The 60948-nt window shown below is 53.6% G+C and overlaps 5 protein-coding genes across 22 annotated transcripts; 3 read left to right on the forward strand and 2 right to left on the reverse strand.

Moving 5' to 3' along the window:
* Positions 1-12975: 12975 nt before the first annotated feature.
* Positions 12976-41608, reverse strand: COL11A2 (collagen type XI alpha 2 chain). Of its 13 annotated transcripts, XM_074332764.1 has the most exons (68): positions 41342-41608; positions 40919-41065; positions 38097-38246; positions 37765-37975; positions 37167-37329; positions 35492-35683; positions 34519-34596; positions 34120-34371; positions 33820-33882; positions 32980-33159; positions 30783-30842; positions 30641-30682; positions 30347-30409; positions 29956-30030; positions 29405-29491; positions 29084-29140; positions 28866-28919; positions 28725-28778; positions 28574-28627; positions 28336-28389; positions 28124-28177; positions 28003-28047; positions 27821-27874; positions 27342-27386; positions 27092-27145; positions 26881-26925; positions 26694-26747; positions 26406-26450; positions 26157-26210; positions 25984-26028; positions 25729-25782; positions 25305-25412; positions 24243-24296; positions 23896-23949; positions 23759-23803; positions 23619-23672; positions 23457-23501; positions 23260-23313; positions 23105-23158; positions 22845-22898; positions 22349-22456; positions 22109-22198; positions 21869-21922; positions 21527-21634; positions 21288-21395; positions 21097-21150; positions 20940-20993; positions 20637-20744; positions 20400-20453; positions 20120-20173; positions 19841-19894; positions 19632-19685; positions 19194-19301; positions 18757-18810; positions 18515-18568; positions 18326-18379; positions 17840-17893; positions 17492-17599; positions 17335-17388; positions 17150-17203; positions 16797-16904; positions 16593-16646; positions 16249-16284; positions 16009-16062; positions 15627-15894; positions 14966-15078; positions 14396-14602; positions 12976-13691 (listed from the first exon to the last, which is right to left on the reverse strand). In XM_074332764.1, the coding sequence occupies exons 2-68, from the start codon at positions 40998-41000 to the stop codon at positions 13551-13553; spliced, it is 5463 nt and encodes a 1820-aa protein (XP_074188865.1). In that variant the 5' UTR covers positions 41001-41065; positions 41342-41608; the 3' UTR covers positions 12976-13550. The 13 variants fall into 13 exon arrangements, 11 of the variants coding, with proteins under 11 accessions (XP_074188865.1, XP_074188864.1, XP_074188866.1 ...); XM_074332763.1 differs by lacking the exon at positions 41342-41608 and having other exon boundaries at positions 40919-41234; XM_074332765.1 differs by lacking the exons at positions 34519-34596; positions 41342-41608 and having other exon boundaries at positions 40919-41234.
* Positions 41609-42392: 784 nt separating this feature from the next.
* On the reverse strand, positions 42393-48999 carry RXRB (retinoid X receptor beta). Of its 4 annotated transcripts, none has more exons than XM_019738688.2 (10): positions 48579-48999; positions 47662-47909; positions 47006-47162; positions 46499-46678; positions 45237-45409; positions 44728-44857; positions 44405-44537; positions 44198-44301; positions 43768-43873; positions 42393-43636 (listed from the first exon to the last, which is right to left on the reverse strand). In XM_019738688.2, exons 1-10 carry the CDS (start codon positions 48808-48810, stop codon positions 43489-43491), a joined length of 1611 nt encoding a protein of 536 aa, XP_019594247.1. In that variant the 5' UTR covers positions 48811-48999; the 3' UTR covers positions 42393-43488. The 4 variants fall into 4 exon arrangements, with proteins under 4 accessions (XP_019594247.1, XP_019594248.1, XP_019594251.1 ...); XM_019738689.2 differs by having other exon boundaries at positions 44198-44289; positions 48579-48976; XM_019738692.2 differs by lacking the exon at positions 48579-48999 and adding an exon at positions 48280-48412.
* Positions 49000-49117: 118 nt separating this feature from the next.
* SLC39A7 (solute carrier family 39 member 7) lies at positions 49118-52666 on the forward strand. 2 transcript variants are annotated; one of them, XM_019738694.2, is made up of 8 exons: positions 49118-49258; positions 49569-49965; positions 50052-50220; positions 50371-50424; positions 50562-50717; positions 50864-51004; positions 51215-51411; positions 51785-52666. In XM_019738694.2, the coding sequence occupies exons 2-8, from the start codon at positions 49573-49575 to the stop codon at positions 52055-52057; spliced, it is 1383 nt and encodes a 460-aa protein (XP_019594253.1). In that variant the 5' UTR covers positions 49118-49258; positions 49569-49572; the 3' UTR covers positions 52058-52666. The 2 variants fall into 2 exon arrangements, with proteins under 2 accessions (XP_019594253.1, XP_019594252.1); XM_019738693.2 differs by having other exon boundaries at positions 50371-50439; positions 51785-52192.
* A 150-nt stretch (positions 52667-52816) lies between these two features.
* On the forward strand, positions 52817-55035 carry HSD17B8 (hydroxysteroid 17-beta dehydrogenase 8). Its single transcript, XM_019738698.2, has 9 exons — positions 52817-52936; positions 53121-53338; positions 53440-53556; positions 53665-53757; positions 53846-53931; positions 54044-54128; positions 54338-54380; positions 54581-54655; positions 54851-55035. The coding sequence occupies exons 1-9, from the start codon at positions 52891-52893 to the stop codon at positions 54865-54867; spliced, it is 780 nt and encodes a 259-aa protein (XP_019594257.1). The 5' UTR covers positions 52817-52890; the 3' UTR covers positions 54868-55035.
* A 1577-nt stretch (positions 55036-56612) lies between these two features.
* RING1 (ring finger protein 1) lies at positions 56613-60575 on the forward strand. 2 transcript variants are annotated; one of them, XM_074332775.1, is made up of 7 exons: positions 56613-56864; positions 56987-57118; positions 57881-58041; positions 58142-58357; positions 59051-59440; positions 59624-59897; positions 60159-60575. In XM_074332775.1, exons 2-7 carry the CDS (start codon positions 57041-57043, stop codon positions 60258-60260), a joined length of 1221 nt encoding a protein of 406 aa, XP_074188876.1. In that variant the 5' UTR covers positions 56613-56864; positions 56987-57040; the 3' UTR covers positions 60261-60575. The 2 variants fall into 2 exon arrangements, with proteins under 2 accessions (XP_074188876.1, XP_074188875.1); XM_074332774.1 differs by having other exon boundaries at positions 56727-56864; positions 57010-57118.
* The last annotated feature ends 373 nt before the right edge of the window (positions 60576-60948 follow it).

Raw genomic sequence — 60948 nt, forward strand, 5'->3', positions numbered from 1 at the left:
ACAGATGACCTAAAATCCAATTCACGTGTTACAATTGTTCATTGCATTAATGACACATTAACCATAGATGACTTGACAACAATTGTCCCACAAGGAAAATTTTTTTTTGAGGGGGGAATATCCTTTATGGTGATTATGGTGGTGATTACACATGAATTGGTCAAAACTCATAGAATGATACAGCCAAGGAGAGGATGGATTTTACTGCATGGAAATTTTACCTCAGCAAGCCTGATTTTTTAAAAAGCAGTTGCACCCAAAAACTGTCTCCCTTTATTGATTTTATGATTAAAAAGGAATAGATCATAAAACTGCAAAAGTTTCAATAACATTTTGGGGAGAAAAAGTTCTGACCAACATCAAGCAAAAGACTTTGCCCTTGAAACTCCCAACACAAAAAAGAAAAACGGAAATTATCTGGCATGTTGGAATTCTGAAGACTGCATATCCCTCATCTGTCTTAAACTTGGATCTCTTCATCAAATAACTAAAAATGGATCCAAATTCACATGAGTCCTTAAACAAGATGCCTTAGAGCTGTGCCAACACAGTAGCCACTGGCCACATGGGGTTGGATTCTTTTAAATTCAAAATAAAGTTCCCTAGGTGCACTAACGACGTTTCACGTGCTCAGTAGCCACGTGCGGCTAGGGTTGGATTGCACAGCTGTAGAATGTTTCACCATCATAGAGGGTTAGATTGGACAGCACTGTTAAGAGGTCAAACAGGTATATAGACCACTGGAGTGGAATGATTTGAGTACTGAATGTGACATGCCCTTTTAAAAATTCAATAGGCTGACATGTCTAACCCATTAAAATCATCTTGAGGTGATATAGACTGTAGCTCTAAGAAGGTCGGTGACCTTCGCACCCTGACACTCAGAGGCAGGCACATCACTCACGGTAACCCATGTTGGAGTCATGGAGGAAAGCATGCTGCTGTGACACAGGCACAAGCTCCAGGTGCCCGTAACAGCCTCCAAATACTTCAAGAAATCCCTTGTGAGAGGCTTACTGGTGAAATAAAACAAATAGCCTGTTTGTTTCTAAATGCCTGCTGTAATGCTTTGCCTAGAGCTATTGGACTTCGGGTCACCACTAGACGGTAGATTACATTAGAATCCTCTCCCACCAGAGCAAAAAATATGTTCTTAAACAATCAACTTTTTTGGAAATTATGGGACTGATTTATTGGTAAAGGCAGCCACTGCAGAATCCCCGTTTCCAGGTCTTACTCAAGAAATTGTTTACAGACGCAGCATAGCGGAGAATGCTGGTTGTACCCTGATATCCATAATTCCATGATTCCCTAATAGAATTTTCCATTTTACTTGGGCACATGGACTTCCAGAATAAGTATTAGCTTCCCATCCTCCTTTCCAGTTACATGTGGCCACACACAAGCTCTTTCCAAAGAGCTGGAAGCAGGCCTGCTGTGTGCAACTTCTAGAAAGTGGCCTCATAAAGAGGGACGTGGGCCTTTCTTTCCCTTCCTCCTTCCTGCTGATTGGAATGCAAACGTGAGAGCTGGACCTCAAGGAGTCATGTTGGACGTGAGAGGGAAGAGCCGTGTTGAGGCTGGTGGGAAAACAAGGTAGGAGCCTGAATCCCTGACTGTTAAACACCACATAGGGCTGGGGTTCTACGTGAGAGAGAAATAAACGTCTACCTTGGTTAAGCCACTATTGTTTTCAGAGTTTTCTGTTTCTCGCAGCTCAACCTCATCCTAGCAGCATCTCTGGTTCACAAATTATAACAAGAGTAGACTCAGGGAAATATAAAATCGAGCTGTCATGTGCATTTCACCCTCAAGCTTCAGATACAGTAAAATGATAGAATGGCTTCCTCCACTTCCGACACAGGTCCCTCACTGGCAGCTCTCTCGCAAGCTATTTATCTTCTTGGTGATCACACGTTCCATGGTGCCTTGTCCAACGTCATACACCTCCATGGTGCTCGTTAGGAAGGAGCAAGAGCAGTTCTATGAGCCCCAGGAGCTGCGGCTGATGGGATGTGACTACCAGACACTGCAGCGTGTGCCAGTAGGCATGTACTGAGTTTGAGGCCATCACTACTGATTTCAGAAATGACATGGCATGGATTTATTTGCAGTATTAATCACTAACAAAATTCTATGGTGGTTATACTTCCAAGTTTCCTGTGTTGCATCTGTATCTCCTGGGTACAAAACTTAGAATCTTTAAAGCATTTGCAGGAACCATAAAATTGCTCTGTAAAGACACAGCAAAGTTCTGTTGGGCATTTCTACAGCGAAGTCATGTCAGGTACCCTGATGCATCTTTTCTTTGTGGTGAATGTCATGTTTGACAGTGACATAAACAGAGCAGCAGTAAAATGTGCTTATAGTTTAGCCAAAGAAAATACATAAGCATTCACCCAGTGGTGTGGTATTTTACTGACTTGATGGCCAATTCAGTCTAAAATTAACATAATAAAGAATGAACTCTTGCCATCTGGAACAATGTGGATACCAAAGGGGATTTTGCCAAGTGAAATAAGTCAGACAGAGAAAGACAAATACCGTATGATTTCTCTCATATGTGGACTCTAAAAAACAAACCAAAAAAATGAATAAATAAAGCAAAACAGAAATAGACCAATAGATATAGAGAACAAGCTTGCGGTTGGCAGAGCTGAAGAGGGTGGGAGGGGGGGTGAAAAATAATCAATTAATTAATTAATTAATACCATTCTTCAGCTTGGCAGGTCCTGCCCAGGGAAGGAAGTTGGACATTGACTTTCCACATACTGGTTCAACTAGTATGTGGAAGACATTGTTGTTTGGCTGACCCCACACCCATTCGGACCCCCCTTTCCCCTCCCCAACCTTCCTTGCAATTAGGGGTGGCTGTGTGACCCAGAAGCAGAAGTTTGTTGAAGGCCCAGATGTGGCTACCATAATTACTTACCTCTTCTGTCTTGACTGTTGAAGTGATGTCTAGAATTGTAGCAGCCACTTTAAGGACATGAGGTGACAAGCGTGAGAAAGGAAGGGTGACAATGTAAGATGTAGAGTCTGGGGCCTCGACAGCATCAGTGAATGGTCATACCAACACCAGCAGCTGTCTTCCTCGGATTTCTTGTTATATGAGAAAAATAAATTCCTATTTGTTTTAGCCACTGTTATTTGAGTCTCCTGCTCTTGCAAGCATTTCTACTGGATACAGCAGGTCCCAGGAGGTTCTTTCAGACCTGGGGCATTTCGTTGCCTTTCTCGCTGTGTTCCTTTGCTTATTTTTTTTCTTTTAAAAATATTTTATTAAAATATAGCTATCATACAATATTATATTAGTTTCAGGTGTACACCATAGTTATTCAACATTTATATACCTAAAGAAGCGATCACCATGATAAGTATAGTAACTATCTGACATCGTACAACGTTTTACAATATTATTGACTATATTCCCTATGCTGTACGTTACATCCCCATGACATTTATTTTATAACCGAAATTTGAATCTCTTATTCTCCTTCACCATTGCCCCCACCTTTTTTAATTTTTGTAATTATAGTTGACATTTGATATTATTTTATATTAGTTTCAGGTGTACAGCATAGTGGTAAGACATTTATATAATTTACAAAGTCATCCCTTGATTAGTTTAATACCCACATGGCACTATACATATCGGTAGTTATTACAATATCATTGACTATATTCTCTATGCTGTACTTTGTATCAATCCCTGTGACTGTTTCATAACTACAAATTTGTACTTCTTAATGCCTTCACCTTTTTCACCCAGTCCCCTAAATCCTCTCCCATCTGGCAATTATCAATTTGTTTCCTGTATCTATGAGTCTGTTTCTGTTTTGTTTGTATGTTTATTTTGTTCTTTAGCTTCCACATGTAAGTGAGATCATATGGTGTTTGTCTTTATCTGTTTGACTTATTTCACTTAGCACAATACCTTCTTGGTCCATCCGTGTTGTCTCAAATGTTAAGATTTCATTTTTTTGTCCGAGTAATATTCCATTGTATATGTGTACAACCTCTTCTTTATCCAATCGTCCATTGGCTAAAGGACGTTGCTTCCAAGATAGGTTGCTTCCATATCTTGGCTATTATAAATAGAGCTGCAATGAACATAGGGGTGTGTATAGCTTTTCAAATTAGTATTTTAAATTTTTTCAGATAAGTACCCAGAACTGTGATTGCTAGGTCATAAGACAGTTTCATTTTTAATTTTTGAGGAGTCTCCATACTGTTTTCTATGGTGGCTGCACCAATTTACAATCCCACCAACAGTGCACAAGGATTCCCTTTTCTCCACATCTTCGCAAACACTTGGTGTTTGTAGATTTATTGATGATAGCCATTTTGACAGGTGTGAGGTGGTATCTCATTGCGTTTTTTATTTGCATTTCTCTGATGATTAGTAAAATTGAGCATCTTTTCATATGTCTATTGACCACATGTATGTCCTCTTTGGAGAAATGTCTATTCAGGTTCTCTGCCAATTTTTTTAATTGGATTGTTAAATTTTTTGGTGTTGAGTGAGTTCTTTGTAAATTTTGGATATTAACCCCTTATCAGGTATATCATTGGCAAATATCTTCTCCCATTCAGTAGGTTGTCTTTCCATTTTGTTGATTGTTTCCTTTGCTGAGCAAAACCTTGTAGTCCCATTTGTTTATTTTTAATTTTGTTTCCCATGCCTGAGGCAACATATCAGAAAAAAATATTACTAAGAGTAATGTCAGAGAGTTTACTGCCTATGTTTTCTTCTAGGAGTTTTATAGTTTCAGATCTTACATTTAAGTCTTTAATCCACTTTAAGTTTATTCTTGTATATGGTGTAAGAAGGTGGTCTAGTTTCATTTTTTGCACATATCTAACTGTCCTTTCCCAGCACCGTTTATTGAATAGACTGTCTTTACCCCGTTGTGTATTTTTGCCTCTTTTGTCATAGATTAATTGACCATCTAGGTGTGGGTTTATTTCTGTGCCATCTGTTCTGTTCCATTGATCTATATATCTGTTTTTATGCCAGTACCATGCTGTATTGATTACTGCAGCTTTGTAGTATAGTGTGGTATCAGGTATTATGATACCTCTAATTTTGTTCTTCTTCCTCAAGATTGCTGTACCTATTCAGGGTCTTTTATGGTTCCATATAAATTTTAGGATTATTTTTTCTAGTTCTGTGAAGTATGTCATTGGCATTTTCATAAGGATTGCACTGAATCTATAGATTTATTTGGGTAGTATGGACATTTTAACTATATTAATTCTTCCTATCCATGAGCATGGGATATGCTTCCATTTATTTTTATCTTCTTCAGTTTCTCTCTTGAATGTTTTATAATTTTCACAGGTTTTTACCCCTTTGGTTAAATTTATTCCTAGGTATTTTTATTTGATGCATTGTAAATGGGATTGTTTTTATCCTTAATTTTGTTTATGTGGTATATCACATTAATTGATTTGTGGATATTGAAGCAAACTTGCATCCCAAGAATAAATCCCATTTAATTATGGTGTATGATCTTTTTAATGTATTGCTGAATTCAGTTTACTAATATTTTGTTGAGAATTTTTGCATTTATGTTCATCAGGAATACCAGCCTGTAATTTTCTTTTTTTGTAACATCTTTCTCTGGTTTTGGAATCAGGGTAATGCTAGCTTCGTAAAATGAGGTGGGATCCTCCCATTCTCTTGAATTTTTGCAATAGCTTGAGAAGTGTAGGTGTTAATTCTCCTTTGAATGTTTGGTAAAATTCACCTGTGAAGCCATATGATCCAGGACTTTTGTTTGTGGGGAGTTTTTTGATTACTGATTCATTACTATTAGTAGTCATTAATCGGTTCAGATTTTCTGTTCCTTCTTGATTCAGTCTTGGAAGATTGTATGTTTCTAGGAATTTATCCATTTCTTCTAGATTGTCCAATTTGTTGGCATATAATTATTTGTAGTATTTTCTTATAATCCTTTATATTTATGTCACTTACCCTCTTTCATTTCAGATTTTAGTTATTTGTGTTCTCTCTCTTTTTTTCTTGATTAGTCTTGTTAAAGGTTTATCAATTTTGTTTATCTTTTCAAAGAACCAGCTCTTGGTTTCATTGATCTTTTTTATTGTTGTTGTTTTTTTAGACTGTTTGTTTATTTCTGCTCTGATCTTTATTATTTTCTTCCTCCTACCTACTTTGGGCATTGTTAACTGTTCTTTTTCTAGTTCCTTTAGGTGTAGAGTTAGATTGGTTGAGATTTTTCTTGTTTCTGGAGGTAGATAGGCCTGTATTGCTGTGAATTTCCCTCTTAGGACTGCTTTCGCTGTGTCACATAGATTTTGGGTCATTGTGTTTTCATTTCGTTTGTCTCCAGGTATCTTTTGATTTCTTCATTGATCTCATTGTTAACCCATTCATTTTTTAATAGCATGTTATTTAGCCTCCATGTGTTTGTGTTGTTTTTCAGTCTTTTTCTTGTAATTGATTTCTAGTTTCATACCATTGTGGTTGGAGAAAATGCTTGATATGATTTCAATCTTCTTGAATTTATTGAGACTTGTTTTGTGGCCTAACATGTGCTTTAAATTGGCAAATGTTCCATGTACATTTGAAAAGAATGTATATTCTGCTGCTTTGGGGTGAGATGCTCTAAAAATATCAATTAAATCCATCTGGTCTAATGTGTCATTTAAGGCTACTGTTTCTCCGTTGCTTCTTTCTTACAGGTCTCTAGTTCAGAGCAGAAGTTCTCAACCCAGGCTGCACTTTGGAATCACCTGGGAAACTTTTACAAAAATACCTTTGCACAGACCCCACACAAGATGAATTGAATTCACATCTGAGGGTTGGGACAGGGCATGAGTATTTTTAAGAGTTCCTCTAGATTAGTGATTCTCAATTTTTTTTCTCAGGCCCCCTTTGTACTCTTAAAAAATTATGGCAGACCCTAAAAGGTTTACTTATGTGTAATAGTATGTGTTATATTATTGATATTTACAATATTCAAAATTAAAACAAAATATTTATTAATTCTTTTTAAAAATAATGTCACTTTTGTATGTGTTTAAATTTTTCCATAATAAAATGCAAACAAAACTATTTAGATAAACAAAGAGACTTTTTAAAAACTTTAAAGATTTATCAACTTTAATTTGTATCATGATTCAAACAAACACACACACAATCTAGGAAATCTGAACACTGAGTGGATATTTGATGATAATAGGAATAATTAATTTTTAGATGTGATAATACAATTGTTAATAAATTTTAAGAGACTTTATTTCTCAGTGCTACATACTGGTTTACAGATGAAATTATATGATATCTGTGATTGCTTCAAAATCATCCAGATGATAAGGAAGGAGTAGGTGAGGTAGAAGTGAAACAAGATTAGCCATGAGTTGAAAATTTTTATCAATTTATGGCTGATGGCTATCAGAAGATACATGTTACTATTCTCTGCATGTATGTTTGAAATTTTCCATGACAAAAAGTTTTAAAAATAGATAATAGGTGTATATAAACCAGATAAAGCAAATGAGAAAAAGCAAGGGTTTTTTTAAAACATAGACAAAATATATTAGTCAAGACAAATTCAGTAAACAGGAAAAGGAATTTTTTATTAATAAAGTATAAAATCTGCAATGAAGACACAATCAAGGCCCACTTATATCCATTAGGTACAGTCGACACAGTACAATAGACACAATACTTTTGGGGGATCCATGAAAATGTTTACATTTCTCTTAAAATACAAAATAAACTTTTAGTTGAAGAAAATATCTTAATATGTAATATTAAGATATTTATCTGTATACCAACACAGTCATAAGATATAATTTTGATTTTTTTCTTCTTTTTTTGAGGAAAGGGTCCAGAAAAGGCAAAAGTGCGTCAGGCCCACAGAAGTCGTAATGCAGCCTTGTATGTAATGGTCATGAACATTTATGTACCAAAGAACAAAATAGCAAAATACAAACGAGCAGAGATGCTGGACTCCAAGGATAGAGAGCTCGTGACATTGTGGCTACAACAGCTGAACATGACTTTGGGTTGCCACACTGAGGGGACGGGGAGGGCAAGTATGGTCATGAAGAGACTGGTTCCATCATGCTGGTCAAATGTATACAAAGGGGAAAGGCAACAGACACCTCTTGGGGTGTCTCAGTAATCTCACTTTATGTGGGAAAAGGGCCCCCAACACTCCTCTACCCCCACCCCCAGTGCTATATATATATATATATATATATATGTAATTTCACTGGGCCCCCAGCCATAGAAAGTGGGTTTTCAGGGAGACAGGTGACCCAAAATCTAGACCAACCAGATCAGCACTCTAGGAATCTGAGCCCTGCAGCCCAGAGACACAGACAGAGAGCAGATCAGCCAGGTGGTGTTTGTGGCCATGCTCCAGGGACAAAGTCCATGAACCTGTGAGGTCCCAGAACTGAACTGCCCTTGCTATTCCCAACTGAGTCAACCCTTCTTTCCAATCCTGAGTATCCCAATATTTTTATAATAAATTGTCTTTGGGGCTTAAACTGTTCTGAATCACATTTTGTAACAAAATCTGTTTGAAACAAAACAAACAGCTGTTTGTAACAAAAAGAAACTTAAGATGTATGGGGTCTTGACAGCACGAAGATCCGGAAGTGTAAAGGGGAGCAGTGTGCCCCAGACACCAGTGTGGCAGCAGTAACCAAGGCAAAGAGATAGCACCAAGGCAGCATGGCCAGTTCCCCTCCCTTCTCTTTCCAAGGCAAAGGCGTAATTAAAGGGGGACTTATTGCCTTACAGAGCAAGTATTATTCCATTTTGCAGATGAGAAAACTGATGCTCATACTAAATAAGCAGCCCAGTTAGAAGTAAAGCACCCCTAGCAAGATAAATGAAGGGGAACCTCTTATTAGGGATATACAGAGGTCTCCTGCCAGCCAACAGCAGTGTCACCCTCGGCCCCAAGTCTGCTCCGCCTAGGCCATCTGCCACTACAGACTTTTCTGTCTGACTACCTGGGCTCCAATGAAACACGGTGCCATTACCCATCTTCTCCCTAACCCTCATATCTCTGAAACACGTTTCTTAGTTTGTAGTTTTTATTTGTTTCTATTTTCAATTTTGAAAAATAAGAAAAATCTTGAGGTATTAATGAAAATAACCACAAGTGGAAAGTTGCAGAGTTATTAAGAACTTTCTACCAGCACTAGTAACATAGGTATACCATATTTAGTGAGAAGAATTGCCCCACCATCTGATGCAGCAGTATAGCCCAGACCTGGGGAGACATGAACACTACAGGAATACAGAGCCATGACCTGACTGTGGAATCCAGGCCCTTAGAGATGAAGTGGGGAGACCTGGATCATGAGCTTCACACCTCATGGATCATGAGCTGCCATGGTATCCAACATGGCTTTTACCTGTTATACTTTGGAAAACCACCCATCTATTTCTTGAGAATCAAAAGACTTCAGCCTGAAAGCAAGATGTCATTAATAGAAAGGGAGGCCAGATCAAAGTAAACAAAACGGATTGCTACGCTCCCACCAACTGAGGGAAAGTGGTGTGGTGTGCTGACTCCCACTGAGGCTGATGCTACCATCCTGGCTGTTTGGGGGTAGCGCTAAAGGAGACGCCCCTATAGATGTCGCTGGTCTTCATTCAAGCAGAACAGGTCTTCCCTACTGAGATGGCACTCTGCTGGCAGTGCCAGTTCCTATGAAACTACCCTAGAGATGAGAGAAAAGACAACAGAAAGCCAATTGCAAGCACCCAGGAGTGACTTCTCACCTCAGCAGGGAAACATGATCATGCCCTGTGAACTGCACAGCTGGCCAGGAAAAAGCTGGAATGTGGCCCTGACTTTCCCTGCTGACCATATCAAACTTGCAGGAATAGGGGCTATAAGTCACAAAACTGAGTCACCACCTCCTATTATACAGGAACTTCTTTCTGAGGCAGCTAGAGCCTTACTTTGACCCAATTCCTCCCCTATCTCATCTCCACCCCACACCTGCCCCATCATACAGAAACTACAAATCCCAGCATGCAACATGGCCAAGGGATGACTGAGATATGTAGCTCATGCCTTCTGGGATATATAGTGCTCCCAGGTACATGATCTAAGTAGTCCAAATTTTACAAATTGCTTTTTGACCATAAGTCACAGAGGCCAAAAAGATCAGCCCAAGTCTGAGAAGCAGCTCCAAGGGTGTGACAGGCTAGAGGCCCCATCCTCACAGCTTTCCTGCTGTAATCTTCCTGTCTCCCCCTCCAAGCCCTCCTCTCCTAAACCTCCAAGGCTGTTGGCTGTGTGCCTTCCTCCAGTTCCTTCACCTGGGTGGGATCTTGCTAGCACACACCTCCATCATATCACTTACCTTTTCAAACACCATCAATGACTCCCTCTTCCTTATTGGGTTCAAGAAACTCCTTTGAGAGGCAGTCAAGATGTTTCAGAACCCAGCTCCTCCCACAAGAGTTTATGTTCTGACCCAATCAAACCCAAAGTAACCCCCCCAAAGTCTCTGCTTCTTTCTCTTTTATGTCCTCCCTACCCCATCCAGAAGCCTCCACTGCCCACTACCAGCACCCCCATGCCAAAATGCCAAGGCACCTGCACAAAACCCCCAGTCCCTCCCCAAACCCCCAGCTCTGGAGCCTTGCCTTAAACCCCTCCTATCTTCCCTTAGAGCCAGGCCCCAGCTTGCCCCGGGAAAGGGAGAAGTCCCGATGCAAAGAGAGGGCTGTGGTCCTGGCATCCTCAACAGCAACTTGGCACAGAATCGCTCATAAAAGTGTTATGTGGGGTTGGTTGGCATGCTAGTTAAATAGGCTTTTGTGGACTGACCTAGCGACCTAACCGCCATGTATAAATGTTATTTGAGTGACAGTATGGCATTGTTTCCATGGAGAAAAGCCCTCTGAGCTCAGAGCGCCTCTCCAAAAGTGACCTTTGTAGACATTCCCCTTTGTGCTCCGGGGGCGACCTCTGTGGGTTTGGCTCCATAGCAGAAGGCGCTGAGAAACCTCAGCTCTGGATCAGCTTGGCTGGGAGTGGGTGCGGGCGAGGAGCGTGGGGAGTATTTATTTAGGTCTGATTATCTCTTCAGCTGAGGCCTGGGAGGGAGGGATAGAAGGTGGATTGTCTGAAGCCCTCGGGGATAGAAGATGGGAGACGGAGGGCGTGGGCGATCCCAGAAATCCTGTCCATCGCCTGATCCCAAATAGACGAGATCGGGGACTGTCGCTCCATTTGGCCTCCTCCTGGGTTGGGCGGAGTAGGAGTGAGGATTCAGTGGGTGAAGGAAGTGTAGCGGATTCGGGACGTTTTAGCGGCCGGAGTGTTTTCGTTGGCCCTTTAAAGAGCTATGGTCTTGGCGTGGGCACCAGGGGGCAGCAGACGCGGAGAGAAGCGCGGAGCCCGAGGCGCGGAGCCCGAGCGCGGACGCGCGGAGGAGGGGTTTTCCACCTGCGACCGGTTTTCCTGCCCAGGCTGAGCTTCTAGACGCCCCCATAGGAGAGCTTCCTGGATAGAGATGGAGTTGACTCCAACACTCCAGGGTTTCAGAGATTGGGATTTTGTCCTTGGGACAGGGACGAGCGAGGCGGTGCCATCCGGGATCCACGAGAAGCAGCAGTACGGAGAAGGGGGTGCCTGCCCGGACTCCGGGTCGCGGTGCAAGACAACCCTTTTCCGGTCCCCTACCCCCAGGGTTTGCGGACACGAACCGGGACACACACACTTGCACACACCCATCCCCCTCCTGGCCCCCGCAGCCAGGCGTCCAGCAAGGAAAGGGGCGTCCCTACTGGATGAGGCCCTGGAATAAATTTTAATCTATTGCCAGGACGGGCGGGAGCCAGGAAGTGCCATGGAAGGATGGGAAGCCCCAGGAGAGGCGGGGAGGCCAGCTAGGGATGCCTGACGGCGGCTGCCTGAGAAGGGACTGACAGGAACCCTGACCGACCGCACAGAGCTGCATGCAGAATAAGCCCTGAGGGGGGCCGCTGAGGAAGGAGGGAGTGGGGGCGGCACAGAGTGGGAGGAGATGGGGCAAGGGCTGTGCATCTTGACACAAAGGCAAAGCCTGGAATGATGTAGACACGAATACACACAGTCGTCCAGCATGGGGGCCGGCCGCAGCCCTGGCTTTTTATGACAGGACATCACAAGCCTGAGGAGGAGGGAAGAGGTGACCAGAGCTACAGGTGCAGGAAACTGTTATGGAAGTGAGCCAGTCTCCGCACTTGCAGAGTTCAGGCCATCTAAGGCTCCTTCCAGGCCTGAAGTCCCTAAAGCTGGGCAGAGGATGGGGGGAGGTTGTGTTTGAGGCACACCCTCCTCCAGAACCAATCCAGCACCACTGTCAGGCAGAACTGGGGGACCCATTTGTGATTCTGCACATGTCAGCCAGGCATTATGACACCCCAGCTGGACAGGTCCTCCAGGGAACAGGGGTTAAGCCATCCATTTCTGGCTACAGCTCAGCCGGAAGAAGGGGTGTTGGATGGCAGTTGGGTGGGGATTGAAATAACAACACAGGGACCACACACATATACCCTAGGAGACAATCACATGTTTTAACCATCAGTCAGAAAGGACACTGGTCATAGGGCTAGACAAGGTCCTGGATGTCCCTTCCATTCATATGCCACACATTAACCCTTCAATTGCAGGATTAGGAAAGCTGAGGGGGTGTCCAGGGGAGCGAGTGGGTGGCCAGGATGGCAATGGGATACTCGGGGCTCAGGGCCATGGTGACTTCCCAGCTAATATGGAAGTTTTTGGTATTTCAACAGTCCACTGAATACAGGTCCTGCACACACCCCTCACTAATCCATTTCTCTCCCAGGGGAGTGGCCTGGTCCCCAAATATCAGGAAGTCCCCGCAAGCCCCAGACCAAGTGAAAGACAGCAGGTATGTGGATGAGGGAGCCAAACACCCGGTAGGTGATGAGAGTCCCACCTGGGCAGAGAGAGTCAGAGCCCTGAGGCAAAGGAGAGCATATATTCCAACGTTCACAGTGGGTGCTACAGGTGGGGTGTGAGGGAGCTGGGGTTCGGCCCGAAAACCCCCACACAGTCACTGAGGGAAGCCCTGAGGCAAGGACGAGGGCACGGGCTCACCCCTGGAGAGCCCTGTCTCCAGAGTCCGCTGATTTGGGTTGGCATTTCTCTCTTTATCTTTTTTGTATTTGGTTTTCCACTCTTTAAATAATTAATATAATTACTTTTAAATACAAAATACACAGTGTCCTTTCTCTTCTCTTCCTCTTGTTTGGGGCGGTTGGGAGGTGAGTTTTAAATAAGTATGTCAGCTGTGTATCAGGTCACAGGCTCCAGGTGGGAAGGCCAAGAGCCCCAGATGCCAGCCCTCCCCTGGGGTGTCCAGGTAGCCACTTCACCCCTCCCTTGGTCTGCCCCTGACTGGGGGCTCTTGGTGCCCTGGCCCAAGGCCCCCTAGATGGTGAGGAGCCCTCTTAGGAGGTGGCACAGAGTTGATGCTGTGGGATTCCAGGTGGGCCTGGTTTCAACTGACAGGGTCAAACAGAGAAGAAGGTCCTAGCCCATAAAACAGACAGGCCCCAGCAGCACCCCTCCCCGCCTCGGGGGGGCCCCCAGGTCTGAAAAGGAGGCGTCCAGCACTGGCAGCTGCTCCAGCACAGGTGTTCGCACTTCCAGCACCGTCCGGCCTTGCAGTGTCTTGAAGAGGAGACAGGAGAGGGGGCGTGAGTTTGGTGGAGGCACACACACCCCATGGGACACCCACCCCCCCCCCCAGGCCCAGGCTTGCCTCTCCCTCAGCATCCTGAGAAGCTATTCCCCCAACCGTGTCACATGTTCAGACTTGCTACATTTTCTTCCAGCAAGTCAGGATTGGGAAAGCTAGGAAGTTGTATGCGCATGTGTGTGTGTACGTGTGTGCACAGGTGTGCTCGTGAGCCAGTCTGTGAGGCTTTGGGTTTGTCTGCCGTGGTTGTGTGAGTCTGTGTGACTCGCGGGGATGTGTGCCCAGGTGTCTGTGAGTGTGTCTGTATGATGATAGCCGACATAATTCCACATGTGTGTACCTGTGTGACCCTGCCCAAGCAACTGGGGGCGTGTGTATAGATTGGGGGCATCTGTGCCCCTGCGCCTCCATGATGGGTTACCCTCGCCCCATGCCTCGGGGCAACCTGTGTAAATGTGTGTATGAGCCTGCATGATTCACTCGGGATGACACCGCTATGTGCACACAGGTGAGCTCCACTTCCATCGTCTCACCCTCCTCACCCCCATCTGAGCCCCCTCAGGCCTATCTGACACCAGGGCACTGGACTCCTGCTCTGTCTGGTGGCCCCGCCCAGAGGGTCTTCCTGCAGCCTGAGCCTGGGATCTGCCCCTAGCCAGCTCTTCCTGCTTCCCACCTGACAGCCGTCTCTGAATTCCTTGACATAGGGGCTGGTGTCCGGGCTCAGCTCGTCCTCATTGGCCCCCCTGAGCCTCAGGGGCCCTTCCCGGACCACCCCGGAGCATGGATAGGAGATGTCCTGGTGGGCAGAGACGCTGAGCAGCCGCAGGAAGGTGAGCTGGACCACGCCCACCAGGGAGCCTTCTGAGTCCACGTAGGAGAACTGGCAGAGAGAGGGCTGCAGTCAGGGGCACAGGGCAGCCTGCCAAGCCTGTACAGAAGCAGCGCGGCTAGGCCAGGGGCGTGAGCAGGGAATGGGTGGGAGGAAAGGGCTGGGGACAAATGAGGGGACTGAGTGGGCGCCAGGAGACTGTGGGTAAACAGAAGGCAAACATCTGTCTTGGGTTGCCAAGGGAAGGAGACAAAGTGAGAGTGGGAGGGCTGGTAAGAAGGAAACGAAGAAGGTGCAGGAGTGGAGAAGGGCCAGTAGTCTCTGCAAGGGCAATGGCCAGGGAACTTGTCGCATAGACCCAGAAACTACTGCACCCTGATAGGGGCACTCTATGGGGCTGGGGCCAGCTCTCACCCGCGTAACATCATCCCTGGGCATCACACAGGTTTCCCCTCCTGCTGTAAAGTTGCAGAAAACCCGGAAGGCATCCCGAGCACAGCCCTGGTTGGGGTCGACCCAGTATTCTCCTGTTGGGTGAGGGAGAGGCGAGGGTCAGGGCCCTGAGGGCTCAGACCCATGGTGTTCTTTGCCCCCACATTCCCACTGCCCCACCCCCGCAGCCTGCCCCACAATGCTCAGTCTCCCAGTCCTGTTCTCCCACCAGAACCCCAGAACACAGCCCACCATGCTTCAGTTTCCCTCATCACCTGTACCCTTGCCCCACCTCTGACACCCCTGACTCCAGCAGCACCCCCAGCCTCCTGATTGGAGGGGGTAGGAACAATGACACCCTCATGCTGGTACAATGAATGTGGCTGTCGGTTCACACACATGTCCATCTGTGTAAATGCAAGCATGCATGTACACACTTGCATGAGCTGGTACACACTGGTAGGGCCGTATCAGTTACTAAACATTGAAATACTTCTGACCTGGTTGGTAAGTAACTGCTATTCCTACCCCCTCAACACTTACCCCTACCCCAACACCTTCCCCAAGACTCCCCAACATCCTTCTGCGTGTCCACGCCCACGCTGCTATTAATAGTTTTGTGTCCCCTGAGGCTGGCACTGACCATCTGGCAGCTCTGGGTGGCAGAGCTTCAGGTCCTGGCAGGTGCGAGCAGGGCTGTCCTGGGTCCCTGTCGGCCGCCTCATCTGCTCGATCTCCTCCCGCAGGGAGTCAAGTGAGCCAAAGATCTCCTCCAGTCCCCCAGGACTGCCCGGGGCCCCCCCGGTTGGCATGGCCTCCTCTTCCTGCATCAGACGACTTCCATCCACTGAACGCCGAGCCTTCTTGGGCATCTGGATGGGCAGGGGCTGGATCACCTCACCCGGGGGTCCCTGGATGGAGGGGCAGATGCAGAAGGTGAAAGACAAGGTGGGTATGAGGGTGAAGCAGAGAAACTTGGGACTGAGAGGGACAGTCGGAGAAGTAGGCCCTGACTCGTAACTCACCGGGTGTCCTGGAGGGCCCTGGAGCCCCTTCTCTCCCTTAGGTCCGGCTGGGCCCTGTCAAAGGAGTAAATGAGGTGTGGAAGAGGTCAAGCATGCAAGCAAGGTCACAGAAAGGTCAAATCAGTATCCAGGCTGGGAATGAAGGGCTCCACTGCGGGGAGTATGTTTGCTCTGCAGAGATAGAGTCAAGTCCAGCTTGGGGGGAAGGGCAAAGGTCAGAGCTGGCTGGGGTTCACTCACTGTGGCTCCTTTGGCTCCCTTGGGGCCAGCAGGTCCCTGTGAAATGAAAAACAAGAAAGAGATGGTCACCACAGGGGAAGGTCAGGACATAGAGAAATGGAGCGGCAAGGTCATGAGTCCACAGGACAGTGGGATGACCACAGGAGGGGCAGGCATAAGGAGACATGGGGACATTCAGGAGACCCTGGAAGGATGGGGGAGACACTGCAGGTGTAAGGAGATATGGGGGAAACTGGGGCCTGTACTTGTTAGGCTGGCAGTCGCCATGGAAGCCCCTGGGAGATTACAGAGGAGGAAGCAGTGGGGTGTAAGGGATTTAGTGGAAGAACAGATGGGATACTCACAGGGTGGCCAGGGGGCCCTCCAGGACCGATGGGGCCAGATGCTCCTGGGATACCCTAGGAAAGGGAGGGCCTGGTTCAACTGGCTCATCCTCCCTTCCCCCTCCCTCACCCCACCACAGAGTTTTCATCCCCAATCTCTCCCACTCCCAACGTGAATCTACAGCCTCATCCCCCACACCTTCCAGGACCATGCCCTCTACTCACTGTCTCTCCCTTCTGTCCAGAGGAGCCCTGAGGGCCAGGAAGTCCCCGATCACCCTTTTCGCCCTGCTCCCCAGGGGGCCCAATCAGTCCGATGAGACCTGGGTGACCCTGAAGAAGGGGACAGGTGGTCAAGGGGGTACAGAGAGGACACCATGGGGATCAGAGCCCAGAAGGCAGAAGAGCCTGAGGCACAGGGTCTGAGGAAAGAACAGAGGCTGTGAGCAGCCCTCTGAGTAATGACACCCAAAGACTTGGTGCTGGAGGCCTGATGCAGAGCAGTGGGCACTCAGGGTCTTATAGGCTTTGGGGAGAGGGGAAGGGAGAGACACCTGGCCACTCTGTCTGTCACTCACCTTCTCTCCCTTGGCCCCAGCATCACCCCGGAGGCCAGGAAGCCCTGGAGGTCCCTGTAGGGAGACAGAAAGTCACTCTTTCCAGGGGGTGAACCCAAGCTCTTCCCCACCACTTCCCACTTCCTCCAGAGCTTCAGCTGGATGCCCCCTGCCCCAGGCCACCCCACCAATCCATAACCACTCACCACAGGTCCTGGAGGCCCAGCCTGGCCTGTGGCTCCAGGACGACCTTGCTCGCCCTGCAGATTGGAGGGACCACAGAGGTCAGGAGGAGTGTCCCCATCCCTTACTCCTCCCTGGCTTCTCACCCTCCCAACCCAGCCTCTCCACACCAAGACTCACCACTGAGCCTGGGAGCCCCCTCAGACCATCAGGACCAGGTTTTCCTGCTGGGCCTGCAGGACCCACAGGGCCTGTCTTTCCCGGGGCACCCACAGCACCAGCATCGCCCTGAAACACACATAAGGAATGTGTCCTAAGAGGCAGAGGATGTGGGTGCGGGTGGGGGCAGGGAGTCCAAGGGAGACAGGGTGAAGCAGGGAGGAGGGGCCGAACCCCAACAGCCCTTGGAGCAGGAAGAGTCTAGGGAAGCCCGTCCCCACAAGGGGCTCAGCGAGGGGGAGGTGGACGTGGGGTAGCATGGGGGGGCCAACGGAGGGAATACCAGCACCCAGGGCAGCCTCCCCTCACCTTGGCTCCCTTCTCTCCTTGTCGCCCCTCAGGACCAGGTGTGCCAGCAGGACCCTGCAGATGGAGATGGGAAGGAAGAGTGGAGGAGGCAGCGCACAGGCCGATTCACAGACGGTGAGAAGCCGGGCAACTGGGTCAGTTGCTAAAATGCTGAGTAGTTCTGAGCGTTTGGCGAAGAGCCACTTACCCACCTCCTAACTAAAGAGTTAATTCCTGGCCTGGCAAGTGCCCTCCAGAAAGCCAGCCCCTTCCTCCAGTGTCCATTCTGACTGGCTGGTACACACCACCTAGCCTGGCAAGGACTTACATACCAAACCCCAGGAACAAACACCCAAATATACACAGCACCCTACAAACGCTGCTGAAGTATATATGCACCCACCCAGATGCCCGGCATCTCCCTGCCCGTCCCACCTGCCATTGCCCCATCCAGTCTGCCCTGCCCACTGACTGCCCCGCAAGATGCCAGGTGTCCGCCTCACTTACCCGCTTTCCAAGTGGTCCAGGGGGTCCATTCTCCCCAGTGGGACCAGGGGATCCCTGAGGATGGGTGAATAAGGGTGGGTGAGTGTTTAGCCTCCGGCCAAGGAGCCTCTCAGGAGTGGGGCAAAGAAGAGGGGACGTGGATCTGAAGGCTTGGGCTCGGTGGGGGGACAGGGGTCACTGGTCACTCACAGGCTGCCCTGGCTCGCCATCCTCTCCGCGGTCACCCTTCGCGCCATCCTGGCCCTGCAGGGAGGAAGCAAGGTCAGAGGGGAGCCCCCATCTGGCTGCTATCACCCCAATTGGTGATCCTCCCACCCCTGCACCTGCCCTGCCACGCGCCCAGCTTCCCACAGCCAAGCCCATCGGCCACATAGTGAGCCTCTACGGAAGCCCACCACCTGTGCCCCTTCCCCTCCCTGGGGAAGACTCACCCGAGGGCCACCTTCTCCAGGAGGGCCAGGGTCACCAGGAAAACCAACAGGGCCCTAATCCACAGGGAGAACAAAGGTCAGGCTCATAGCCGCCTAAACCCACCCAGAGCCAACAGGACCCCCCGGGGCACACACCACACGCCCATCTCTAGAGGCATTGCTTACCTGCAGCACCCTGGGAAGAGGGTCTCCTGCACCCTTTTCCCCCCTCGTGCACTACATGCCTTCTAGTGCTTGCAGGGTGTTAACTAGAGGCCATCTGTCATGTCCTCTCTCTGGATCCCAGCCCCCATAACCTCCCAGGAGACCCCATTCCCAGAGCCTTCCTCCCAGATATTCCCCACTCGTGGGCTTCCCACGCTCCAAGATCCTCACACACATATTCCCAGGTCTCCCATTCATAGGACCCTCCTCTCGGCCCCTCCCCCCAAACTCACAGGGTTCCCTTTGGGGCCATCATCCCCGGTGGGGCCTTTGGGCCCTGGTGGTCCCGCCTCTCCCTGCTGCCCGGACTCTCCTTTCTCCCCACGCTCTCCGCGTGGACCCTGGAGGACGAGTGAAGGGTACAGATCCCAAGGGGGTCTTGAAGATCAAGGATGCAGCCCTGCCTCCAAGACACCTCCAGCCTCCCCCAGTGCCCTCAGTGACAGTGGGATGCACACAGAAAGGCAAGCCCATAAGGGGGTCCCTGGCCCCTCTTCCCTTTGAGGAAAGGGTGGCAGGGCTCACACAGACCCAGGGACCAGGCCCGTAGAGAACGGCCGGGGCACAGACCCCCGGGCTGCAGAGGACTTCCAGCTCCAGGAGGTCACAGGAAAAGCGGGGGACAGGGTGAAAGGCATGGGGGAGGGTGCCCCAGAGCTCTCGTCACTCACCTTGACACCTGGCTCACCCTGGACTCCTGGAGATCCTGACTCTCCTGGCTCCCCCTGCAAGGAGATTCGGGTCAAAAATCCTCCTCTCCCCCCCAAAAAATCCTGATATTCCCCACAGTTCATTTTCTTTTCAACCCCCCAACCAAAATTGGCAGAAGTCCAACCCTTGTTCCCCCCAAGACCAGGCCATTCACCCCCTTCCTAGTTACCTTCTCTCCAGGGGGACCCAGGTTCCCAACACCTCCGGGGGGACCTTGTGGACCCTGGAAGAGGAACAGAAATAGGGATCCACTCAGGGGAGGAGGTGCCATTCCAGGGGAGGAGCCTGGCTGAGGGCCCCAGGTCAGAGTGGTGAGGCAGTGGGAGCCTCCCGAGGGGCCAGTGGCTTCTCAGGGCACCAGACATGAGCGTGGGCTTCACAGGCTGGGGAAAGGGAGGCAGAGGACTGGCCACATTAATCTCAGGGACGAGAAGCCAGGAGGACTCACATCAGCTCCATTGGGTCCAGCTGGGCCTCGAGGTCCTGGGGGGCCAGGTGGTCCCTGCGGAGAAACAGATACACCAGGATGGGGAGGGAAAAGGGAGACACGGTGATGGATGCACATGAATTACGAAGGGTTGGGCGCGGCAGAGGAGGAGGGGCAGGCAGGCCAGGGAGCAGGGGGACAGTAGTGGCAGTGGGGTGCTGGGGTGGGGCTGGGTGGGGGTGGTGACTAGGTCAGGCTGAGGTCAGTAGGGGTCACACAGCATCAGTGGGGTCACACTCACCATAGGGCCCACATCTCCTGTTTCTCCCTTCTCCCCTGAGGGGCCTGGCAAACCCTGTGCAGGAAACACAGTACAGACCCAGGTGACCACCCACCCTAGGCCCCCCCAATTCCTCCCCCAGATCACACATGCCTGCCCTCCCCAGTCCTCGTCAGAAGGGGACCGGCAGGGATGTGGGGCAGATATCAGCTCCATCTTGACCCCAACTCTCAGCCCCTGTCCAGCCCCCAAATTCACCTGTAGACCAATGGGTCCTGGGGGCCCATTGAATCCTCTTGTTCCTTCATCACCTTTGGCTCCAAAGTGTCCCTGGGGTCCCCGAGCTCCAGGTTCCCCATCTACTCCCTGAGGTGGGGGGAGCAGGGACAAGGACACAGAGATGGTCATGGGTCCGTTGTTTTCTGTCCGCAAACCCCACACAGAGCTGGGCACCAGGCCCAGGGCCCCTACTCCCATCCCCAACCCCAAGGGGAGAGGAGAACCCAAGGCAGACGGGACTGCCAGGGCTCCGGCGAGAGGGGCCGGGCGTCAGTCACTCACCGCTGTCCCAGGCTGCCCCACAGGACCGATGGGCCCAGGGGGTCCAGGAGGGCCCTGGGGAAGAAAAGAGTGTCAGAGACACCAAGACAGTGAGAGAGACCAGGGGGGAATGAGGTTGAAGGCCAGATGGCAAAAGTCAAAGGTCACAGACACTTACATGTTCACCCTTGTTCCCTTTAGTGCCCTTCTGTCCAGGGTCTCCCACCTCACCCTGGGAGGAGAAGGCAGATGAGATATTAGAGAAAGGAGACAGGGAGAGGGGAAAAGAGCAAGAATAAGACGGATCGGGGCCATGCCCATATCTGCAATCTAGAAAGAAGTTGGTCCAGGGGCTGTGGGCTCCCTCACCTTATCTCCATCCTCTCCTGCCACGCCCGGGGGTCCAGCAGGACCAGGAAGCCCCACAGGACCCTGCACCCCATCGCGGCCAGTAGGACCAATGGGGCCCTTCTCACCCTGCAGGGAGAGAAGAAAGGAGGCGTGAGGTGGAGGTGAGCCCCGCCCTCAAACATCCGCACAGGAAACCCCCCGTAGCCCAGCAGCTCACCAACCCACCCAGTATCTCTACCCAGTGCCCCCATACTCACTGGGACGCCTTTCTCTCCTGCTACTCCAGGGGGACCCTGAGGTCCTGGGCGCCCTGGGGGGCCAATGGGTCCCCCTGATCCCGCTGCACCTCGTTCTCCAGGGGAGCCCTGAGAAAGGAAATGGAGTCAGACCCCTATGGAGGAGATCACAGCCCACCCACACCAGAGGACCCCTGACCATGGTTCCCAGGAGAGTAGCCCCAAGTCAGATGCATTATGGCTGACCCTAGACTCCGTGGCCTAGTCCACGGCCCCACCTAGATCCCGACGCTGCTCTTCACCCTTCTGCACCCGCCCTGTTTCCTGCTCCCTCCCTGCTGCCCCATAGGACCCCAGACTCACTGCAGGGCCGGGGGGACCAGCCGGACCTTCGTTTCCCTTCAGACCGGGTCCACCCTATGAACCAGAGATTTAGAACAAGAGATATGAGACAGGAAGGTGGGACATCACAGAAATGGGGGTCAGAGGCATACAGGGTCGGGGGTGGGGCTCAGGCTCAGAGATGTGGGAGTGGGGTGACTCTGAGGGGCGCCGGGATTCGCGGTGACTTGTTACAGGTGGTCTGGGGGGGGTCGTACTCACAGCAGTACCCGGGAGGCCTCTCTCTCCTGGAAAGCCCCTTAGCCCTGCAGGACCATCCTTCCCTGGGGCCCCAGGGGGACCGGGGTCACCCTAAAAACAAGGGAAAGGTGATGAACCACAGCCATGCTCCCGAGTTATGCAGCCATCTCTGAGCCCCCTCAAATTCCCAACTGCCTGTACACTTCAGCACCCCAACCAACCCTGGTCCCCCAAGTTCCCTCTGCCCGGCCCCTTACTGACCTTTGTTCCTTCTTTTCCGGCTGTTCCAGTCAGTCCCTGCTCTCCAGGGGGCCCAGGGGGGCCTGGATGACCTCTCTCCCCCATGGGCCCACTTTCTCCTGCTGCTCCCTGGGAAAGAGCCAGAGGGACTCCAATCTCAGACCCCCAAAGCAGCCACCCTGGCCACCCTGAAACACCCCTCTAGAGCCCTTTTCTCCCTGCCCAAAGCTACTGGCAAGTTCCTGTGGGCTCTTAGGTGGCTGCTCTGGGTTTGCGTTTCAGTATAACTATTCCGCCATGTGTCCCCGTTGGGGAACTGCCTCTTCTCCGAGACCTGAGATGAGAACTGGCCCAGGAAACAGACGGAAGGTCCACACCTGTGCTCCAAATCCCAGCCCCACCATTTACCGCAGCCCCAGGGATCCAGGGCAGGGGCTTGTGATGGGAAAAAGGAGAAGAAGGGCAGGTAGACTGACTCCAAGGTCTGGGGTCCACTCTCTCCAGAGGGCAGGCGTACCTGAGGTCCCACCACCCCTGGCGGGCCAGGAGGGCCGGTCTTCCCTTGGAAACCCTGAGAAAGAAGGAGAGGAGAGAGCAGTCAGAGCACACAGGCAGGCATGGACACTGGGGGACGGAGCCCAGGCTCCCGGCGGAAGCGCACGGTCAAGTCTGTCACCGGGGGGCTGGGCAGGAAGCACCAGGATGCTCCCCACCACTGGCGGGCCTTCCAGACAGCTCTGGGGTCTGAGGGTCTGCGGGTGTCAGGGCATCACTTACCACTTCTCCTCTCTGGCCTGGGTGTCCTGGCAGCCCATCCTTCCCAGGGGGCCCCTAGAAGGGGTTCAGAGATCAGGTGCATTCTAGGCAGGGAAAGGAATGGGGAAGAAGGACTCAGAGAACCAAGGGAGGCCAGAGGCTAGAGGTGAGCTTACCGGAGGTCCTTTGGGACCAGGAAATCCGTTGGGGCCCTGAGGTCCAGGTAGACCCTAGAGACAGAGCTGGGTTAAGTCAGGAGAATGGGGTGGGATGCTGGGCAGGGAAAGCAGCTTCCTGCCTGGAGAGAGAGAGAGCTGCTCCGCTCAGGCTCCCTGGGGAGCGCTGGGGACCGGGAGACTCCAGCCACACTCACCCTTTCTCCAGGAGGCCCGTGGGGGCCATCACCACCTGACGTTCCCTGTGGGGGAAACAGAGTCAGAGCATCTGCTTTCTAGCTTTCCCCGAGGTAAGCAGAGTTGCGGGGCTGCTGGGCTAAGGGGCAGATGGCCGATGGAGCACTGCCAGGACCACTCACCTTAGCTCCAGACTTCCCAGTGGCACCTCGGGGACCCCGCTGACCCCGCGGACCCTAGAAGAGGAGAGAGGAGTTGTCGGAAAAACCCAACACACCCCTTTGGGTCTTGAGCCACAGGCCTCTCCCACCCCTGCACTCACCGTGGGGCCCCGCTCTCCCCGAGGCCCTGACTTCCCAGACAGGCCCTGGTGGGAACGAAGCAGACAACATGTCACCAGGGCATGGCTCCCCGCAGAGCCACCCTTCCCTCCACACCCTCTCTCTTCCCCCAGCTTACCCGGGCTCCCTTCTCTCCACTGGCTCCAGGAAAACCAGGAAATCCCAGGGACCCCTGGTGAAGATGGAGAAAGAAAAATTGAGAAGTCAGGAAAGGGAAGGGCCTAGGAAGGGCCAACGTGGTTAGAAGAGGTGACAGCGGCAGCAGTGTGGGAGACGTGGGCTCTGCCCGTCAGACTAGGTGGCCTTGGACAAGCCCCTCTGCTCTCTGGGCCTCTGCCCCCTCCTCTGTGGAACAGGGTGGGCAAAATTCTCTTAGGGGCCCCCTGCTCTGTCAATCGTGCTTCCTGAAATCAGGCATCAGGGAAGGGCCAGGGGGAAGGGAGTACAAATGAGGCGTCACATCACCTTGGGACCCTGGCGTCCAGGATAGCCAGGCAGACCAGGAACACCCAGCTTGCCCTGTGGAGAGTCAGGGAGCAATTAGGAGCGAGAGGAGCCACAGATACCACTCCATCCCTGGAGACCCCAACCCTCAGAGATGGGAGCCAGCCCCACCTAGCAACACCACCCCCCCCCCCAAACCTCCAGCCCCTGGCCCCTCATCTGCCTCACAGGCTGCTTGGCTTTTCTAAGCTCTCCTTCCTGAGAGTAGATTTTCCCCAACGCTAGGGCTGGGATCTTGCCTTCCCTGTGTCTGGAGACTAGTCTGCGGCTCCATCAGCCTTTGGGGCTGTCATCTAGTCCTGCCCAGCTGTCAGCCTCAGCTCCGTCTTCCCCAGCGCACACTCATCCTCCCAGGCCAGTCCCCTGACATGCGTCCACACAGCTTGGGCCACCTCCACACTACTCCCCCTCCCCCGCACACAGCCCGCCTCCCAGTGCTCCATGGCCTGTCCTCCCGAGGCAGCTGTGGAGTGGAAGCTGGGAGCCGGGATTCTGCAGCCTGACTGCCTGGGCTCAAACCCTGGCTCTGCCCCTCACTGGCTGTGTGACAAGCAAGCATGTCAACCTTCCGGTGTGTCTGTGACACAGGGCTATAATAGTGCAAGATGGATGTGACAAGTTTGCACAGGGCCGGCACACAGTAAGTGCTCAGTGAAAATGAGCTGGGAAGGTCTCGGAACTCACCAGCTCCTGACTCTCTCCCTTCTCGGAACTCCTACTGCTTTGAGTGACACATTTCCACTCTGCCTTACACCTCCAGTTACCTTGTGACAGCCTCTAAGCCTCATGCCCATTAATCTGCTGTGCACTGTCCCTGACAGGGACCTTGCCTTGACTTCTTATCCATTGCCCCTCCACCCTTCAGTGCCCGGGAGACGCCTTATACAGAGAAGAGCATAATTAATGCACATTCATCTTCAGCTGCCAAGCTGACTCCAGCTGTGGGCACCTCATGCCAACCCTGATCCCAGGGCCAGGCCCTCATCCCCTCCACATCCCGAGAGAGATCACTCATCCCGTCACCTTCTCGCCCATGAGCCCGGGAGGCCCAGGGTCTCCAGTGGGTCCAGTGCGTCCCTTCGGCCCCTCAGGACCGTCCTCTCCCCTGGAACCAGGGACTCCAAACTCGCCCTGAGTGAGAGGGTTGGAGAGGTGAGTGTTGGGGACTGGGGGTCGGGGCTGGGCCCCAAGAGAGGCAGGCCCTGGTGCGGCTGAGTGGGATTGGCTGGGATCCCAGAAGTTACTGCAGACAGGGGCAGAGAGAGTGTTGTGACTGGAGGGACATCGACCGTGGAGTTGTCATCCTTCTAGGATCAGGCCCTAACGGGTACTCAGCACTGGAGATGGGGACTCCGGGGTATCAGGGGATAGGCTGGTAATTGAGGGCACCAAAGTGGCGGATCATTGGACTTAAAGCTGGGGGGCCTGTGGGGGTGCTTCTACTCACCCTGTCACCTTTCACTCCCATGTCACCTTTGAAGCCAGGAAAGCCATCGTCGCCCTGAGAAAGATGGGAGTAAGAAAATACCACAGATGACAAAGGGTCAGGAGGTTAAAATGGAGGATTTGGGATAATATGGATGGAAAGGTGGATTTCAGGAGCTGAAAGGCAGGCAGGAGGACAGGAAGTGAGGAAGAGATCAACAGAGAGGTTGGTGGGGGCAGGGTGGAGGTGTTGGGAGGTTAGGGGCACATTGCTCACCTTTTCACCCTTATGACCCTTTAGACCCCGAATTCCATCCACACCCTAGAATTAGAGAGGAGGATAGAGACACAGAGCAGGGATGGAGGCTGTGTTGGAAGGACCGAGCTCCTACAACCCCAACTGGTTCCTCCAACCACAGGCCTTTACCTCCCAGCCTGGTGGTCTCTTACCTTGACACCTCGAGGTCCTGGGTATCCTAGAGGACCCTGAGGTCCAGATGGACCCTGGAAGAAGAAAGGAAGGTATCTATAAAGGGGTCACAGGGTTTCACTGTGGGGGCCTCAGGGGCTGGGATAAATGGAAGTGACAACATCAGAAAATACGTGAATGGTGAGACAAGGAAATCCCAAGGACTTAGAGGTCCCAGGATCTGGATGGAGACCCCTTCTGGGAGTGAAAGGAGGTGTGGCAGATCTCACCTGGTTTCCTTTGGTTCCAGGAGGACCTTCCTTCCCAGGGTGACCCTGAGGGTAGGGGAAGGAGAATGTGACCACTGGCCCCTGTCACCTTCCCTGCACCCCTCTCTATACTTTTTCAACCCCAATTCCCCTGTGACCTAAGGAAGCCGAAAGACCATGGGCGGGCACCATCAGTGACCTCCCAGTGTGAGGGACACACAGTATGGCTAGTCACTGAAGATGCTTGGAGGTCATTCAGTGGGGTGGAGGTTCAAGGAGTGCTTGGAACAAGAAGTAGGGCCCACTCACCGGGAGCCCATCCGCGCCAGGCATGCCGGGGAGCCCTGGTTTCCCTCGCGGACCCTGCAGGAGGCGAGGAGACTCTGCATCAGCAGAGCTCAGGTCTGAATATGACCAACACCCCACCCAGATGTCAGGGCCCTCCCGACACGCCCCCCCAGCACATCTCCTGCCCCCAGGTCACTTAGTCACTTACCTTCTCTCCATGAGGGCCAATGGCACCCTGAGGCCCGGGGAGACCCTACACACAGGGAGAGAGAAGTCACAGGGGCCCACCAGGTGGGCGCTGTCCTCCAGCCAGCATCCTCCACTCACAGCATGAGCAGGAAAGACTTGAGACCCTAATTTCCTGTCCCCAGTCAGGGGAAGTCACTAAAGTTAGGGAGGGGATGGACAGGACAGCTCACCTGGGTCCCAGGAGTGCCCTGTTGTCCAGGAGGTCCTGGCTCTCCCTGGGGTCCCTAGAAACAGGCAACCAGGCCAGGGTCAGAAGGAGATGGTGACAAACTTAGGGTGGAGAGCTGAGTCCCAGCAGGGACAGCCAAGAGGGCAAGAACCAGAGCAGGCAGGAGGTCAAAATGGTGGCAAAGGGAGGAGGGCTTTGGCAGGGAACTCAGGAGCTAAATGTTGGGTGGGGTCTCCATGCCTTTTACTCACCAAGCTCCCTTTGGGACCATGGGGACCATCCATGCCTCGGACTCCCTGAAACATGAGAGGGGTGTGAGAAGGCTGAAAGGCAGGCCTGGGCCCTGGAGGGACCTGTGGTTTCTGAGAGGCTTGGCCATTCCAGAGGGTGGGATGGGCAGAGGCACATCGGTCAGACCTCCAGTTCATCCCAGACCTACGCAAACACAGCTGGCCCAGATCCGCAGGGCGTGGGTCTGTGGGCTTGTGGGTTTGTGGGGTTTTGTTTTGTTTTTCTTGAGGACTTTTTTGTGTGTTTTTTGGCTATGCTCAGAGCCTTCGGCGCCCTGTACCATAGGGCCCTGCAAGGATGCCTGGGGATGGAGGCTGAAGCAGGGCTAGGTGGGGAGCCAGGGAGGGGGAACTGAAGAGGAGGTGGGGGGAGTTAGGAAGGTGGAGACTTAGAGAGGTCAGGGGTAAATCAGGGTCAGAAGTCAGGGACAGTTACGTACCGGGGGTCCAGGAATACCAGGTGGGCCTTTAGGGCCAAGAAGACCTCGAGGTCCCTGCATTCAGGTGAGGGGAAGATGCAGCATGCACAGGTAAGAGAAAAGTGTCCTTTTCATACCCACGTCCCTCCCCTGGCATCCCCAGAGGCCTCCCCTGCCCCACAGCCCACACCCCTGACACTCACCGACTCTCCAGGCAGCCCCCGAGGCCCAGTCTCCCCATCGTCTCCCTGGAGGAGGAGGACAAGTGGTCTCGCCTTCCAGCCCTCTCCCATACCAATCCCCTGCCCTGCCCGCAACACTTACCCGCTCTCCATCCTCGCCAGAGGGCCCAGGAAGGCCCTGGCCACCAGTATCACCCTGGAAAATGAGCAAACAGGTAAGAGGAGCCTCAGAGCCCCCAACACAAGCAGACACTAACCCTCTTCAATTAACCAACCAATTTCATCCATTGAGCTCCTGCTGGGACCCTCGGCCCCTTCCCTTGCCTTAAGATACCTACCCCCCAATATACTCACCCTCTGTCCCTTCTCCCCAGGAAGCCCTGGGAGTCCATCAAAGCCTCGGTCACCCTAGGAGAAAGATGGGCAGCCCAGATGAGGTCCAAGTCCATTTTCCACCCCACCCTTTCCTATTGTGTCCTGAGTGGGAGGTGCTCCTTTATGAGGGAACCTGGGGAACTCAGACATCCCCAGGAAACAAACAAGCTCAGATGGGGCTGGGAGCTAAGAGTCTGAGAGGGGCCCAGCCTGTCACCTTCACTCCAGGTTCTCCGGGCATCCCTCGGGCTCCATCAGCACCCGCTCGGCCCTGCAGATGCAGGGGAAGCGTCAAAGCAAGCAGGGAACAGTCCTGCCGCTCTGTGCCCCATCTCCCACCATCACCCCTCCCACCCCCAGTCACTCACCCTTCGCCCAGCCTTGCCAGGAGGGCCTGTGAGGCCCTGAGGTCCTCTGGGGCCCTGGAGAGGGAGAGTCGGGGGCAAGGTTAATGGGCATAGACAGAGGGGGAGGCACTGGGTTTGGAATCAGATGGTGCGGGGTATAACCTGAGGCCCTAGGTCTCCAGATTCTCCTTTCAGGCCAGGGCTCCCAGGTTGTCCCTGTGAGAGAGACAAGAAGTTGGCCATATTAAAGGACACACCCAAAAGTGACCTCAAAGCCCTCCCCAGAAGCAAAATAACTTCTGATTTGGTTCCTTTCCAGAACAATCCATACCCCCACATACAACTAAAGAACCCCCTACCCCAACACCTCACTCACTCACCAAGGGTCCGGGGCGGCCTGTGTATCCCATGGGTCCAGGGGGTCCACGAAGTGCCAGCTAGGGGAGCAGGGGACACAGCAGAGCTGAGAAGAGGCAGCTGGAGAACTCCCAACCCCAGTATACCCTCCAGATCTGCCCTTCCCCTCCCAATCCTTGTTCCATTGCCCTATATTCCCCCAACCTCCCTCTCAGTCCCAGTGGTACCAACCCAGACTTTCCCTTGCCCTGCATTCACTCCAACCAACGCTTCCCATCCCTCCTGCAGTCTTCCCTTCCACACCACACCCCTCCCCCACCGAGGTCCCCTCCAGCCCTACTCACCCGTGCCTGCTGCAGAATTGCCTGGGCTTGAGCCTCCTGAGCAGCCACCACAGGGCCCTTGTCACCCCCACCACTGCCAAACCGGAACTGAGGGGCAAGGAAAGAAGGTCCAGGCTCTCTTTGAGGAAATCCTTATGACCTTCCCATCCAGAGGTGTCATCCAGCATTTCTGCCCCATCTCCCAGGCTCAGGGACACCTCCCTGTGCCCTCCTCCAGTGTCTTCCACGGGAGGTTTTCAAATAATCACTTAGAGGTTTTCAGAAACTCAATTCCTGTCATCCCCCACTCTTCAGCCTCTTCCTCCCAAAAGACTCTCCTCTGTTTCTAGACCCCCTGAAATATAGGACATTCTGCCCAGTTTGATTCTAGAAGATCCATGTTTTGTTCTAGGTCATCTAATGAGGCCCTAGTCACTCCGCCCCAAAGATCAGTCTCTTTGGGTTGATGGTCTTTAGAGACACATCAGCTTTCCTGGACTTCTGGTTCTTGGTGACACGACGCAATTCCCCTGTCCTCCCCATCAGCCCATCCCAAAGCCCAGATAACTCACCGGGAGCATGAGGGATGTGCCGGGAGGGCCAGGGGCCCCATCGGATCCAGGGAGCCCTGCTCGGCCAGGGGGGCCCTGGAGTGGGAATAACATGAGAAAGATAGGTGATGGGAATATTAGGGTCCTGGCATCATGTTGAAACCTTACTCAACAGGATAAATGCAGACTTCTCTAGATCTTTCCCAAGCTCCGCCCCCACCGCCATGGAGAAAAATGAAGGTAAGACTGTCCTCCTCCCCAACCAGTCTGCCCTGCTTTCTGAGTGCTGAGGAGCACACCAGCCCCCTGTTCACTAATCAGCCAGATAACGAGAAATTACTGAGCATGATGCCCCATTGGATACTAGTGGCTCCTCTGCAGCCCTCACCCCCAGATAAGGACACTCTCTTACCCTCTCTCCAGGGTCTCCAACTGGGCCTGGGTTGCCCTGGATGCCAGGGGGACCAGTCAACCCCTGAGGAACAAAAGAGTAGGGGGTCTGGTGTGGGCATTCAAAGAGAAGAGGGGTATGTGGCTGAGGGGTGGTCTTTGCAGAAAGAGATCTGAAGATCTGGGAGCTTAGATTAGAAGGCTCCTCCGGAGTTCCGAGAAGGAAGCTTGAGCATATGTGGGGAAGGCACAGATGAGTGTGTGGGAAGGGATTCTGACAAAAGCATGGAGGCTTAAGGATCATAGCTAGACTTACCGCAGGGCCTTCTGGGCCAGGTGGCCCCTCCACTAGCATACCCTGCAGAGTCAAAGGTTAAAAGTCAGAGGCTACAGGCCTAGCACTCCTCCCTCCTTTCCTTCTTCCCATTGCCCTCAGCTCAGTGATCAGAGTGACTTACAGGTTCCAGCACCGCAGGCTCCCCCTTCTCTCCCTTTAGCCCCCGGGGTCCACGGGCAGCCTGAGGGAGACACACATGTAACCCCCAGTGGGGCCTGTGAGCAGCCAGGACACCAGGACTGCCCCCATCCCCACTCTTATTTTCATTCTCGGGTCCTCTGGAGACTTCCTTGACCTTACCCCCAAATCACCCACCCTTCCCCCAAGGCTCTCTCTTCACAGATTTCCCTGGCCTGCCAAGGAGACCTCAGGGCTCCCACTCCCCAAATCCCAGCCCCACCTCAGCAAACACAACCTCCTCACCTCCGGGATAACCTCTTTCAGGAAGGTCCCCATACTCTTTCTGGGATTCCAAACCCCCCAATCTCTCCCAAAGCCTCTTCTGGAAGACCCCACCCTATCCCCCAATCTTCTTCTGACCCCAGGAATCCTTAGAAACTTAAGAAACCATCAACTTCCTCACCCTTACTCCAACCCACCAAATAAGAATCTCTCCAAGATTGCGGACAGATTTTTATTGGGGTTTGGGAGGAGAGCATGGATCCATATGATAATCTGACGTAATCTATGGAATCTTCAGAGAAGAAAGAAAGGTATGCCCTTATGCACAGAATTTTTCTTAGAATTTCAAGGGGTTCACAAGTTAAAAACTTCCTGGAGGTTAAACATCCATACTTCAAGTAGATTTGGAGGGCAGTTCCCACTGATACCCCAAATTCACACCCCATAATTGGTTTTTGGAAAAGTACAGCTCTTGGGCTCAGTTACTCAAGATTCGCTCAAGCCACTACAGCTCTTTTGCCAATAAGGATGCTATACTCTCCCTCTGGCCCCCATTTATACTCCAAGCCCACCAGTTGCCTCTCTTCCATACTTCCATTCAGATGCCCACCCCCAACTCTAGGGCCAGAACCAAGATAAGAACAGAGAGAATGGAAGACATTCACCGCCACCCCCCAACTCTTCCAACAAAGACCTTCAGAATGTCCCCCTCCACCTCCACCCTAACCAAACAGTAATGATCAATTTCCAAACTCTCCCATATTGCAGATCAACCCCAAATTTCCAGAAAGCAGCATAAAAGAAAGGCAGCTGAAGATCAAGGGTGGCAATATTAGAGAAAGGAGTTATGGGATGAGGCAGCAGGACAGAGGCGGCAGCTCTAACTGCAAGGCAGGCGAAAGACGAAGTGGAGAAGACAGGAAATATCCCACCTGACAGGGTGTGGTTGAAGATATGGGAATAACTTAAGGGAGACAGAATGAAGGAACAAACACTCGGAAGCAAGGATGATGCCAAGGCCAAGAAAAATCAAACATGGCCAAAATGGCTAGAAAATGAACAGGACAAACAGGAAGTGGTTGGACAGACAGGAAGCAGTCAAAAAAGAGAATCCAGGAAGTGGACCTTCAACAGCAACATGACTACCACGACCAAGAGAAATAAGAAATTCACAAAACCGACAGAAAGCGACTCCTGGAAAGGGGATTATGACAAGGAAAGCTAATTCTTCCAGAAAACACAAACATCAAGGCTAGTACACACAGAAAGTGGCCATGATAAATATCTAGGTCCACAATAGAAACTTTATGCTTTGGATGACCTGAGACACACAGGAAGTAGCTTATTATCAAAGGAAATTGTCACAGACAGCATGAAAAACTAGAGTCAAAATAAAAATAATAAGTCCCTTTCAGTCCAATCAAACACGATTACCAAAATGGATGCCATAGCTGGAGAAGACAGCAAAGGACAGACAGGAAGTGGCCCGTAGGTTAGAAAGTGTGACATAGGGAGCTAGATTATTTGGCAGCAACATAGATAAGAAATTGTTTTGATCAAGAAGAAATGATGGAGACAGATTGAAAATGGGCACAAGGTAAGGGCTTATTGACCAAAAGCTTTATGAAATCCAGCTTGATTAAGACAGGAAGTGGCCAAGAAAGACAGGAAGTCCCATCAGATTTAAAAAAAAAAAAAAAAATTCCATTGCCTTGGGCAGAAGCATCCATAAGAAGTCACAGGGTAAGACTCTTGTCAAGGGAAGGCAGGAAGTAATATTTCAAGCAACATATACATCTTATGTGGACAGATGGGAAGTAGCTCACAGCCAACAGACAATAGTCAAAAACAACAGGAAGCAATTCTTGTAGCTCCCACTGGAGGTCAAGAATGGAAGAGGAGCTCCTTTAACTTACGGCTCCTGAGTGGGCTGTCTCCGCAGAGAGGGCAGGGCCAAGCTCCGTCTCCTCACGATAATCGTCCCCATAGCCATAGGTGTAATCGTAGGGCCCTGCTGGGGGGTCTGTGCCACCCTCCCCATATTCCTCTGCCAGGAACCTGTCGGCTGTGGAGGGGACCTGGAGATCTGTCTGCTCCTTCCCGGGGATGGGGAGGGAGAGGGGTAGACGGGGGCATTAGGGCTGAGAGGAGTTTTTCCCTGGACCCCAGGGTATGACAACTTCCAGCCCAAAGGATTCTGATGGTAATTGTGACTGGAATTTTTCTCCCAAAAAGAGCAAGGGGAGCAGTTGTATAGAAAGTGATGGCCATCGAAGACCCTACATCAGGAAGGCCATCCAGAAAATGGGCTTCATGGGAAGGAATGGTGGATAACAAGAAGGGTGGCCGGAGGGCTGGACACAGGACAGTCCATGGACATATGGTGGACAAAAGAGTCCAGGGAATGAATGACCAAAGACATGGATGGAAAGACTGGGAGAAGAGAAAAATGATAGCGTTGGACAGAAAATGGCTTCAAAGAACATAAACATGACACAGGAAGTAAAACTATTTGACACCGATATGGAAAAGAAGTTACTCCAGAATCAAAGAATAATGGACGGAGACATGGACACTGAAAAGACAAGCAGACCCATAGGTCTGGAGTGACCAGAAGTCAGAAGACCAGAAGTGGATATGACAAAGAGTCCTCCGGCCAGAGGAAGGGCTGATTCATCAAGATGACATGGGACCTGAGGGGTGGGTCACAATGCCCACTTGCCCCCAGCTAGGGTGAGGGTGGGGGATGGAGTTACCTCCTCAGGGGGTGGCAAGGGGCTTGACTCCAGGATTCCTTCCTCTTCACCTGGAGTTGGGTACTAACCCCAAGGGGGAGGGGGAGAAGAGTAGCATGGGGTGGGAAAGAAGGAGAGAAGTTAGCAAGAAGGGCAGCAAAGCAGCACCTTGTCCCCTCCCTGAGGGCAGTGTCTGTCTGTGCTGGGGGGTGGGGGAAATCTCAGATCTTGCAGCCCCTTTGGAGGGGGAACAGTTTGGGGAGAGTGAATCTCCAATGTCATAGAGGTTTGGGGGCAGAGATCTGGATGCCCCGGCTCTACCTGCCGGTAACCGCTGCCTCTGGTCCTGGGGGGGCCCCGGGCAGTGGGGGAAGCTGCCCGCCGAGCTGGGCGTCGGGAGGGGGAAGGCTGGCCCCGTGCTGGGCCAGAACCTCCAATTCGAGAGGGTCTCCGGCCTGGTGAGGGGGATGCCTGCCGGGCTGCTGACCTCTTGGCAGGTGGGGTAGGCTTTCGGGGTGGGGTCCGACGCCCCCTGGGGGAAGGGGCAGACCTGCGGTTGGGGCTCCGAGGCCGCTGTAGCAGAGAGACATGGGAGGGGGCAGTGAGGAAACTCCCATAATTTAAATATATGGTGTCTCTCCCTGCAATTGGTGTCATAGGAGATGTTTGCACAAGATGGTGGGAGGAACAGGAGAAAGGAAGGGGGTCCCTCAAGTTTACCTGGTAATCAGGGGTCGTCCCCGCAGTCATCACATCGTAATAGGGGGGCTCGTAGTCATAGTAGAGAGACTCAGTGGGCTGGGGTTAGGGAAGGGGCAGTGGGAATAGGCAGAAAGAGGATGAAGGTCGGGGGAGGTGGGGTGGAGTGAGAGAAGTGAGGAGATGGTGTGGGATTGGGAAACAGGACAGGCATGGAGTTGGGAAATAGAATTGGGGATGAAAGGAGAGGTTGGGGGACAGGACAGAGATGGGAAGAGGTAGGAAAGGAGGGAGGGGTCCCGCATGTGGGACAGAAGCAGACACAATTAAGAGATTGACTCTCCAATCTTCAGACCACTGACCCTAGATCGTATCTGTCACCCTAACCTTTCAAACTCCACCCAATCCAGAGTCTCCCTTCCCTTCTCCCCACCACAGCCCCTTATCGGGCACCTCCATGTGCAGGGGGCCAGAGAGGGCCCTACCCCCACACTTCCACTGACCCACCACTCCTTTGGGATTCCCTCAACCTCCTGCTCCTTCCCCATTTCTCCTTCTAGGTCTTACCATTTCAACATCTTTCTCCCAGTTTATGTCTCCCCTCTACTCTGGTCTCCCATCCTCTGTCCCCAAGTCTCACCCCCACCCTCTCTCCCAATCTCTTAATTCGAGGAAGGGATGGGAAACCCAAGGACACAGTTCCAGGAGGACTATCAGAGGAGACACAAGGAGGGGACACAGCTCCCAGCCACAAATTCTTCGTAATGACTCTTTTTATTTTTAAATGAAAATAAAAAGGCTGATGAATGAGGACTGGGGGAGGGGCAGTGATGGGAATAGAAAGGTAAGTTTGGGGAGGGGCACTAGAGAGGGGAGAACAGGAGCCCAAAATAGGATGGGGAGCTCTGGACATTGGAGGAACTCCCCTGGGAGATTTCTGGCTGTCTTCCCTCCCGGGGTGTGCTGCAGTTTAGGGTTCGCCCAGCTCCCTCACCTGTTGCTGGGGTTCCTGGTTTTGGGGCCTATGAAGTCTTGATGGTTGCTGTTTTGGAGATCTCTGGGCTCTGTGAAACTGTTGTTTCTGAGGTCTCGCCTTCCAATCCCCCTCACATTCTAGCTCCTTCTGTTCACAGGATCCATAGGCAGCTTGCACCCCCGGAACAATGACAAGCTCCTGGATATCACCCTTCAAAGACATGAGAAAGGAACACCAATGGAGGGAGGCAGAGAGGGCTTCAGTCTGAGATAAAGGGTAGGAGGCCGATCCTAGGTAAAGCAGTATAATGGGAGGTCATCACCAGCCCTCCATGTGCACAGCCCTCTTCAGTTTCCAACGGACCTTCTCATTCATAATCCCATTGGGCCTTCACAACAACTGGGAAAGTCAGTAGGACAGTCAGTAGGACAAGGACCTTCATGCCCATTTTCCAGATACATTCCATTCAGAAAAGCTCAAAGAGGTAATGACTGGCCCAAGGTCATCGCAGTGGAAGGATCAGGACTGGAACTCAAGCCATCCAACTCTAAATTCAACACTCTCTCCTACCCCTGCCCCTGTGGTAATGCTTGAGCATTTTCACAGGGGTTTCTGGAGACAGTGGTTCAGACATCGTTGCTTTGAACTTCCACCGGCAGTGATAATGAGAATTCTTAGGACCTCTAGAAATGAGGGAAGGGGAACTCACTTTGGAATACCAATGGCTTTTATTTGTGCTCACATGTGGTGAGCACACTCTGCCTGGTATTGCAGTTTGGGAATACTGTCTCATCTCCAGAGCAGAATGGGGAGCTCCTTGGGATGACAGAGAACTTATATTTATTCTTCTATGTTCCCCTTGGCATTGGGTAAACAGGTATTCAGGAAATGTTAACTGGCCATGTGGATGGATGGATGGATGGATGGATGGATGGGTGGGTGAGTGGGTGAATGGGAGCTCAAATGCATGACTGAATGGGAGGGTTGATGGATGATGAATGAATGTACATATGGGTAGATTGGTGGGTAGGTAAATGGGAGGTACAGAGTAGATGGAAACAGATTGACAGGTTGGTAGGTAGATGGAAGTAAATATGGGGATAAATGAACGGATGGAGGAGAGTGGGTGGGTGAGGAGATGGGTGTGTGAATGGGTGGATGAATGGATGCATGCATCCTCATATGCATGGTAGATGGGGTAGTGGGTGGATGGATGAGGAAACAGATGGACAGATGGGTTAAAGAGGATGGATGGATGGAAGGACAGATTGATAAATGGGTGGTTTGAAGGAGGGAGAGGCTGAGCAAGGGAAGGATGGATGGGTGCATGGATACAAACCTGAATGCTTGAGTAGGTGGGTAAGTGTGTAACTGAATGGATGGGTGAGTGGGTGAATGGATGAGTAGGTAGACAGAGATTGGTTGAAGGGATAGATGGATGGATAGGCAGAGTGATGAAGACTGAGTGACAGAATGAGTGGCTACGGACAACCCTGCGACCATCCTAGGTATAAGTGGACACCTAGATCTCCTAACAGAGAATATTAGCCCTGAGGATAGGAAACGGAAATACAAATTCATGAGAGGATAAATGAAGGGCTAGGACATGGGAAGATGGTGTGCTGGGGCCAGAAGGGGAGTGGACACAAGATATGGGACCAGAAACCACTCTGTTCTCTGATTGCTCTGTTACCTCAAAGACTTCTTCATCCAGGATACGGGCACCAAAGATTATCACTCCACGGGTGTCCAACACTGGACGAGCACTTCGGGGGAGGGGCCGGGTGACCCGCTTCTTGCAGTCAACAATGAGGGTGACAGACTGGCCCTTCACAGCCACACCCACACGGTGCCACCTGGTTGTAGGGGGAGAGGCTCAAGTGACTGACTGAAAGAGGGAAAGTCAACAGAGCTGGGGAGCAGTTGATGGGAGGGTTAAGGCAATGATAGTAACAGAAATAATTGCAGTAGTGATCATGTATTGCGTGCTTATAAGGCACCAGGCACCATGCAATAATTTTCTCATTTGATTCTTATGATTCTATTCTCCCTATTTTACGAACATAGAAATGGAGGTTCAAAAAAGTTAAGTAACCTGCCCAAGGTACAGGCTAATACTACATAAACTCTTAAGCCCAAACTCTGGGCTAGAAGTGACTGAAGTTTGAGCAGTGGGAAGATGAGGTGTGGCCAAAGGGTATGCAAGGTTTCCTAGTTTAGGGACTGGGGATTCTGGGGCAGTGGCCAGAGGGGAAGTGCAGGCCAGCAGACCAGACAGCAAACTAACTTACTTGCCATCTGCTAGGTTGAGGCCTCGGAAGACCGGCTGAGCTGGAGGCCGAGGCCGGCCAGTCTGGTCCTCATACAGGAAGCGGACAGGTCGGCCAAGCTCCAAGCCCAGCTGTCTGACGCCCTGGGCACTGTAGAGAGTCAGGAGGGGGGCCTGGAGGCCAGGGCGGGTCCGGACAACAGTCAACAGAGAGAAATCTTTGGGGAAACCTCCTGGGACCCAAGAGAGACACACACAGGTGGAGTGAAAGGCAACGAGAGCCATAAAGCCATTTCCTTCCGGTGTCTGATCCCAGACCCCACTCCATGAGCTACTCCACCATGTTACCCATACCTGGGAAGAGCTGGCGGGTAGGTGCACTGAGCTGAGCAGGTCGGGACACTCGGTAGGCCACATCAGCTGGACAGATGCCTCTTGTCCTCCGGACACCATCAGGGAGGGAGGAGAGCCTCAGGGCCCGGAGCACATCTACAGGGGGTGCACCTGGGAGAGTCCATGAGGGTCAGAGGAGGGACACACCCTCAGGAGGGCCAAGATGGAGCACATCTGGGCTCTAGAACTCAGCTTCCTGGGGCTCAAACTCTCTGGAAGGCAAAGGTCACCTTTCCCTTACTTGCTCCCGAATGGGGCCTGAATGGATGGGAAACCAGAGTCACCTGGAAAAAAGCAGGCTTGACCGTGGACTCAGCTCCGTGCTCACTCCTGTCCCTCTCCCGCCCAGCGCCTGTCATGCTCACTCTCTGTCTCTGAACGACAATTCAGCCTATGAATCTCTCTCTGTTCTCTCAATATCTCTCTCAACTCTCCACCTTCTCTCTCCTTCTCTCTCTCCTTTTGTCCATCTTCCTCTTTTTGTCTGTATCTGCTGGTCTTTCTATCTCCCTGTCTCTTCTCTCTTCCTCCATTTCCCTCACACTCTCCATCTTTTTCTTTCCCTGTCTTTCTCCAGCTCTCACTCCCTTTCCGTATCTCTCGGTCTCTGGGTCTCTGGCCTCTGTCCCATGTCTCCAGTACAAACAACATCTGGGCAATCAATCATCCTGGGCACGGGAGGTGCAGGGGGGCCACCAAGGAGGGAACGGAGAGGCAGCTCTACGGGGAGGGGGCTCCAGCTGCTGCAGTTCCCAGTTTGGGGAGGTGGGGACAATTCTGACCATGCAGTGGAAGGAGATACAAGAAAGAGCCATCCCAGGAGCCTGGGCCCCTAGCTTGGGAGATGGGCTGGGGGCAGGGCTGGGGGGGAGACTGAAGCTGCCACGCGGAGCCGGAGCAGGTCCAGGGCCCTGAGCCACACATCTGGGGATCCCATCAGAGTCCTTGCCCAAAATCCAGGCAAGCTCCTCACACCTGGAACTTCGACCCTACCCCACCACCCCCACCGCTCCAGATCCAAAGATTCAAGACCCAGGCCACCAGCCCATCCACCTAAAACTTGGCTTCCTCGGGCTCAAACTCCCAGGAACACAAAGGTCACTTTCCCTTTCTTGCTCCCTGCTATACACACTCCTCACAGCATCAGCTCCAGATTGGAAAAATCCCAAAGAAAGTTTCTGCAAAACTTTCACAGAAGCATGGGGCAGGGCAGGGGCCAGAGCGATCAGGAGAGCAGAGCTGGGTGGGGTGGGTGAGGTGAGGCGGGCAGGCAGAGAAAAGGCCCTTTGAGTCCAGGAGCCGGGAAACCACGGCCTTGCCCCCCCCACCCCCGCCCTAGCCTGGCCCCCGCATGTGGCAGCTCCGCAAACACCAACATACAAGGGCCGCTTTGAGAGACAGAAGGTGAGTGAGACAGAGACACAGAGACTCACAGAGACCCCAGGCCAAGGAGACCTCAGAGACCCTGCCCTCCACCAGCCCCCAGGAGAGTCCAGTTCCATCCTATAGATGACCCACCCACAAGCTGCCCACCCATCATTCCACCTCAGGCCACATATGTGCCCCACTGTCTCTGGCCTTAATCTGTCCCACTGGCAGCCCATCACCCCCACCACCACCTCTGGGCCCCCTAATGCCCCATTCCTTACTCCTATGAATTCCACATTAACCCATTTCCCTAGAGAGTCCCACCTCTACCCACTCAGCCCCCAAATAAGAAGCTGTCGTCTCAGCCATCTCCCTGCCTCCATGCTAAAGGGTCCCTTTTCCTCCAAGAAAGACTCCTAGAGTCTACAGACATTGCACACTTGTTTCTTGTCCCTGAGCGTCATACTCCTCATAACTTGGAAGTTCTTCCTCCTGTAATCTAATCTAAATCCTTTATGCTGCTATTCTGACCATTTTCTCTCCAGAGCAGAGAAGAAATGAATAGTCAAGTTATATGCAAATCAGCCTCCAGTGTTTCCAGGAGTGGGGGCTTGCATCAGCCTGCCTAGGCCCCAGGTGCTCTCAGCACCACCACCACCCCCCATCCCCGACATCAAATCCCCTTTCCTAGGAGCCAGGAATTCTGGATCCTGGGAAAAGAAGGAAAAGATTGGGGTTGTGGACACCAGGGTCCCAGGAGAGCCCGGCTGGCCAGAGGGGGAGGGGCGGGGCAGGAATGCAAAGAGTTGGCTCCCACCTCAGACACCTGATCCCGGCCTGTCCAGCGGCCGTCCTGTTGGCAGCCAGCCCCAGTGCTCCCCAGAGCCAGCCGCGTGGCAGCATCGAGGGCACAGGGAGGGGGAAGGGGATCCTGTCGGGGAAGCCACTGGGACAAATAATCCAGGCATCCCTTCTTTCTCTACTTACGAGGCTCTGCTGTGACCCACAGATGCTCCCTCTCAACCCAGAGACAGAAAGCCCAGAAGACATACACACACCGGTCACCCATCCACACTGTCACTTACCCCTCACCCCACTACAGGCTGGGCCACAGCAGCCCTGCCAGCTGCCGTTCTCCCCAGGACCCCAGGATCCGGCCGCACTCACGGCTCTCTAAGGTGAGCCTCCACATTCAGCTTTAGCCGCCCTCATCAAGTCACTTCGAGGAAGAAAAGAGATCCCTAACCTGACTCCAAGGGACCCAGGTATCCTGCCCCCTAGCCTGGACCTTTGATCCCCAAAATCCCCTTGTCGGACTCAGAAGCTCCGCCCCAGGCATCAGCGGTCCCCTGCCCGGAGCTACCCAAGAGTTCCAGCCTGACTCCGGAGGACTCAGGCGTCGGGACTCTTCTTACCTGCCCGAGCCGGGGCCCAGCTCAGCCCCAGCAACAGAGGTACGAGCAGGAGGAGGCGATGGCAGCGGCTACACCGCTCCATGGCTGGCGACCAGAACGCCGGGTCCCAGGGACCCAAGGGCGCCGGAGGCACTGGACGTCCCGAGGCTGACAGGAGAGAGCGAGCTGGCTGTGAGTCTCGGACTCGGGGGTCCGGGGAGATCACAGGCTGTACGGTGGCAACAGCTCTCAACGGCCCGGCTCCATGCAGACAGGCGCCGTCGGGGCTCCGACGCTGCTCCCTCCTCGGTGGCCGCCGGTCCTGTGTGTCCCCGGCCACCCCGGCGGCCCAGAGCCCCCACTCCGCCCCCGCCCCCGGCCCAGCCCCCGCCCCCAGCCGCCCGCCCACAGCCACAGAGAAGAAACCCCACCCTCAGCCTCCACCTGAAGGGGGTGGGGGGAGTGAGAACCCTCCCTCGCTGATCCTCCGAGTGCTCTTCCCTGCTCCTTGCGGGGACGCAATGGCTTACACCCTGATTCACTTTTCGGAAACCCCAATATCTTTTCCCCAACCCCTTCTTTTTTAGGACCCAGACGTCCAGTCACAGCCCCCCTTCCCAATTCCCTCCCCCTTGGGGGCCCAGAGTCCCCTTTCAGCAGAGTCCTGGGCGGGATTTAGGGTACAGTGGGAGGGGAGAGGCGGGCCTGGGGGGTCACTACCTCCCCCCATCAGGTCTCCATAATTACTTCCCCCGCCCCACCCCGTGTAATTACAGAGCGGGACAGGGCAGGGGTATTTATAGACAGAGCTATAGATAGCGGTTAGAGACCTGCGACTCGACGGCCGCAAGGGGAGGGGTGGGGGAGCCGGGGAGAGGGGAGAGGAGAGACAGAGGGAGCCGGCGTCGGGGCAGATGGGACACTGACAAACAGGCTAATCGGGTCTCAGGAGGTAAAAATGGGGGTAGGAGGTAAGGGAGTCCAGGAACCCAGGTGGGAAAGGACCCAGTGGAGAGACGAGAGGACAGTCGTTGCTAGTTGGAAGTCCGGGGAAACGAGGTCACCCAGGGACACGAGGCCGCCTCCAGGCGGGCAACGCTTGAGAAGGCCGCGGCGCCCAGCGCCCAGTGAGCCCCACGAACGGGCACAGCGCCGGGTCTGCTCGCAGCCCGTGGCGGCCCGAGAGCAGACGGCAGCGTGGCGAGGCGCCGCCGCCCGCTGGCGCTAGGAGGGCGCAAGCGAACAAGGCGCCTTTGAGAATCAGCGCGCCCCCCTTCCTCCTCCGGCCGGCCCCGCCCCCAGGCTGGCACACCCTCTTCTCCCCCTCCCCGACAAAGCGTGCCTTGTGTCCCCCACCTTGTGCCCGCCCCTCAGGCCCCAGGGAACCTCCGCAGCGGTGTCAGCGTCAAGGGAGCACGTCCGGAGCTCCCAACCGGATACCCCCCCACCCCCAGCCTGATGCAGCGCTGTCCACCGCCTAACAGAGTCACCTCAGTCCAGAAAACATCGATTTTAATTTGAAAGCGACTTTATATGTGAGTGAGAGAGGGGGAAAAGAAACCCTAGAGAAGAGTTGCAGGGCAAAAATCATGCAGCCCCAACACCCCATCTCTGCGGGCTGGCCATCCCCCCTCAATTCTCAGGCCAGGGTCCTGTGTCTCCAGCCTACACTGTGTGTGCCCAAGGCTGGGAGAACTGTGAAAGGGGCAGCCTGAGGACTACTCACCAAACCATCCCCTGCCAGACCCTGCATCAGAGCCCAGGTCCCTTCCCCCAAGTTAGACAGGGAGAGATGGGAGGAGGGGGGTGAGAAGGCCAGTGCTTGAAGAGCCCCAGGAACAGACCATCTTGGGGCCTTGCCTTTCCCAAATACCACCTCCACCACCGGCATTTCTTAGTCAACCTGGGAAAGTACAGTACTTCTTTGAGTCTAACTGCAAGTCTCTATCCTCAGAGGAAATTAAAAATAGCAGATGGGTTCCTACATCTCCACCCACCCCTTAACCACCACCACCTTTTCATTTTTCAGTCTGACTGCAGGAGGAGGTCAAGTATGAGAAGGGACTCTGGGCAGAAGCTCCCTCTTCCAGAGTAACCCCCATCTGCTTGGTTAAAGGAAGGCCTGGCAGAGCCCTACTCCCATGTCTATCAGTTTGGGGGGCCTGCCCCCCAATATCCATCTCTGGGGGAGTTCCCATATCCAGTCTTCAGACAGGGAGCTAAGTGAGGCAAGATGAGAAGGAAGCAAGGTCCTGGGAGCAAGGCCAGTGCTTTGTGCTAGGAGAAGAAAATCGTTCCACGCAGAGGGTGAGAACTCACCCCAATCATGGCCGACCCAGTCAAATTCAGAGACTCAAGGCCACTGAAGGGAGAGGTCCAGCCCTCACAGGGACTGGGATCCCCTCTGACTTGGGATATCAGGCAAACCCCTTGGAGGTTAATGGACCCCCTTGGAGGTCTCCGTCCTGTCCTATAGTTCTCACCCCACCAAGATTCTTAAGAACACGGCCCCTCCCCCCCGGCCCAAGGCTTGGAGTCCCTCTCGGATGTGCACTCATCCAGTGTGAGAAGCACCAAGTTTGGGTATGGGTTCAGGCCAGCTGGTGGGGCGCCTCCAGCATCTCCATGAGGAAGGTGTCGATGGGGGTGTCACCAATGAGCTTGAAGAAAAACAGATGCTCTAGACACTTAAGGCCGATGGACCTGAGGGCAGGAAGACGCAGCAGCAGCTTGGCAAACCTGAGGGGGGGAGGGAGAAGTGCGGTGAGAACAGAACCACACAGGCCCTGAACACACTCGCCCCACCCCCTACCTCCACATCTGTGGGGGCCTCGGTCCCCACAACCCCTCACCCCCACAGCTCCTCTCACCGTCCCTGCTGCTCAGGGTATTTCTGCTTGCAATAGGTCTCCAGTGACGCGTACACTTTCTCCCGCAGGACCTCCACCTCGCTGGGGTTGGAGAGGCCCTTGGCATCTGGAATGGCAGGGAAGAGAGGAGGAAGCAGGAGGCAGAGAAATACAATCAGGACAGACATGGAGATGGGGCCCACATGATGTCCTTTTCGGACCCCATCTACTTGCCCTTCTCCAGATACCTGGCAAGGGAAGCAGGGCACTTGGGTTTGGGGGGTGGGGTCAGAAGGGGAATGTATCAGTGGAGGTGGGTTGTGCTCGGTCAGCTGGGAGATTTCCGGGCTGAGGGTCTTACTGAGGGGATAGCTGGGTAACTTAGGAGTCTCCAGAGAAGAGGAGGCTCAAGGTGGCCCTGGTCTTGAGAGATGGGGTACCCTCCTCTTACCTGGATTGAACAGAATGATTGCCCTCAGGCAGCCAAGCTCTGTCTTGTCCATCCTCATGTCACGCATTTTGGACACTAGTTCTGTCAGCACCCTGGAGAGGGACCTGCAGGTCACTCAAAGGTCACAGCTCAGCCAGCCTTGGACACGGACCAGCCTATAGCCCCACCCCCTCTACCTACAGGTCAGCCCAGCGGAGGGCCACTGACCTATCAAAGATGGCTCCCACGCCTGCAGAGTGGGCTGAGTTGCGGTGCACATGAAGACCTGTGGCGAGGAGGATGCCATCTCGCACATCAATGGATCGGTGGGAGAAAGAGGCAATGAGAAGCTCGTTCCAGCCTGGGTGGGGGCAGCAAGGGTCAGGAGCCAGAGATCAGGCCATGGGATGCAAAGCACCAGGGGAAGAGAAGAGGTGGCAAGGTCAGTGAGCTTGGCTCCCTGAGTATGTAACTGTGCACTGGGGATCACTGAAGGTCAGGTCAAAGAGGGATCAAATGTCAAGAGGTCAAAGGGATCCAAGGTCACTGACCTGCCCGTAGCAATATGACCTGGTCATCCAGAGGCAAGGAGGAAAAGTGTGGGATCCTCTTCGCCCACTCAACAAGCGTGAATAGCTGTTTGTCAGCTGCCTGACAGATGTTAGTCACAGGGTCATTTGGCTGCAGGGGATGGGGGGTAAGAGTTATGGGAGGTTTGGAGGAACACTGGGAGCCCCCCCCCATAAGAGGTTTCTGACACCCCCTCTTACTACGTAGTCGCTCTTCAAACCCCATCTGAACCAATCCCTATAAAGCAGACTTTCCTTCCAGCATTCCGACATTTATTTGGGACAACCAGGGGGTTGTTCTGGGGGTGGGGACAGAGAAAAACTATCACACCCACCTCAGATGTTTGAGAGACCTTGTTTGGCAGCACTTCCAGTGCCAGAGTGTTAGGAGGGTTGTGACGGGAAGGAAGGGGAGGGGAAGACAGAACAGACCTAGGCTCCTGGCAACCACCCCCCATCAGGAAGGACAGTGGGTTGACCCCATCACTCACGCTGCTGCCGCTACCCCCGGTTCCCCCAGGACCCTCAACGCCCTGGTCACTCTTCTGCTCCACAGCAAGTTCTGCCTCCAGGATCCTGTCCACAGGCATCTCCTCGGGGGCTCCCCCAGCCCCCTCCCCATCCCCGTCCTTGTCCTTCCCCCGCTGACGCTCCTCCTGTACCGCTGGGGGAAAGAGGGGAGGAGAAAAAGTGGCAAGTCAGCAGCCAGCCATGAGGAAGTTCTGAAATGTCCTTAGGGCCTTATCAGGGTTTCATGGCCCTTAGGAAACATTTTTAGGAATTGGGGAAGTCACTAGAAGTAACAGTGGACTGAGGGCAGTCAGGAAACGAGGGTTATAAAAGGGCACGTAAATAAGCCAAGAAGGGAAGGAGAGAGTAAAGGAATTAGGGAGAAAGCTAACATTGAAACTGAGGGCCTACTACACACTAGGAAATGTGCCAAGCACATTTTAACATTCACTCTACTATAACGACCCTGAGAGTTCTTGTTGTCATTTTTAAAGATGAAGAATATGGGACTTGAAGAAGTTAATAGCCTGCCCACGTTCACACAATACACGGTAAGTCATACATCTGAATCCAAGTGTACCTGACTGCAAATCTTGTGCTTTTCTAACTCAACAAAGAGGCAGTATAAGGAGCACTGGCCTGGGTCTTCAGAAATGTGAGTTCTGCCCCCAACCCTGCCATTCTTTTATTGCATGACCTTGGGAAAGCTAGGCCTCAGACTCATCTTCTCTAAAATGAGAGATTTGATCATGATACTCTCTAAAGCGTGCCTCAGAATTCCAGAATCAGACTGAAAACAATCAGATAAAGAAGAGGGAAGGCAGCCCTGAGGTCTTCATAAAGCCTGTAGCTTAAGAGAGTAGAATCCCAGAGCTTGGAGGGGAGACCAGAGAGGGAGCATTGAGACAGGAGAGCTGTTCAGGTTAGAGAACAACACAGCGAAGCCCACCACGCATAAGGGGACTTATCCTACCCTCACAGCACACTAGGGAGGGGTCACAGGTGCAGGCCACAGGGGCAGAAACATTAAGAAGGAAACTCAAGGGACCTGCCAGGGTAGCGGCAGGGCACCAGGAAGAAGAGCTGATGAGGAGGGGAGAGAGAAATCAAATACCGCCCTCTGGAGGAGAGAACAGCCCAGCCTTCCTGAGAGGTCTGTGTGTGGTGTCCTGCAATCCTCCCTCTTCCTCCTCCCTCCTGTGCCATGGCGTAGACTGGGGAGCCTGGGTGGGCAGGCACTTACCTTCCCGCTTCATGCCCGTGGCCAGGCACTTCTGATAGCGGCAGTACTGACAGCGGTTCCGCTGGCGCTTGTCCACTGTGCAGTCCTTGTTGTCCCGGCACGAGTAGGTCAGGTCCTTGCGAATGGTGCGTTTGAAGAAGCCTTTGCAGCCCTCACAACTGTAAACCCCATAGTGTTTGCCTAAGGGGGGGGGGGGGAGAGCAAGAACATTGCTGCATATAAACCCCTCACCATTAGGTCTCTTGCTAACCTCCCTCCAGCAAACAGTTGGTCTACTTTGAGTTTGCCAAATAGAGCTGGGGAACCAGGACCCAAGAGATGGTCCGATCCCACTCTTCCCTCTGATCACCCCCCCCCCCACCCACATCGGCACTTCAGGTTCTTTAGCTCTCATTGGGCCTCCCTAGCTCACGTGCTCCAACAAAACCCCATGAGCTCCTGAGAATTCCACAGGGGATGGGACATGGCACTCTTCCTTCCTCTCTGCTGGTCCTCTGAGCCCCATACCTGAGCTTCGGTCCCCGCAGATTGCACATAGCCGTTTGCCAGCCCCAGGGCCACCTGGAGGGGGTGGACAGTGCAGGCCCCGGACCCCTAAGACTGGTGGCTTCACATCTTCAGGGGGGCCAGACCCACCCCCAGGGAGCGACACTGTTGAGTTAATCTGAGATAGGGGAAATAGGGAGGTCATGGGGAGACTCACTGGGAAAGAGAATCTCTGAGGTGATGGAAATCATGCCCTAACACCTAGGCAGGGCCCTGCATTGCACATCCCAGGGGCATCATTGCACTGTAGTCTGTGTGAAGGGCCAGCACAACCCAGAGATTCGACATACAGTTTCCCCTGAAATTATGCAACACAGTAGCCCTGAAAGGCATGTTATCTCAGAAGGGCAGATGGGACCAAAAGGGCAAAGAATCACTGACAGAGGAAAGGGACATCAGGAATATCAGGATTCTTTTACAGGGTTGGGGAGGAAGCATGCACTGAAAGATCAGTCACCTCAGGAAGGGCAAGGGGGTCTCACAAGGACCACAGGCCTGCCAGGATTAGAGGTCTGGAAGGTCAGTGGGCCATGGGGAAGTTCACACAAAGATCTGGGGTCACAAGGAAAACAAGGAAATGAAAGTGGAGAGGCAGTAAGTGGGTCACAACCTCTCACCTGGGGACTGCTGACAGGCCCGGAGAATCCTGGGGGAGCTGGAGGGGGCAGACCAGGGGACCCCATGGAAGAGCTGATGACTGGGAAGGGGGAGCCCAGTGGGGGGGGTGGCATGGGGGGTGGGGGTGGTGCCCCAGAGCCTCCAAGGGATGGGGCTGCTGAAGAGGGTAGGGGTGGTCCAGGAGGAGAATGGGGAGGGGGCCCCTGGGGAAGGGGATTTGGGGAGGAACTGTCTGGGCTTCGGGAATCTGAGGGAGGGGTACACAGAGGCACAGAGACACACAGACAGGAGAGACAAAAAGAGAAAAATGAGTCTTCGATCACCCAACTGAAGACTTTCTCTAATCCCCCCTGCACCCCATCGTACCCACCCCATCCCCAAGTCCAGAGACACCCTGTTGTCACACAACAGTTTAACTTCTAATAGTGGTGACAGGAGGCAGTGGTGACAAAAGAAAGGAGTATAGCTCTGGCGAGGCAAAATTCCAAGCACTGTATGTGGTCACCCGAAGCCAGCTGCCCAAGCCAGTCTCGTGTGGGTGGGGCAACACGTGGGATGGACCCTCCTTCCCAGCTTGTAGCCAGAGCGTGCAGGGAAGAGCGATAGGCGGAAGAGACCTTCTCCTAGGACGCAAGATCTGTCTTCAAACGTCCAGATCCTCAAACTCGAGGACTCGTGTCCCACGCCCAGGCGCTCCGGTGTGCAGGGACCCAAGCGGCCATGACTAGGAAGGCGGAAGCTTCCCCTTCCCTCCCCGCCCCGCCCCGGGGGGAGGGCGCTAAGGCCCTTGGGAGGGAGGGGACGCGTGTTTACAAACAAGGGGGCGGGAGCGCCAGGGAAAGATCGCCAAGGGAGGGGGGAGGGGTTGCAGATAACGCGGTCACTGGCTCGCGGGTCCGTCCGCTAGGGCACTCACCCCGCCCGCTGTCGCCCATCCCGTCCCGTCCAGCCTCCCCCGGCTCCGGCTCCGTGGTTTGTTGTTCTCCGGCTGCCGCCGCCGCCGCCGTCGCTGCGGGATCCAGCCAGGGCCGTCGCCGCCGCCACCGGGACGCGACCCCACAATGCATTTCTTTTCGCACCCCCACCGGCCCACACTGCCCTGCGGCATGCCGCTGGGGGAGGAAGGGCGGGCGAGCAGTCCAAGACATGATTCCTGGCTGAGTGTGGGGTACCAGAGAGTCCCAGGGATTTATTGAGGGGCTAGCTGAGCACGAGGAAGCCCCAGAGAAAGACTCTGGCCTGAACCGGGTCGAATTAAGCGCTTCGCTCTGCTCTGTACCAAAATGACAGCGCCGATGTGCCAGCCATCTTGGTATAGACAGGAAGTCTCCGCGCTCGTTCCCGCCCCCTCATCTAGTTGGAAACGGAGGAGGCGGTCTCCTCGGTCCCTGTTGCGGGCCTCGCCCAGGCTCCCCTCAAATAACCTCCACACCCGCGCATGCGCGCCAGGGCATGGCCGCTTCGTCGCTACCGGAGTGCCGCCATATTGGTAAAGATCCTGGGACGGAGGTAGAACGGAACTTCCTGTTCTCGCGGGAGCTAGAGGCGGGAGTGCCACGTCCGTGCAAACCGGGAAAGAAGAGGATCCCGGAGCCGGTGAGAATTTCCTACTTTTCCCTCCCGTCCTTTCCAGGCCTTTTCCCCCACTTAGTGGGTCATAGAGACGGGGACTTAGAGAGTCCGTAAAGTGGATGAACAAAGCCTAGAGCAGTGTGCCGGGGGCCCTACATCCGGGAGGCGGTTCGGGATAAAAATAACGAGTTTGGGGAACACTGCGAGTGGGGGCAGAATGGAATGGGGGAGAGGCCCATAGAAGTGGACGGAGGGCGCGAGCGGAGTAAAGCGGACCCGCACAGGTATAGAGTTGAGGGTTAAGTGGAGTCACTGTCTCTGTTCCTCTGGTCAGCGTGATGACCAGCTACCTGGGGGCCTCCCACTGGGTGGCCTTGGGACTGCTGACCTGGGCGGCCGTGGGGCTGCTCGTGGCCGGACACGAGGGTCATGACGACATGCACGAGGACTTCCATGGCCACAGCCACTCACATGAGGATTTCCACCATGGACACAGCCATGCCCATGGCCATGGCCACACTCATGAAAGCATATGGCATGGGCATACCCACGGTCACGACCACGGACATTCACATGAGGATTTGCACCATGACCATAGCCACGGCCACCCCCATGAGAGCCTCTACCACAGAGGACATGGACATGACCACGAGCACAGCCATGGAGGCTACGGGGAGTCTAGGTCTACAGGCATCAAGCAGGACCTGGACACTGTCACTCTCTGGGCCTATGTGAGTCCCCAGGGGATGAGGGAAAGGGGTTGGTTCTGGATTGTTGGGAAACCTACACCACTTGACCCCTGACTCTCCCTCACCAGGCACTGGGGGCCACAGTGCTGATCTCAGCAGCTCCATTTTTTGTCCTCTTCCTTATCCCTGTGGAGTCAAACTGTCCCCGGCACCGGTCTCTACTCCAGATCTTACTCAGTTTTGCTTCTGGTGGGCTCCTGGGAGATGCCTTCCTGCATCTCATCCCTCATGCCCTGGGTAAGTAATCTCAGACATCTACCTCAAATCTCAGTATTATTTTATTCTTTGGGCAAAAGGGGTCTTTCCGTTTTATGATTTTTGACCTTCCAATATTCTTCCAAATGTTGGGGTGTTCGCTTATCTGGCCTTTTCTCCTCCTTATTCCAGAACCTCATTCCCACCACCCTCAGGAGCAGCCCGGACATGGACACTCCCACAGTGGTGAGGAAGGGGCAGGTAGAGACAGGGATTGGGGTGCTGGGGAAGGTCTACCCCTGCCAATTCTTCTCCTCCTGCACTTGAGGAGGATAAGTCTGGAATCCACATTTCCCTTAATATCTCAATGCCTCCATTTCCAGGCCAGGGCCCCATTCTGTCTGTGGGACTGTGGGTCCTTAGTGGAATTGTCGCCTTTCTTGTGGTGGAGAAATTTGTGAGACATGTGAAAGGAGGACATGGACACAGTCATGGACACGGACATGCTCACGGTCCCATACATGGACTTGGAAAACAGGGTGAGCCAAGGAACAACTTTCCTGAAAGCCACCTTGTTTGCCTCCGAATCCCCTCATCTTATGGCTATCAGATAGGAGGGGACTTCCCTTTTGAGGACGTATCAGGTCTCTGTTCCCCACTCTTATCAACTCCTTTCTTCCCTCAGAGCGTTCTTCAAAGGAGAAACAGAGCTCAGATGAAGAAGAAAAGGAAGCAGGGGGGTCTAGGAAGCGGAGAGGACGCAGTACGGGACCCAAAGATGGGCCATTGAGACCTCAAAATTCTGAAGAGGGAAAAACGGGTTCAGGTGAGGCCAGGGATGGTAAGAAGCGTGGACAAGGGGCATCATCATGAGCCCCATAGGATGTGTGCTGTGGGTGGTAGCAGGTATCTGGAAAACCCTGAGAGGCTAGCTTTGAAGTGGTCTCTGCGGGGAGATGTGGTAATGGCTGGACCAGGGCTAGGATGGACGTGATGGAGCCTCTAATTGTTTTGTCTTCCTTTTCTCCTATACAAGACCTGCGTGTATCAGGGTACCTGAATCTGGCAGCTGACCTGGCACACAACTTCACAGATGGTCTGGCCATTGGTGCTTCATTTCGAGGGGGTCGAGGATTAGGGATCCTGACCACAATGACTGTTCTGCTACATGAAGTGCCACATGAAGTCGGAGACTTTGCTATCTTGGTCCAGTCGGGCTGCAGCAAAAAGCAGGTTGGTGATGATACGCACCAAACATGGTTGCCTCCAATCCTTTACCCCCTGCTCACCCACCCCAAACCCAAGGCTGCCTCTCCTTGCTTCCAAACAAGTCATACTGTTATTGATAATAAATCTTCTAGAAATCAGGGAGGGGTTCTGTTTCACTGTCCTGTAGCTTAGTATTTCTTGAACTGTGGTCCATAAACCATCTGAATGGTTTTGGTATCTTAAGATTTTTCAGAAAGTGTCTATTCTAGACTCCCCTCTTTTTGCCATACAAAGACATGCACCCTACCCATGTATACCTGCACCTCCCCAGCCACATCTAAACCACTGATAATCTTTAGAGATTGATAAATGCCTCTGTCTCTTTTCTGTCCACCAGGCAATGCGTCTGCAACTACTGACGGCGGTAGGGGCACTGGCAGGCACAGCCTGTGCCCTCCTAACTGAAGGAGGGGCAGTGGGTAGTGAAGTTGCAGGTGGGACAGGTCCTGGCTGGATTCTGCCGTTCACTGCAGGTGGCTTTATCTACGTAGCAACTGTGTCTGTGTTGCCTGAGTTGTTGAGGGAAGCGTCACCACTCCAGTCACTTCTGGAGGTGCTGGGACTACTGGGGGGGGTTGTCATGATGGTGTTGATTGCCCACCTCGAGTGAGAGGTGGGATAAGCCACCCCCACCCAGCCCCAAACTTCTGGCCTCTAAGTCTTCGGAGTTTGTGGTCTGTGGAGGTTGGGGCCCTGGCCAGGGATATCTGCCAAAGGAAGGAGTTTTCGCATCCTAGGGAAGTGTTGACTTTAGCATGAGGGCTAAGGTTTAGCAGTCCTATAGGGGCTGTAGAGATGAGAATGAGAGACCAGAGGAACTACAGTGTTGCGTGTGTGCTGACCACGTTATTGGGTTTGGGCTAAATGGGGCCGTGAAGAAGGCTGGAAGAGACCAGTGATGGCAGCCTACCCCATGTCCCTTACCCCACCTGTTCTCAGAGGACCAAGCTGCCACACACAGGCTTCTCCAAGGTCCTCCTCCCTCCCTCCCACTTGTTGGTGGAGGCTTCAGGGAAGACCAAAGCCCTGGACAGAAGGGGCAGCCGGAGTCAAGGGATAAACATCAATTTAACATCAATCGTGTATCGTGATTGGGGGGGAGGGCGTCAGTTGCTAATCTTGTGGCCTGATTTTCTGTTTTTATTTTTTTATATCACTGTTTGAATCGAGGGGGTGGGGTGGTGACCAGAAATAAAGTCGTCGGATCTTCCGCCCCAAAGGCAGTCTTTGTGTTTTTTGGAGGAATGGGGCTTGTCTCCCAATTCCCTAAACCCCCAAGCGGTTGTTTCTGGCCACGCCCCCGCGGTGGGAGGTCCGCCTGTGCTGGTGGCCGCGGATGGCCTAAAGCTAGTGGGGCTATGATTGGCCTGGCTCTGCTTTCGCCACGCCCCGTCTGTGCTCGGATTGGCTCCGTGTTGGGTGCCCGCCCACTCGCAGCCAGCCATGGCGACACAGCTCCGGCTCCGCTCCGCGCTGGCCCTGGTCACAGGTCGAGGGGGTGCTCTCCCAAGGCGGTTTGGGGTGCGGGAATTATATCGGGGGCGCGCCCTCGGACTCTGCAGCTGCTGTGACCTCTGTCACCCGGGCCGAATTTTACTAACTTTGCGCCCTGTTAACCTCTGACCTCTGCCCACTCCTCCTCTCGCCCCACCTCGTGTTTTCTTCCACCGCAGGTGCGGGTAGCGGCATCGGCCGAGCAGTCTGCGTGCGCCTGGCCCGAGAGGGGGCCGCTGTGGCCGCTTGCGACTTGGACGGGGCAGCGGCACGGGAGACGTTGGGGCTGCTGGGCGGGCCAGGGAATGTGGAGGGGGTGCCCCGCGGGGCCCACGCTGCTTTCCAGGCTGACGTGTCTGAGGCCGTAGCCGCTAGACGCCTGTTGGAACAAGTGCAGGTGAACGCGAGCGACCTCTCCCCCTTTAAAGTGTTCACACTGCCTCCACCACCCCTGGCTCTTTTCATGGTTTTTTGGTGTGTAACCTCCCTCTTCCATAGGCCTGCTTTTCTCGCCCGCCATCTGTCGTTGTGTCCTGTGCAGGCGTTACCAGGGATGGGTTTTTGCTTCACATGTCTGAGGATGACTGGGACAAAGTCATAGCCGTCAACCTCAAGGTGGTGACCTCAACCTGTGACTGCTGGCCCCTCTAGCCTGGGAAGGGTGTTGGAGGATGACAGTCACCCCAGCTGATCCTTTCTGTCTTGTTACTCTGTCCTCACTAGGGCATCTTTCTAGTCACTCAGGCTGCAGCCCAAGCCCTGGTGTCCAATGGTTGTCATGGCTCCATCATCAACATCAGTAGCATCGTAGGCAAGGTCAGGTTGAGTTGGGTTGAGAAGGCATAGCGTGGAGAGCCTCTCCTTGGAACCCCTAATACATCTCAGATCTCTGACTCGCCTATAGGTGGGGAACATGGGACAGATAAACTATGCAGCATCCAAGGCTGGAGTAATTGGGCTGACCCAGACTGTAGCCCTGGAGCTTGGACGGTTGGTCAGACACCTGGGGGTTCAGGGGGCTTTGCTGGAGTATGTGGGAGCTCTGAGTGAGGGGTCGGTGTGCAGTCCTCTCCAGAGTCGGCAGCCACTCTCCCTTTCACAGACATGGGATCCGCTGTAACTCTGTCCTCCCGGGGTTCATTACAACACCCATGACGCAGAAAGTGCCACAGAAAGTGCTGGACAAGGTAGGAGGCCATGGGTGGAGGGCAGAGAGCAAAACCGTTCAGAGACCCAGCCTCTCTGGGCTTGAGAGAGTACAGGGCACAGTGCCTGACACATAGTAGGTATTAAATAAGTGCACAAGGAATGAAGACAAGAGCAAAGGGTCACAGACTCAGTCTACAAAAAAAATTCAAAAAGAAACTTGCAGTCACATATGAGTGTTTCCTTGCAGGTGACTGGAAAGATCCCAATGGGACATTTGGGAGACCCTGAGGGTGAGCACTGAGTGGGGAGTGGGCCCTGGGGAGGGTCTTGGATGAACAGATCCCAAAGTCTGGTATCTGAAAGGGTCTCACCAGGATTGGTGGTTGGTGTGTGTGTTTTGCGGGGAGGGGCTGTTTCTGGTGGAAGATGATGGCTCCTTTGGGTCTATGGGAGTGAGTAGGATTCTGCCCTCTCCTCACTGTTCCCATAGATGTGGCAGATGTGGTCGCATTCTTGGCATCTGATGACAGTGGATACATCACGGGTGCCTCAGTGGAAGTCACTGGTATGAGGCCATCGTGGGGAGGGAGAGGGCAGAGAAATGGAATCCAGATGATTTGAGAAAACAAGTGAGGGGAATCTGGAGCCACTGAGGTTAGGGCAGAAGTTCCCGAAGGCCAGGGACAGAAGACGACCCGATACCCCCACAGCCCATTTGTTTCCACCTACGCATCTGTCCAAATGTTTCTGCCCCTCCTAGGAGGTCTTTTCATGTAACTGCCTCAAGGACCCTGGATCTGCTCACTCCCCATCACTCTGCCCGGCCTCCTGCTGATGAGGACTCTGAATTCCCAGGCTACAAAAGGGGTGGCAGTATATGGCTCAGGAATGCTGAATATGGGAGGCAGGGGTGCTTGTGACCCCAATAAATTCCAAATCCTCTTCCCTGCCACCTCCAGTTCTTGTGTCCAAGCCCTCAGACCCTTCCCCACCTCCCCCTCCTTTCCCTTTACCAAAGGATTGTTCCCTTTCACTGCCTAGTCTCCCAGGGCAACCCCCGCCGCCGGGTGTGAGAGGAGAGAGTGTGTGTCACTGTGTATGCATGACACTCTGGGTCTTTTTGGAGGGAGGGGTCTGCCCCATCCCCTTCCACTAGTCCTGCAGCCCCAGTCCCCTCCCCCCAATACCCTGGGTCTTTATGGTCCCCAAGGGTGGTTTGTTCATGGCCCCATCCTGGTGTCCAGCCTGGCCTTGGGAGGGGGTCTTGGAACAGGTGGCCCTCCCCCAGCCCTCTCCTTTCTCTGAGTCCCCCCTCCCCTTTCTCTCCACCTTACAATAGCTGCAGCCGGCCTGGGGTCGGATGGGGGGGATTAGGGGAGGGGGCCAGGATTAGGGGAATGGACCAGCCGATGAAAGGGGCTGGAGGAGAGTAGAAGGGAGGGGGCTGGGATAAGGAGGAGGAAGGGGAGGGGGTCCGCGCTAATCGACTCTGGAGCCCACATAAGGACTGGCCACGGACTGAAGGAGAGGACAGGGAAGTAGGGGGGATCTGGGGGAGGGGGCGAGGGGACCCATTGCTGCCTTGTCCCAGAAACAGGCCACCCCCTGGCAGCTGCAGCCCAAGTCCGGGAGCCCCAGCTCAGGCTAGAGGAGACGGGACGCCCATCACGGTTTCTCCCCCCCCCCCACTTCCCCCGCTGTATCCCTCTCATCCCTGCCTTCAATTGGGATCGCTCTGCCCCTTCCTCTTCTCTTTCCTCCCCGTCCCCTTCCTTTACTGCAAAGTCCTAGAGGAGGCCTCTGCCTGCTTCACACTCCAGACATTCGGGCCCTTGTGCCCCTCCACCCGTGCACACCCCCTCCCCGATAGGGGCCCCATCTTGTGTGTGTGTCCCTGCTTCCGCGTGGTGTCTCCATTCCCCCGTTCCTCCCTTGCGCCTCCCTCCCCCGCCCCGGGCCGCGGCTCTTGATTGTCCAAACGCAATTCTCGAGTCTCTGGCCTCGGCCGAGAGTTGAGTCTGGACGTCCCGAGCCGTCGCCCCCACACCTCGAGGGGAGAACGGGTCGGAGGGTCTAGGGAGAGCCAAAGCGGAGGGTGGAGCAAGTCCCCAGGGTGGTAAAGGGAATCCCGGGCACATCGGGACTAAATTGAATTCACAGGACTGGAGGACAGAAGCGGCAGGGAACCCTTCGCAGCTTTTATTCCCCGGAATCCCGGGCTGGGGTTACGGAGTGTACAGGGATGGGGAGCCGTTCCCCAGAGCCGCTAGGGGACGCGGAGTGGGGGAGGTGGCCCTTTTACAATCCCCCCGTCCCCTCCCGGGGTCCAAGCGACCTCAGGCCCCGCCCTCTGGAGCGGAGGCCCCGGGTGGGGGCCAAGGGAAGGGAACTGTGGCTAAGGCTGTCTGTGCGACGGTGCTGGGCCGGAGGCGGAGACCGCGGTCCCCACGTGGCGCTGGACTCCAGGGACGCCGGCTCTTCGCCGGGGGCGGGAGCGTGCGGGGGGCGGGAGCGTCCGGAGGGCGGGGGAACCCGGGCGTCCACGTCGCGTTCCACCCGCTCCGCGAGTGGCGGCTGACGTTTCCCCAGGCGGCGGGGAGTGGAGTGGAGGGGCAGGCGGAAGTGACGTAGGGCCCAAGCGCCCGGGCCAAGGCAGCGGCGGCGGCGGCGGGAGCTGCTGTCTGAGCAGCGGCTGCGGACCGAGCGAACTCGGCCAGGAGCCGGGGCCCAGGGCGCGGTGCTGCGGCGGCGGCAGCGCGGACGGCGGGAGCCGGGTGAGGGGCCGGGCCGGCGCGGGGGCGGCAGGAGTGGGGGGGGGGCTTTAGAGAGGCGGGGTCTGCGCGAGGGCGGTCCCCTTAACCCCGTCCCTCCCCTTTCCCCTTCCCCCTCTCCCCAGCCCTCCACTCCTTCTCCGCCTAGGAGCCCCGGCGGGGGGCTGTGCCCGGTCACCATGACGACGCCGGCGAATGCCCAGAATGCCAGCAAAACGTGGGAACTGAGTCTGTATGAGCTCCACCGGACCCCGCAGGTGATAGGATCCTCCCTGCACAGCTTACTCCCTCTCCCCAAGACCCTCAATCCCCAGACCCTCTCTCACAGCCTCTTTACCATTTTTTGCCCCATTCTACCGACCCTGTCCGATTTCACAGTCCCTTGATCCTACCTTTGAATCACCTTAACCTTTTAAAAACACTTTTACATTTATTTCATTTACTTCTCAAAACAGCCAGAGAGAGGTAAAGCAAATATTACTATCTTCGTTTGAAAGACAGTAAACGGACAGAAATTATCTTCCGTGTTCCTCAGTACAACGTCAGAAATCAGTGCCTGTAAGACTCACCTTGGGAGTTTGTTGAAAGTGGAGTTTCCAGCACCCCCCTCCTCCGCCAACATTCTGATACAATAATGTGACAGGGCCCCAGAATCTGCGTGTTTAACAGGCACCCTAAAGGATTCTGATGTAGATATTACCAGGATCACACTTTAAGATAAGTCTTCCCCAAACCACAAATCTGTGCCACTCCCACCCCCCAGGTGTCTCTCCCAACTTCAGATCCTCCTATTGCAAAGCTCCTATTCTTGATTAAGGAACATTAATTCTTTCTGTTCTCTATTTTCTCCAAGTCAGTGGCCCCCTCTGTCTGAATTACCATCTTCCTCAAGTGGCCAACATGGGTTACCCAGATTCTGCTATCTCAGTGTCTCTCACACCTCCCATTTCATAGACCACTTGTTTCTAAAACTTTTTCCCCCAACCCACCACCACCTTTCCACTCACCAATGTCTCCAGGAAGCCATCATGGATGGCACAGAAATTGCCGTTTCCCCTCGGTCGCTGCATTCAGAACTCATGTGCCCCATCTGCCTGGACATGCTGAAGAATACGATGACCACCAAGGAGTGCCTCCACCGGTTCTGCTCTGACTGCATTGTCACAGCCCTGCGGAGCGGGTAACAGGAGGGACACCTTTGTGATGGGGTAAAAGGTACAGGGCTGAGATCTCAGTGCCCTGGCAACTGACTTCCCAGGACTTTCTCTCTCCTACCCCAGGAACAAGGAGTGCCCTACATGCCGCAAGAAGCTGGTATCAAAGCGATCCTTGAGACCGGACCCTAACTTTGATGCTCTGATCTCAAAGATCTACCCCAGCCGGGAAGAATATGAGGCCCACCAGGACCGCGTGCTCATTCGCCTGAGCCGCCTGCACAACCAGCAGGCGCTGAGCTCCAGCATTGAAGAGGGGCTGCGCATGCAGGCCATGCACAGGTTCGGCCAGAGAGATGCGGGGCTGGTGGGACAGATCCAAGGGTCACATCCCCAATGCTGGCTTTGTTGCCTGCCAGCCTCTAAGCCTAAAAGCTGACTGCAGCCTGATTGGCAGGCCTGGAAGTCATGGATAGAAATTGCCAACTTCTTAGTTAGCAATGGGCACTACTGTTCTTCAGAAGAAAAGAGCTCACCTAACTTTCTCGAAGTTAGAACAGTAGAGGGATTTGGCATAAGCTCCGGATTCACATTGCTGGGGATTAAATCACCTCCTAGGCCAGCACCAGTCCGTCTTTAATGTGGATCCAAATCACCTGAAAGTCTGGTTAGAAATGCGAATTCTGATTCAGTAGGTCTAGAGCTGGGCCTGAGATTCTGCACTTCTGTAAGCCTGTGTTACTGGTTCTCAGACCATACTTTAAGAGGTGAAGGACTGTGATCTCCAGCAAGTTATTTAATCTCTCTAGGCTTCAGTTTTCTCAGCCATAAAACAGAGATGATGTAATTATCTGCCTCATAAGACTTGTAGTATGAGAGCAATCAATGCAAAACACTTAGCATGTGCTTAGCACACAGTGTTTAATGAATATTAGGTGTCATCATTAAGATCCCCCTGATTCGTAAATCTCTGACGTTTGAAATGTAAACCCCTTATCCTGGATGCTTTCTAACCTCCTCCACTTTCTTCTACAGGGCCCAGCGTGTGAGGCGGCCAATGCCTGGGTCCGATCAGACCACCACGATGAGTGGGGGGGAAGGAGAGCCAGGGGAGGGAGAGGGGGATGGAGAAGATGTGAGCTCGGATTCGGCCCCTGACTCTGCCCCAGGCCCTGCTCCCAAGCGACCCCGTGTAGGGGGTGCAGGGGGGAGCAGTGTAGGGACTGGGGGAGGAGGCACTGGTGGGGTGGGTGGGGGAGCTGGTTCTGAAGACTCCGGTGACCGGGGAGGGACTCTGGGAGGGGGTACCCTGGGTCCCCCAAGCCCTCCTGGGGCCCCCAGTCCCCCGGAGCCAGGTGGAGAAATTGAGCTCGTGTTCCGGCCCCACCCACTGCTCGTGGAAAAGGGAGAATACTGCCAGACTAGGTGAGAGCCCTGTGTTTCCCCAAACCCCTGAGAAACCAAAGATCACATAGGCTTCCATCAGAAGTAGGGTTTGTCCAACCCAAGAAAGAAACCCTAACACAGAGGCCCTTTTGGAAAGTCCCCTATTTCCCTTCTCCATTTGTGGCTTCCTGTGCCCTAAATATGCCCTCTTTGCCACTCCAGGTATGTGAAGACAACTGGGAATGCCACAGTAGACCATCTCTCCAAGTACTTGGCACTGCGCATTGCCCTCGAGCGGAGGCAGCAGCAAGAGGCGGGGGAGCCAGGAGGGCCTGGAGGGGGTGCCTCTGATGCTGGGGGACCTGATGGAGGTGGTGGGGAGGGTGGGGGTACCAGAGGAGGTGACAGCCCTGAAGAGCCTGCCTTGCCCAGTCTGGAAGGTGTCAGCGAAAAGCAATACACCATCTATATCGCCCCCGGGGGCGGAGCCTTCACGGTGAGCCTTGGAGGGCAATGGCGTCGGGAGGGGGTAGCCTGCCGTGACCCTGACTTCTAACTGAGCAGCCCTCCTTCCTCTGCATATCTCTCTCCCTTCTATGTCCTTTCTCCTCTGTCAACTCCATGTGCCCCGTTCTACCCCATCTCTTTATCATTCCTGTTTCTTTCCTCTGCCCACCTCTCTCTCATTCATTTCCTTTACCATCTTCTCCAACTTTATTTTCTCTTCCCCTGCCTCTCTCTTCCATTCCCTCTGTAGACACTGAATGGCTCGCTGACCCTAGAGCTGGTGAATGAGAAGTTCTGGAAGGTGTCCCGGCCACTGGAGCTCTGCTATGCCCCCACCAAGGATCCAAAGTGACCCCACAAGGGGACAGCCAGAGGATGGGGACCATGGGGTCTCCCTGTGTCCTGGCCCACCACCCCAGCTTCTTTGTCCCCTAGTGCCCCCCAGCCCAGCCAGCCAGCAAGAGGACATAAATGAGGACATGTGGCTTTTATACAAAGTATCTATATCAGATTCTTCTATATTGTACAGAGTGGGGCATGCACCCCCCATCTACTGCCTTTTCTATTTCCCCCAACCTCCCATCTACACAAAACGTTGGATAAGGTGAAGAACCCTCCTTTCATGCCCTCATACCAACAACAAATTTACTTTTTTTCCTCTTTGAAATCTGCAGTTCTGTGTCTTTATCAGGGGCGCACTAGAAGGGAAAGAAAAAGAAAAAAGATTGGAGAGGAAAGCCTAGGAATCCTGTAGAATCAGCCTTGACAGTGGGGAAGAAATGTCAAAAGTTATTCAAGGTGTGTAATTCCCATTTTCCTGAACCCCCAAAGCAGCAAATGAGTACAAAAGTAGGAATGACCTGTGAAGCTGGAAGAGACAGGATGAAGAAGAGCCCAGTGGGGTTTGAAATCAAATCCCAGACTTGCTCCCTAAATCCTGAGTTGCCGAGGCTGAAATCCAGGGTTTCAATACCAAAGGGAAAGCTGGAAAGGGGCTCGAGAGTAAGGCATGTAGAGGTGGGCAGGGCGGTGATGTTTGC

This window comes from Rhinolophus sinicus, linkage group LG05 (genome assembly GCF_036562045.2).
Source record: "Rhinolophus sinicus isolate RSC01 linkage group LG05, ASM3656204v1, whole genome shotgun sequence".
Classification (NCBI taxonomy): domain Eukaryota; kingdom Metazoa; phylum Chordata; class Mammalia; order Chiroptera; family Rhinolophidae; genus Rhinolophus; species Rhinolophus sinicus.

What these genes read in the sequence shown, in the direction of transcription:
- SLC39A7 (XM_019738693.2), top strand. Translation starts at nt 49,573, where the DNA reads ATGACCAGCTACCTGGGGGCCTCCCACTGGGTGGCCTTGGGACTGCTG. An exon ending in CTGTCACTCTCTGGGCCTAT is followed by an intron (nt 49,966 to 50,051) that starts GTGAGTCCCCAG and finishes CTCCCTCACCAG; the next exon opens with GCACTGGGGGCCACAGTGCT. An exon ending in ACATGGACTTGGAAAACAGG is followed by an intron (nt 50,718 to 50,863) that starts GTGAGCCAAGGA and finishes TTCTTCCCTCAG; the next exon opens with AGCGTTCTTCAAAGGAGAAA.
- COL11A2 (XM_074332764.1), bottom strand. Translation starts at nt 41,000, where the DNA reads ATGGAGCGGTGTAGCCGCTGCCATCGCCTCCTCCTGCTCGTACCTCTG. An exon ending in CTGGCCCAGAAGGCCCTGCG is followed by an intron (nt 30,410 to 30,640) that starts GTAAGTCTAGCT and finishes TTTGTTCCTCAG; the next exon opens with GGGTTGACTGGTCCCCCTGG. An exon ending in AATTCAGAGACGGCTGTCAG is followed by an intron (nt 13,692 to 14,395) that starts GTGGGAAGCAGG and finishes CTCCTCTTCAAG; the next exon opens with ACACTGCAAGGCCGGACGGT.
- HSD17B8 (XM_019738698.2), top strand. Translation starts at nt 52,891, where the DNA reads ATGGCGACACAGCTCCGGCTCCGCTCCGCGCTGGCCCTGGTCACAG. An exon ending in GCCTGTTGGAACAAGTGCAG is followed by an intron (nt 53,339 to 53,439) that starts GTGAACGCGAGC and finishes CCTCTTCCATAG; the next exon opens with GCCTGCTTTTCTCGCCCGCC. An exon ending in TCAGTAGCATCGTAGGCAAG is followed by an intron (nt 53,758 to 53,845) that starts GTCAGGTTGAGT and finishes ACTCGCCTATAG; the next exon opens with GTGGGGAACATGGGACAGAT.
- RXRB (XM_019738688.2), bottom strand. Translation starts at nt 48,810, where the DNA reads ATGTCTTGGACTGCTCGCCCGCCCTTCCTCCCCCAGCGGCATGCCGCA. An exon ending in GATGGGCGACAGCGGGCGGG is followed by an intron (nt 47,910 to 48,578) that starts GTGAGTGCCCTA and finishes CCCCTCCCTCAG; the next exon opens with ATTCCCGAAGCCCAGACAGT. An exon ending in GTGGGAGCCATCTTTGATAG is followed by an intron (nt 44,302 to 44,404) that starts GTCAGTGGCCCT and finishes AGTGACCTGCAG; the next exon opens with GTCCCTCTCCAGGGTGCTGA.
- RING1 (XM_074332775.1), top strand. Translation starts at nt 57,041, where the DNA reads ATGACGACGCCGGCGAATGCCCAGAATGCCAGCAAAACGTGGGAACTG. An exon ending in GTCACAGCCCTGCGGAGCGG is followed by an intron (nt 58,042 to 58,141) that starts GTAACAGGAGGG and finishes CTCCTACCCCAG; the next exon opens with GAACAAGGAGTGCCCTACAT. An exon ending in CCGGGGGCGGAGCCTTCACG is followed by an intron (nt 59,898 to 60,158) that starts GTGAGCCTTGGA and finishes TTCCCTCTGTAG; the next exon opens with ACACTGAATGGCTCGCTGAC.